At 38.7% G+C, this 72,089-nt stretch overlaps 5 protein-coding genes across 6 annotated transcripts in view; 1 reads left to right on the top strand and 4 right to left on the bottom strand.

Annotated features, from left to right (window-relative positions):
* Positions 1 to 7,923: 7,923 nt before the first annotated feature.
* On the bottom strand, positions 7,924 to 10,798 carry LOC104419651 (ferredoxin--NADP reductase, leaf isozyme, chloroplastic). Its single transcript, XM_010031371.2, has 9 exons — positions 10,476 to 10,798; positions 10,116 to 10,353; positions 9,776 to 9,909; positions 9,532 to 9,610; positions 9,355 to 9,446; positions 9,192 to 9,269; positions 8,659 to 8,721; positions 8,323 to 8,557; positions 7,924 to 8,211 (listed from the first exon to the last, which is right to left on the bottom strand). The coding sequence occupies exons 1-9, from the start codon at positions 10,584 to 10,586 to the stop codon at positions 8,144 to 8,146; spliced, it is 1,098 nt and encodes a 365-aa protein (XP_010029673.1). The 5' UTR covers positions 10,587 to 10,798; the 3' UTR covers positions 7,924 to 8,143.
* Positions 10,799 to 17,055: 6,257 nt separating this feature from the next.
* Positions 17,056 to 19,879, bottom strand: LOC104419652. The gene has a single exon (XM_010031372.3). The coding sequence runs from the start codon at positions 19,323 to 19,325 to the stop codon at positions 17,316 to 17,318; it is 2,010 nt and encodes a 669-aa protein (XP_010029674.2). The 5' UTR covers positions 19,326 to 19,879; the 3' UTR covers positions 17,056 to 17,315.
* A 34,180-nt stretch (positions 19,880 to 54,059) lies between these two features.
* On the bottom strand, positions 54,060 to 55,044 carry LOC104419653 (chaperone protein dnaJ 11, chloroplastic). The gene has a single exon (XM_010031374.3). The coding sequence runs from the start codon at positions 54,977 to 54,979 to the stop codon at positions 54,497 to 54,499; it is 483 nt and encodes a 160-aa protein (XP_010029676.2). The 5' UTR covers positions 54,980 to 55,044; the 3' UTR covers positions 54,060 to 54,496.
* A 9,247-nt stretch (positions 55,045 to 64,291) lies between these two features.
* On the bottom strand, positions 64,292 to 69,851 carry LOC104419655 (DNA-(apurinic or apyrimidinic site) endonuclease 2). Its single transcript, XM_039301285.1, has 10 exons — positions 69,581 to 69,851; positions 69,364 to 69,475; positions 68,848 to 69,063; positions 68,614 to 68,699; positions 67,834 to 67,949; positions 67,623 to 67,703; positions 67,235 to 67,435; positions 66,861 to 67,012; positions 65,014 to 65,693; positions 64,292 to 64,602 (listed from the first exon to the last, which is right to left on the bottom strand). Exons 1-10 carry the CDS (start codon positions 69,734 to 69,736, stop codon positions 64,528 to 64,530), a joined length of 1,875 nt encoding a protein of 624 aa, XP_039157219.1. The 5' UTR covers positions 69,737 to 69,851; the 3' UTR covers positions 64,292 to 64,527.
* A 1,063-nt stretch (positions 69,852 to 70,914) lies between these two features.
* The window catches only part of LOC104419656 (transcription factor bHLH121), a 3,273-nt gene continuing 2,098 nt past the window's right edge, over positions 70,915 to 72,089 (top strand). The window contains exons 1-2 of one of the 2 annotated variants that reach the window (XM_010031376.3): positions 70,915 to 71,213; positions 71,443 to 71,699. In XM_010031376.3, coding sequence (XP_010029678.2) covers positions 71,110 to 71,213; positions 71,443 to 71,699 — 361 coding nt within the window. In that variant the 5' untranslated portion in view covers positions 70,915 to 71,109. The remainder of the gene's footprint in view (positions 71,214 to 71,442; positions 71,700 to 72,089) is intronic. The other variant, XM_010031377.3, reaches the window with a different exon arrangement.

Consider the following 72,089-nt stretch of genomic DNA (forward strand, 5'->3'; position numbering starts at 1 on the left):
ACCCTCTACTTCTTAAAGATCCAATTGTACAACAAGAACGACATCATGAGCAAAAGGAAGTGTCAAGCACTTCGAAAACTACAGGCAAGGCACCTACAAGCTCTAAGAGTGGTTCATCAACCAAATGGCAGAAGTTGAAAGCGGCCATTGCATCACTCCGAAACTTGGGAAATAATGAAGAGGTAATTTCTACCCTCTTGGCAACTAACATGTTTGAAAGTAAGTAGGCACTATACTTAATGTTTGAAAATCCAATTCGTGCAATACCGCATGTGGTAGTCGGAACTTCTAGTGGAATAAGTGCTGCTGTTAAGAAGGGAAAAGAAAAAGTCGCAAAAATCCCTATCTTTAGGAAGAAGGGCAAATCGTCTAAGGTTAGGCAATCAATTTGGATGATGGTAGGAAAGGCGATAATGATGAGAAGTTGTTCATGAACTTCAAGAGGAAACTCGCTGGATATGTTGCTGTTGGGAGTAGGGTTGGAAAGTTGTTCAGATCTACTGGTTATCTGGAATATTTTCAGAGTTTGATGAACGGGGGAGTCATGAATCATGGGGTAGTTGACTTTGGATTTTTCGAGTCGTTTGGGATTAAGATTAAGCACATATTTGACAAACTTCTTATGATTGATTTGTGTGCTCAAAACTTTCCAAACTATCCTGCTTTAACAACCTATTTTTACTCAAATTTGTCATTTTACACACCTAACACTATTGAGTTTACTATTTTTGACAAATCTATTCCTATTCATGCCACCAATTTAGTAAGAATTATTGGTGTTAATCACTCAGAATTTGTGTCAATTGATATTGACCCTAATGTTGCTTATTAGTCGATCTTAGGTATCACTAACTTTTCTATAGATACTCTGTCCCATGCTTCACATCACAATTTTCCTCTGAAGCAAATCCTTTTGCACAAAATCATCATTAATTGTCTTCAACCGAAAGGTTTTTCCTAAACTGATGTATCTAGGTATGAAGGCGAGATCATTTGGGCTTTTTTAAACAATCATCCTTTTTTTTCTCTCACACATGGTAATCCTTCACGTGTATCGAACTGTTTTAAAGTCAAAGGGTAATTGTCCTATGGATCTTTGATTACCAAAATTTTTATGCACTATGAAATTGCAATCCCAGACATGCTTAGTACAAAGCAACTCCTTTTGATGTCACTAGATGAAAAGATGACGAAAAAGATGAGTTTAAGGTTTGTTAAGGGGAGATGGAAAGATAAAAATGGAAGACCAGTTCGGATAGATATCGAAAAACCAGTGGCAGACTCAGCTTCACCACTCTGTGAAGAAAAGGAAGACTTAGATTGATAGGAGGGGATCTAAATCACTCTCGCAAAAAATGACTAAGGAATTGTTTGAGGACTTTGATCTAATAGAAGATCAGGAAAAGGATCTCGATAATTTGATCGTCATACAAGGCGATGACATCTTGGAAGAGGATTTTGATTTAGATGAAGACTTGCAAGAAGATAAGCCAATGAGATTGAATTGGACAAGCCAGATGATGCAGAGAATTCCCAACAATAGCAAGTGACTGACCCTCTAGTATTTGTGCAAGAGAAAGAGAAGGAAGTAGCTTATGCCTTAACATCGATTAAGGATGTGTTACAAGAGGTTGTGGCCAACATCAGTAAAGAAGAGTCTAATGAATTGGACAATGCTACTGTATCAAATCATCCACAAATCGGAGAAGCTTAGGATCAGATATAGGGTGAACAAGTGTCACCAAGGGTACCCACAGAACTTGAAGTTCAATGTATTCCTGATAAGGCTACAGGAATAGCCAAAGAGTCAAGGGTTGCTACTTCAGTTGCAGACGAGAGTGTGGCTTTGACTGAGAAAGAATCGGATGTAAAGAAAGAAGCAGAAGTTGACAAGGATGCTCCAATTGAGGGGGAGAAAGTGCAAAATGCAAGGGCTAAGTAGATCATACAAGTGAAAAAAAAATGAAAATGATCCATCCATTGAGATCATTCCTTTACCAGAGGCTACAGATGATTCTAATGAGAGTATGCTTCGAGCACTGATGGAGATTAAGGATGAGGTCAAGGAACTAAAGTGTCATATCAAGAGGCTCACATAGAATGGAGACAAAAGATTGAAGAAGCTTAAGAACACAATCACTCATATGAATTATTACGTCATTGTCTTTGTGCCTTTAGAATATCTCCCTCCTTCAAGCCCTCCAACTAAAGGTGAGCATAGTTTTAGGATAGAACCTAGTACCTGAGAAATCAGACCAGTGGGAACCTGTAGATTCTAGATTCCAAGGCATGCAAGGTAGATCTCAGGTTCCAAAAAATAATGAACTTATTTCAATAGGTAGGTTCTAGGTTCTTAGGTAGAGATATCTGAAACCTGCAACCTAAAATCTGAGACAAGTTTTAATAATTTTCTTGATCCATGCCTCCGTGTGATCCTCCAATATTCCATACCGTTCGATGATAAATGTATAATATGGATGCATTAGTCCAAGTTTCCATTTTGTGGCTAAAATTTTTATGCTATTAAAGTTTATTTTTTTCGTGTGTCTAAATATAAGTTATGATTAGTGAATTGTAATCGTTCAAATAATAATATAGGTGGAATTTAAGTAAACCTAACTGATCCTGGAACCTGTGATAGGGTAGATTCTAAGTTCTAGAATATGCAAGATAGGTTCCAAGTTCTAGAAAATGAGGAACCTATTCCAACAGATAGGTTCCAAATTTTAGGTGGAACTTATGCGGAACTTGGAATTGTTCACCCTACTTTTATCTATTTGAATTCCTTGCCAAGAATTATTTTTTTGTTGTTGATAGTTTTGTTCATTTTATAGTCTCTTTGATGAATGACAAGCTTGTTTTTTTATTATTGCGTTCATTTTTGTTTTGTTTAACTAAAACTGAAACAAACTAAAAAAAGAACCTATTATTCGACCAAAAAAAAAACCTATTAGATTCTATAACTCGACTCTAGAACCTATGAAGAGGTAGGTTCTAGGTTCCAAGTTTCGATGAGTAGGTTCCAAATTTTTTTAAAAAAAAGAAAAGAATTTGTACTCGATGATAGGTTATAGGTTTCAAGCGAACCTGTAACGAACTTGGAACCACTCACCCCTACCTCCAACTCAAGACCCAAACCAACCCTCCACCTGTAAATAGTCTTATAAATTTTCAAATTTCTAAGATAATTTTGTTTGTGTTGGCTTGTTTTCATTTGAACTCTCAGCTTGCTTCAATTTGTCATTTGGTTATGCCGGTTTGCTACAAAGTATTGAACTTATGGTTCGCTATAGTTTGCTATAACCTTTTGTGCCATTAACAAAAAAGATGAGAAATGTGAAGATGCAGAACTTCACGGATTTTGATGCTATCTATACTTTGAGGACAATTTTTATGCAAAATTGGTGGAAACTTTCTTATCCCTTATCTTACAAATTTAAGAGTATTTAGAATATCTATAAGAATTGTAATCTTTTTACTTAATATTCTCATAGATTATGATTGCACTTTAATTTCAAATTTCACTATACTTAAAGCTTTATCAAAATCATATCTTTTCTAAAAGTCTGCTTAGAAAGTTTTGTCATCATAAAAAATGGGAAGATTATTGAGGAAAATTCCCTTATTAGTTTTGATGATTAATAAAACTTTCTTTAATCATTCTTTGATTATGATAGTAAGATTTTCTAGGTAGAAACTCTGATGAGTATTATCAGATGTTTACTTATCAAACTCAGAGAATCAAACTAAGAGTCACGGAGGAAATCATATCCTTGATATTTGATACTATTTGACCGAGGATATTGATCAAGAAAGTAATCTTCATGCAACGGCTAATAATTTGGTGGATTCGTTACTAAATATATTAGATTTATCCAAGAAGGAAAGTATATCAAATCAAATCCTTGAAGGAAAGTAAGATTTGGATAAATCAATCAACAAGAGGCGAAACATTCTTTCCAAGTGAAGCACTCTTCTTATGGAAACTCTATCTACTGTATAGGTGGCAAAATCAATGAGAGACTTCAATATCTGCAACCTAGAAGCATTTAGATCTTCTGACAATGTTCAAGTCTAATGGGTAGATTGGATGAGCGATCCTCTGAGGTTATGTCCAACTATGAGCTTGGACAATGAGGATTATACAAGGTCTTGATGCTGAAAGGATACAAGAAGCTGAAATTCCAAAGTTTATAATTCCTAAGCCTTGAATGATCTTCAATCTTACACATTCGCTTTTCTTATGAGCTCAACTATGTGATCATTTAGAGATTGTTAGAGTGTCAGATCCAAAGAGCGACCACACTCACTTGAGTCGAAAGTACTTATTCTTTGTAACCTCTAATAGATGTATTCTAATGGAATCCAGCTAATCGGCTATCAGCGAGGATAAATGGTTGGAAAGGGGTGTACTGGGAGGGCCATATAACCAACAAGATCCCAAAATGATTGCTGAACTGATAGACTCAACAGAATAACAATGGAAAGAGCAACTATTGGGGAACCTTTTTGATGAGCAATTTGTTAATGAAATTCTAGCAATTCCACTACTAATCATTTCGCAGAGTATAAGCTAGTTTGGTTAGCAAATTAGTCTGGGTGCTAATATGTTAAAAATGGTTATAATCGACTTCAAAAGATTGAAACCAAACAAGACAACGAGCAAGCTTCATCCTCCTACCAAACTCCCAATTCTCTGTGGAGGAAAATCTGGAAGCTAAAAACACTCCCCAAAGTTAGATTATTCATGTGGAGCATTTGCTGAAATGCTCTACCAACCAAGGTCAACTTGTATAAAAGGAAGCTTTTACTTGAGCCTTATTGCCCCATCTGTTGAAAGGAACTCGAAACGGTGGAACATCTTTTCCTCCTCTATGATAGTACAAAGTAGGTTTGGTCTAATCGAGAATTTAATTTTCAGTTCTCTCACCAACAAGCGACCAAAATCGAGGAGGGGTTGCTGAACTTTGTAGATCTGACCCTAAAGAACCTACCCTTCGAGCTTATCGCAAATGCGCATAATTCCTTTGTCTTCCAACACCAGAATCCTAGTCCCAGAAGAGTAGTAGACTCATCTCTTGCCATGCACTTCAACTATGTAAAATGGAACAGGAGTAAGGAGGGAGAGCGTGCATCGGAGGATTTATCTACAAGGTGGAGACCAATGCAACGGGGGACCTTAAAGATTAACATCGATGGATCGCATCTCCCACGGTCTACGGAAGGGGCTTTTGCTTTCGTGTGCTACGATTCTGAAGGGAGATTGATCGAAGGAACTGCGCAACCAATCCGATAGTCCTCCGCCCTCCATTCCGAAACCCTTGCTTGTCTCCATGCCCTTCGTCACTTTGCCAGTTGATCTGGATGGAAATATGTGCCGGAAACAGACAGCTCCTCCTTGATAAGCTTCCCGCAAGATTCCTCTCTTTGTTCTTGGGATGTTGAGCCACATTTACAAAATGTTTAAGCTTCATGGCCCTTTGTAAGAGTCTTGAGTTGGTTTACTATCCTTGAAATTCAAAAAGACTAGCAGATTGCGTTGTAAAGGCCTCACGTGTAAGGCTTTTCCACGTTATTGGGTTTCTTACCCACCACCCCTCCTATCGGAGATTCTGTGTTTTGATGCCCCTCACTCTAGAGGGCTTGTTTATATATAAAATGATAAGCCTGAGTTACGATGACGAAAAAAAAAACAAAGTGCAATTGCACCCACTAAAATTTTCCTAAAATACCAACATATCTTACGTTTTGCGCTCACTAATATGTAAATTGAGAAAAGTTTATCAATTTTGAAAAACACATCAATTGAAAGGCATATCTTACATAAGGAAACTACTGTTCAACGTTTCTCTCTAATTTTAACTCAAATTGAAGATTTCGAACGGGCAATTTGATGTTCACTTTTACCCGCATATTTCCCTTGGAGCTTAAATTTGAAATTTCGGTACCTAATTTGTTGTTGGCTTTTCCTTTAGAGATGTTGCTAGACTTTAGGCACGCGCCTTATCGTTGTACTTATTTTTTTTCTATGAACTTTGTAGCTTGACATCACTTTCACTTGCGATTGGACAATTGCGATCATCTATTCAATTCTATTGTTCAAAAACAATAAGTGGGTGAGAGAAAAAGTGGAGTTAACGTGAGGGTTTGATGAAGAGGATTGTAAGTAACCGTCGAAGGCGGGGGGCAAGTTGATGAGAGAATAAATGCTCTACAATAGTGGGAAGTTACTATTTTTGCCATCCATTGTGTGAACTAAGATAAAAGTTTTATTTAAGGGTAAATTTGGAAGGGAGATAAAACTCAATTTCGACACAAGTGGAAATGAGAAATTTAGAAAATATTTTCCTAAAAATAATGATTCGTATCATTTAAATAAATATTCACTTAAAGTTATTTTCATTATCAACAACGTAATTTATATCTAAATATTTTCAAAAGCGATGAAAATATTATTTGATCATTCATTTTTATAAGCGATATAAGTAATCATTTGAGGAAAATGTTTTCCAAATAATTCATTTTTCGCGAAACAAATGAAATTTTAAATGTATATAGGTTATGAGCAAAAGTTACTCAAATGGAAAATAATGTTACATGCAATTTAAAGAAGAAAGAGGATGTTGAAGAGCCAAAGCACGCGATTCATCTTGTTATCAAAGGCCTTTTAATTTCGGGTACACTCGTGGAAAGTTGTTGCGGTTGAAGTCAAACATGTACACTCACAGAGAAAATGGAGAGATTGTAGGAAATGAAGCGAAGCACATCATGGCCACAAGCCGGGACAAGTTACACAATCCAGAAGAACTTGCACCGTTGAGCGAATTTTCGTCTCGATGTACTTCGATTCCGTGTAATTCCAATCACAGGTCGATTTATATTTCCTTACACTTAGTTTATTGTCGCATTCCCACTCCTTCATGGCCCCGGTTGATCACTTTGTGCTCGAGCGGGGAAATCGACCCTGAAGTTGTCTGGCTGGCTCTTCAATCATCTGACATTTGGATCACCCTGGCGCATTCTCGATTCTCCATCGATACCTTTCTTGGCACGTCGGCAGACCGGATTCCATCCGACGATGGCGCATGATTTGATGCATGTTGGAAGAGTTTGATGATGGGCTTAGACACAGTAGTGAGATTGTATTCCATTGATGAGAAACTCCATCTTGGAAGGAAAACTTGCTTTGGACAATCAAATCTCTCTCAGGACCCTCCTTCCTTTCTTCTCTTGCTCGCTTTGCATTTGCTGCTTTATGCAACATCACTTGGAAGGAGCGTAACAATATACTGTTCCGGGGTAGACCTCCCTTCCTTTTGGCCATGAAAAGGCGCCTTGAACAGGTTATAAAGGATAAAGTTTTGTCCTTCCATCAAGTCCCTCCCACTGTGGCTAATAGGAGATTATTGCAAAGTTGGTCGCTCAACCCCTCCATTTTGGTGAGCTGATGGATTTCGACTTCCTCTTGGCTTCCGAGACAGCCCCTTACCAACCTTAGAGCTGTGTTTAGGTTTGCTGGTTCTGTGCTGTTGTTTGGCCTTTTTCCTTCCCTTGCCTTTGGCTTGGTTTCTTTTACCTTGGCCCATTTTCACTCGCTCAGACTTGTTGTCTACATGAGTGCAAGTTTCTCAGACTTGTTGTCTACATGAGTGCAAGTTTCTGGGACCGAGTTTTTGTTGTATAGCTATATATAACTCTTTGGTTTAAAATCAATATATTTCTTATCTTCACCAAAAAAAAAAAAAAAAAAAAAAAAACTCCATCTTCATAGCTGTTTTTCATCTAAGCAAGACATCCCATACAATGCAAATTCCCAAGAAAAGGGCATGATCCAGGGCTTCCACTGCGACCAACCAATGTTATGGCAGGTTCAGCACCTTATACACAGCGTGCACGCTCGAGAGAGAGAGTGGCCATGCAAGGTTGTCGAAGTTGGCATCCATATAAATGAAGTTATGGTACATAGGATCTCAAAAGTACAATCCTTTGTAGAGGCCAAGGCAAACATATTCTGCTTGTATTGAAGTAGAAATATGCAAAAAAAGATAGAATATTACAGTAAACTTTGCCTATCTACACAAGGATTTCTGAAGTGAGAAAAAAAAGGAGAGATACGATATGATACGATATGAACCAGAAGGATCTAATAGACTTCCACGTTCCATTGCTCAGACTTCTTCAACTGCCTCTTGTACTCCAGCCAGTCGATGCCTGGAAAACACAAGGAAAAGAAAGTAAATATGATGGATAGGGAAAAAATTCAGGGGGTTTCTGTCAAATTGTTAACATCCAGGAATTCTCAAACTGAGTTGGTATGTTCACCGTCTTTAGCAGCCAACGAGACCATGATGTCGTCGATCCCCTTCTCCATTCCCTTAAGACCGCACATGTAGACGTAAGTGTTGTCCTTCTTGAGCAACTCCCACAGTTCTTCAGCATATTGCGCCATCCGGGTCTGGATGTACATCTTCTCACCCTTCTCATTCGTTTGCTCTCGGCTCACAGCAAAATCGAGCCTGAAGTTATCCGGCTTCTTCTCCTTCATCTTCTCAAACTCCTGAACCGTAAAACACAGTTACAGAACTGGCAATTTAGCAAGCCTACGAGTTCTTAGAGAAATTAGCAACGGCCATTGCCCTCGGAATGAACATATCTCACCTCCTTGTAGAGCAGAGAGCTGCTTGTGGGCACACCCAAGAATAGCCAAGCCAAGCCGTTGAACTGCGTGTCAAGATCAAACCATTTGTCAAACAGTTATCGAGGAAAAGGATTGCACGCAGACTGAATATCTTCTTGAGGTTCTCTTCACGGTCATTAAACAAATAGAAACCAGACGTTCATAGGCCATTTGAGCAGCCACAAATTCTAAACCAAGATACAGAAGAACGAGGCAGTTCGTGGCACAATCTAAATACGAAATTAAAAGACGCATCAGGTATTAGGCATTGCACTGATTGGAGGATTACGACATGCAAAGACTATTCTCTACCAGAAGTATTCTGTTTAGCTCTCATGCACGGCACCAAGAGGTGCAATCAGTAATATTCACGAGAAAAGATTCATTCTGCTAACCAAAGAGGCCCCATATTAATTTTTAACATTAAGAGCCTTGGCAAATTTTGTGCTAAATCTAAAATAATGTCCAAATTAGTTTGGATGGGAATCACAGAGCATCATAGTTTGTATGTAACCTTGTAGTCTTCGTGCTTCTCAAAGAACATTTTCCACAAGAAAGACCTAAATGGAGCGATTCCAGTACCGGTGGCAAGCTGCAGCAAAGAATTCAAGCAATCAAGTTAATGAGGTTTCTATGTCACATGAACAAACTAGATCAGTATAAGGAGGGGAATAAACCATAATGACGGTGGCATTAGGATCCTTAGGCAGAAGCATTTCTTTTCCAACTGGTCCTGTGATCGTCACTTCTGCCCCAGGTTTCAAGTCACCTGAATCAGGAAGTATTCGAGTGCTTTGAGTCCAGTCAATGCAAGGAGATTCTTAAGTTTTGACTATGATATTTGCAATCCTTACACAAGAAATTTGAGCAGACTCCTTTCACGAGTTCTCCGTTTTCGTTGGTGTAAACGAGCCGCTTCACACACAGAGAAACCTACTCGCAAAGAACACTCATTCTTAATTCTCGAACCTTACATTGGTTCCCCATGGAGTAGTTAGATAGATGATCGATGACTATGAAAATGACGCAATAAAAATGATCCAACTCATGAAATAATCTCAACTATTACTAGATGATTTTTCACTGGTAGAAACTTACAGTCTTGGAGTCTCCAAAATCACCAAGGGCACTGCTGGCGATTGAGTATAGTCTCAGCTTGTGTGGCTTCCCATTCTTGTCAATACCTTCAGGAATGACCCCAATCGATTGCCCTTCTCTGTATGGCACCTCACCTAAGCAACACCGATTTCACCAATCTCAGGAAAAACGACACTTACGCACCGAAAAAAAATCCCACCCAAATTGCACTCTCAACCCATAAAACACCACCTGGGTCTTTGCAAAATCCCGCAAAATGGTGTGTGTCCATGTGCCCAAGTGAAGAAACAAAATTCACTTATTTGTGATCTGACAATCTTATGTCAATGCACATACATACCCTCTGTGCTGAAGACCATGTGCCAGGTCTCTCCAGGAGCATCATCGCCAGTGATCTTCGTGTTGAGGAGGCACCTTCCAATGTAAGGGTTCTTGGGCTTGAACTTGTTCACAACCACACCCTCGTCCATTTTCTTGGACTCCTTGACAACCTTAGCTGGAGCCTCCGTGGTGACCTGTGCTCTAATGGCAGACACCATCCTCCCACCACCACACACATCTCTGTAATGCACAGGGACCTACAGAAAGAAGCAAAAGAAAGAATAAAACAAACGTAACCCAGATGAAAATTTCTATTCCTTGTTAGAAGGAAAGAGGCGGCTGATTTCTGTCCAGATGAGAGAATTCATGTGGAGCTCACCTTCTTGAAGTTGATCCTTTCAGTGGAGATGATGGAGGTTCTGCTGGCAGGGAGAGAAGTAGACTTGGAGGAGGAAGGGAGAGACACTGAAGCAGTCACTGCAGCAGCCATTGTTGCAGAGCTGATCAAGAACCAACGCCAAGAAGCAGATACAGATGGTGGGGGAGAAAGATCCTCTCAGGAATGAGAGATTAATTTATGGGGGGGTGCGGTCAAGGAGCGAGAGGTGAAGAATGTGAGAGAATAGGATCAAAAAGAGGGGCAGAGTGGATTATGGATTGGGTGGAGGAGATTTTGAGGCCAATGCAGTGGCAGGGGTGTGGATAAGTCTACGGTGGCGTTGAAATGAATGTATGGCTCTCACCCTCCACAGTACTTGAAACCTCTTGGTGGCCACTGCTACTTGTTTTTCCTCCATCCTCACTCGTGCTTTTTGATATTTTGATTCGGGAAGAGAGTGAACGGCCCCCCACTGCTTTTTTGGATTACCCCAAAGGCAGAATAATTAGAAAGAGGACAAGAAATTTGTGGCAATTTTCGCTTGATTAAGAGGTTAAATGGTGCGTTATTTAACATTCTCAAAAGATTTCAAGTTTCTAAAGGCTTTCGTGCCAAAATTGATATATTTCGTTTAGCATTTCATAAGACCTTGAGCCAAAGATAGGACAAATTTCCTTAACTCAAGATAATTCCCACTCGATATTTATATTACAATATTTTCAAAAAGTTATTTGGAGGCTAGTAACTTCTTTTCCTTCTAACTTTATCCTCACTAAACTGTCTGAATTCCAATTTTACCTTCACCCTCTATCCCGTGCGAATTTGCCAACATTGCACTATGGTGGCACAAGCTTAGATCTAATTGGCATCGCATCTGACACTAGCAACCAATGCTGGAGATGGTGCAACTTCAGTGTCGCCTTGCCTAGGTAGCTCAATTGAGCCTTCTCCAAAATCTTTTGACCTCAATGTCGCCTCACGGGGGGCCGTGAGACCTCCGCTTTGGTTGCATAAAGTTGCCTGAGGTCGCCTATTCTCCAAATTCGTCATTGAGCTCATTCCTTCTCTGTTTTATGTTTTATTCTTCGATGGCTTTAGAAAACGGAACCACAAACAGGTGTTTATGAACTTCTATTAACATTTCATGTGCATATGTGCAAATGCTTTAGCCTTTTATTTGTTTATTTATTTATTCATTTGTCTCTTTGTAGGTTTGCTGTAAAATAGGAAGCTTTACCCTTAGTCCAGTCCTGTGGTCCCCTCTTCCTCCAGGTTAATGAGGATTCAAGTGAAGTTTTTCTTTGCAAGTTTGCAATTACTTGTGGAATCACCCCCAATTAGTTACTAGTAACAGGAATGAATTATATATATAGTGTACATAAGGAAAAAAAAGGAAAAGAAAAGGAGAAAGTGGTCAAAAGAGCAAACTCACATGTATTATAAATAATATCATGAGCAACCGCTTCATCGAGTTATATCCACTTATTTTGGCAAAATTATATTGCAGATGTGTAAATTTAGCCTTTTATATTTGGATCTTGTTAATACACAGATAAAGAAGATTTGTTATATTCTATGTATTGTCTCTCTCGTGTTATATCATCGGTGTTCTAAATGTAATAAATGGGCCCATTTTTTAAGAAAATATACTTAGGCCCAAGATACTCAAGCCCATGAAAATGCAGCCTTAGCCCATTTATCAAAGTTTTTGCAGCTGTTGCTGAATAAAGAGAAGAGGACAAGAAATAAGAGAGAGGGAAGAGTCGCAAAATCAATTGAGTAAGAAACATTGGGATGTCATGGAGTCGGGGTATTTTATAAAAAATTTGCAGTTTGATCGATGATGAATTCTGAAGCTTGTTGGGCACTATTGGATCGTATTCAACCCTCTGATTCTAGCACTAATTTTAGTCTATTTCCAGCCATCTTTTATATCAGAAGCAATGATATTTTAAGTATATTGAAATAGCTTCCCAAAAACTGTGGATCCACTTGAAATGTCATCAATAGAGTTTAAATGAACCGTTTTAAATTTACATGCAAGCTATTACTATTCCGTGGACAAAAAAGTATTTCTTTATTTTAGGGAGTTTTTGGAGGCTCATCAGCATTGTTATGCTATCGAATAAGCCTAGTTTAATTGGCAACTATAAAAGTATTTACTTACTTGATTTTAATACTTGCTCTCACTTAAGTAGTACGATCCTAAATTCATTGTTCGAGGTAATTTTCAGTAATTTATTTTGATATAACAAATGAGTAGTGCTTATCTTTTCTATGATTTGGAAAGTTGTGTCTTGAAAATGATAGGATTCGGGATATGTTCCAAGTTACGAAAGAAATTCACACGACATGATGTTTATTGAAAAGGAAAAGTGATATTTTATAGTATATTATTTGTTACAAGGCACCTACTACCATTTTAGTTACTTAAAATGACATTCTGAGGTTTCTTGCCAAATGATTTGTGTTATTGTTTTTTAAAAGAATTCTGAACGGCTTTAGCTATTTGTGAAACGTTTTATAGGTTATTCTTTACTGGAGGAAGGATATATAAAGGAGATTACATGTTTTAGACGTGAATATGGTTTCTGAAAAGGAAAAGTGTTTTGATCAAGTCTCCAGCTAATATATGGAGACCTACACTTAAAGAGGAAACTTGGTGGGCCTTATCACTGTGTATTAAGTATAGCCATGATTTGGCATTGATTACTAGATTGATCAAATCATTTATGTTTGCTTTGATATTGTTGCTCAGATGGGTGTTTTCGATATATATGAAGTTATGTTGAAAGAATGTAACTCATCTTTGATCTTATATGTATAATGTATACTATATATAGATAGATGAATATATTTCCGCTACTATTTATGAGTGTGCATGTAATCGATCGGTTTGTTTATAATAGATTTGTCCAACTAAATGAGTGGTGATTTGTTCATTTCATTCATTTTAATTTTTCGTCAAGTTGTACAGCTACTGTTGATAAGGGCGAGAGCAAAACTTTTTGAGAGTTGACTTTTCGTATGCTGCTAAGATGTTGTGCATATGGTAGCTATTTTTGTTGGATTTAGCTTGGTTAGCCGTGGGAAACGTACACTTTAATTTTCGAGCTTTCCAATTCAGTTGACAAGATGTATCTGTTCTCTTTGGCGGACTTTAGAACTCTAATTCCCTGCGATTAGCTTACCATCTTATTAAAATTTATATACGTTTTAAGAGCATTTTTTTTTTTTACTATGGTTAGGTACGAAAGCACATCATTCAAGTAGGAAGAGACGGCTGTATCGTTTCCTTTGCTTTGTTTTACAGGAAAAGGATGGGCTTATGGGTTGGGTTATCCTCCTCTTGAGCACTTCCATAGCCCAACCCAACCCCTCAAATCTAGCAAGCCTGAGTAGCCTCTACTCGATCGGCTTCTCCAGAGATGACTTTCTTTCTTCCTAATTCGAGGGCATGACCGCAAATAACTTTTTTCGCAAGCCCGCATTCGCAAATAATCACATCTCTAGGCCTTGGATTTGAAAAAGAGTTAAATGACGGCGTGATTGAAAAGAAAATTTTGATTGCGCATGTGCTTACTTATTGCAAGTGTCCTTTTGATGTCAACTATTTACAAAGAAATATTATTTCGCAGTGTGCAATGGAGTTATCAACCAAGCCATTTATCTTTATATATTATTATTTTTAATATTGGTTGGATTTAAAAAAGAGTTAAAGGTGAAGGCAAGCCTCATCCCTTGTCGAAGGTCGGTGAGGGCTGAACTCGCCAGATTCCAACAAACGCGACCTTAGGGCAAGGGTAATCCTCGCCAATCATTGCCTTTTGAACGATTGCTAGCCATCTCCAAGGCTCAGCAACCAGTAGGGAAAAATGAAAGAAAAAAGGAAACAAAAAAGACAATGAAAATATTTAAAAAATAATAAAAATTCAAAAAAATCTTTAAAAAAATTTGAAAAAAAAAATTATCCACGTTAATGCTAATCATGCCACATAGGACGGTCATCATCCAAATTAATAATTTTTAGCTAAAATTGACCAGTATTACATTGACAAAATGTGAAAATGTTTAAGACTTAATTGGTAAATTGAAAGGTTTAGTGTGAATTGACTATAGTGTAATAGATTTAAGACTTTTTAGATAATTTTCCCTATAAAGTTATGTTGAAGTGATATTACTCATGTTTGTCTTGTACGTATAATATATACGGGATTTAGATTAATATGTTTCTAGTGCTATTTATGAGTGTGCATACAATTTATCGATAAGTTATCCAAATACCATTCATTTTAGTTCTTTTTCAGGTTTTACAGTTACTGGCGAGTAGGACGAGATCGAAACTTTTTTGGTGTAGTGTTGGGATAGTTGTCCTCATCGTAGCACATCTATTTTTGTCATGTCTATCTTGGTTAGTCGTAGGAGATGAATCTTCACACTTTTTGTTTTAGCCTACAAGATGTGTTTATTCTTTCTAGCAGACTTTAGAACTCTACTCCCTTGCGATTAGCTCACCATCTTATTCAGATTTGCATACGTTTTAAGAATCTTTCTTACTTTGATTATGTACGAAGCTGCGCCGTTCTCTTTTGCTCTGTTTCATAGGGAAAGGATGGGCTTATGGGCTGGGTTGTCCTCCTCTTGAGCCCTTCCATAGCCCAACTCATCACCTCAAATCTAGCCTCTACTCAATCGGCTTCTCCAAAGATGACTTTCTTTCTTCCTGATTCGAGGGCATGACTGCAAATAACTTTTATTGCAAGTCCACATCCGCAAATAATCACATCTCTAGGCCTTGGATTTAAAAAGAGTTAAAGCACAGCATGACTGGGAAGAAAATTTCGATTGCGCATGCGCTTACTACTGCAAGGGTCCTTTTGATATCAACTATTTGCAAGAGAGATTATTTCACGGTATGAAATGGAATAATCAACCAAACCATTCATCATTGTATACATATTCTTCCATTTGGTTGGTATATTATTTTAATTGACTTTCAAGTAAGTCGTACTTTAAAGCTCATATAATGTGGAATTGGTCCACCCACGTGTGGAAGACGACGATGGAATTGCACATCGAATTGCAATCTCGCCGTCAAGTCGACTTGCATCGAACTTTAAAATGAGCCACTAGGACCTGGACCGGTCAACGGTACATAGCGATGGATTGAATGCCTATTTTGACCTGGTTTTTTTTTTTTTTTTTTTTGGAGCAAACAAGCAGGAATACATTAATAAAAAAAGTTACTAGTACATACATTGAATGCAGACTGGGGATTATTAACCCAATCCCTAGGGATTATTGACCTGGTTAAAAAAGGCATGAATTGGTGAAGTCATATCCAAAGATTTATCTATTTCGATTGATTTAGACGTTGATTATGTAGTGTGTGAAATTTAGAGAAGCTGAAACCAAAACTAAAAGTAAGTCAGCTCAATTGGGTCCTCCAATTTCTTAATGATTCATTAGATCGATTATTGATCTTCGATTTTTTCGTACAAGGCATCCCCGCATAATCGATAGTACCTACTTCTCACAAGAGATCAAGCTTCTTTTGGAGTTCGGCTTTTCTCCAAACTGGACCAACCCGGATTCCAATTTTTTCTTCGTTCCACAGTTTTGAGCACTGTATTTTGACGAGATGCTTGATCTTTTGCCTATTGGACAGATGACATCACGCGTCGGAGAAGTCGAAAATTCCAAGTCAAGGAGCGCGAAACAGCAAAAGGGCATTCGCGGTTGCTATTGGAATTGGATGGGACGGTTGAAAGATCCTTCGAAATCGTCGTACTCCCTGTCCGACGACAGTCCCCGAGATTCAATTCGATCCATCAAGAGACTCCCTCGCCTCATTTTCCAAGATCGAAACAGAGCTAAAAGCCGAAGAGGATTTTCAGTGAACTTCTTTATTCCGAATGTACTAACTTTCTCCGACAGCACATGGGCGGCATTATTGCACGACCAGCTGTCTAACGAAAGACGGCCGAGCAACCGTCTATCTGGAGATAGCTGGACCGGCCCGAACGCGCTCATCGCGTTTTTTTAACTCGTCTGGAGTTTGATTTTCACATAGCTACATTCTTACTACCTTGAATCGCGCCCCAGATAGTGGTCGGAACGCGGAGTCGATCTCGCGGTCGAGCTCAGATCCCGCATCTCCGAGATTTCTCCAGCGAGAAGTCTGAAACAGGTAGAAGAGTTTTAATCCGTGGACTTCCCCATGTCAACGCGTAACACTTGTTCCACCAAACAATGCCCGATCAGGTTCCCAGGCCAGGCGTACTTGCATGCTTTCGAAATTACCATAAACGATGCTGTGAAAGCGAATCTCAAGCTCGCCCTGTTTGCCTCTTCTCTCTCTTGGTTTTTTTGGTCCACCCTTCTGAATGTGATCAAACTCGAGAGAGAAAGACTGGACTTTCTTCAGCTTTTTCAGACAATAGAATCAGAGACCATGAAAATAGCCTGGTCAGAAGAGAAGAAAATCTTCATGGGGCTTTGATTACGAGCATGCGCCCATGAAAGAGAACCGACCAAAACCTTTGGTTTCTCCGCAGAAAAGAATGTCAACCAAAGAAAAGAGCAGAACAGAGAAGGAGGACTCTGCCTAATTAGCAGTTGCAGGCAAGTGCTGCGAATGGCTCAAGAGAGATTCTTCTAATCAATTACAGAAAAATCAACTCTTTATGTACACACTAAAATCGTGGACAACCGAAAAGAACAGATACAAGGGAAAAAGAAAATAAGGTTAACCCAATTTTTTTTTTTTTTCTGTTTTCTTCTTTATTTTCTGGGTTCTTCTGGACAAAGATCAAACATCTACACATTCATCGGGCCAATTCAATGGTACAATAACCTTGACCCTCTAGACTGGTAGAGCTCCAACCTGCTCTTGGCATCCTGCAACAATGCCTCAATCTTCTCGTCCTGGTTCATGTGGGACTGCTTGGACGCCCACTCGAGCACGGTGAGCACCTCGGCCTGCGCGAGCTCCTCGCTGTCGGGGACGTGCTTCGCGGTGTAGCCGAGGAGGACGAGCGCGTCGAGCTGCACCGCCTGCTCGCCGAAGTACACCAGCTGGATCAGGTGCTTCACCCCGCCCGCGCCTATGATGGCCTTGGAGTGGTCGAGGTGGAGGTAGTTCTCTGTGCCCGCGAACTTGGCGAGGGCGATGCAGGCCTCCCGGGACACCTCAGCCTCCCGCTCGTCGAGCAGGCGCACCAGCGGGTCTATCATCCGGGTCTCCGTGGCCCGGAAGGTCCGGGCCAGGTTCCCGATGGCCTTGATGCAGGGGATGAGGAGATCTGAGTCGGCTTTCTCGATGACCTTGAGGAGCTGGTCGACCACGGCCTTGCAAGCAGGCGAGTTCGGCTTGAACGCGGATCGCCGCAACTCCGTGTCCCGCTCGGCCATGGCAGTGATCTCCATCAGGGCCATAGCAGAGTTGAACCGGACGTCCTCGGGCCCTTTCTCGAGGAGCACCGCGAAGCAGAGGAGCGCCCTCGACTCGGTGATGCTGCGGCAGATCGCGGAGTTCCCCTTGGCGAGATGCCAGAGGGCCTGTGAGGCCATGGCCTTCATCTGGGCCTTGGTGGCCGGGTCCTCGGTTTCTCTGCCCTTCATGTTGGCCCCGGACACCGAGTGGCTGTGCTGGTGGTGCCGGTGCTGCAGCGGCGGGAGAGACTGGTAATTCTGCTTCCCATTGGCGATGTGATTGATCTCGGCTGGCTTCTCTGCCTGCTTTGAGGCGGCATTCATTGCCATCGTGTGAGCGACCACATTGAGCATCTTGTTCGCTCGGGCGTTGCCAAGTGGATGGGCGATGAGACTGGCGTCCTCCCTGTCCTCATCCAAGCCCATCCCAGCTGTGGCCGCCCTGTTTGGCCCACCCATGGCCGCCGCCGCCTGGTTGGTGTTGCTGCTGGCAAGGACAATGGCATGGAGGGAATTGGCCTTGAGCGTGGCGATGGCGTACTTGCTGTGCTCCTGGACGGTCTCGAAGGCGAGGTGGCTGACGAGGAGGCGAATGATGTTGTGCTGGGCGAAGAGGTCCTGGCACTTGGGGTAGTGGGCGGCGAGCTCGGAGACGGCCCAGGCGGCGACGGCCTGGGCCTTCATGGGACCCTCCTTGAGGATTTTGGCGAACACCTGACAGACGCCGGCGTGGATCATGTACTCGACGCTCTCGGGGTCGCGGCCGAGGAGGCCGATGGCGCGGGCGGCGTTCTCCTGGCCCTCGGGCTTGCCCTCCTTGAGGAGCCGGAGGAGGGGGCCGATGCCGCCCTCCTCGAGGATGAGCTTGCCGTAGCGGTCGTTGTCCCTGGCGAGGGAGACGAGGGAGGCGGCGGCGTCGGAGCGCTCGTCGAGGGAACCGCCGTTGTGGAGTGTGGCGATCTGCTCCCAGATGAGGCAGAGGATGGGCTCGTTGGCGGCGATGGGGGGCAGGCCGAGGTACCCGTCGTCGGCGCGGTCGTCGGCGGGGGCGGAGACGCGGAGGAGCCAGGAGACGTCGCCGATGGAGTTCTCGAGGAGGGAGGAGGTCTTGCGGAAGGCGGCGGCGGGGATGAGGGTGAAGACCCGCTTCATGAGCCCGTTGGCGCGGCACTTGAGGACGATGGCGAGGGCCTTGCCAAGCGCCTGCTCGGTGTCCTCGACGATGCGGCGGGTGGGCCGCTCGTAGAGGTCGGACCCGGACCGCGCCGCCTGGCGGAGGAGCGCCGCGAGGCGCTCCGTCTTGGACTTGAGCTCCGCGCACTCCTGCTTGAAGGCGCTGGCCTCGTCGGCCGCCTTGGCCACCTGGTCGGCCATCTGGATCGGCTTCGCCAGGATCTGCTTCACCAAGTCCGCCATCCCCCAATCGGCTGGCGGACCCCTCGCCGAGCTATAATCCCGATCCCCCTCCTCTACCGAAAGGCGGTCGGTTTCGACCAGATCGAATAGCGGGAAAGAAAGAAACGGATCAAGAACTGAGATTGCAGAGCAGACAGACAGAGGGAGACAGTCAGGGCTTGAAAGCTGGAGGAGAGAGAAAGAGGGTATTAGCTGGACGAGAGTTAAACGAGAGAGTGATGCATGTGGGGATGCGTGCGCCTTGTTTCATTTCATTTCATTTCAGTGAGAGACAGAGGGACGGTGATTCTTGGGTTTTCTTGGAGATGAAACGGAGGTGCTTTCTTTAATCTTTCTCCCCTCCTCCCTTTTTAACATAGAGGACAGTAACGGTGGCGGATGAAGAAGGAGGAGGAGGAGGAGGAGGAGGAGAAGAGTCGTTCGGGGTCGGACGGGGTTTACAAGGTCAAAAGACGCGCTTCTGTCTCTCTCTCTCCGGATCGACCCTTCCGCGTGTTCTTTGGCTTTCTTTATAGGGAGAGACGAGTCTCCTCTCCTCTCCCTCTCCTCTCCTCTCCTCTCCTCTCCTCCGTTTCTGGGGTTCTTGAAACGACAGTTTTCCATGGTGATTCGGATGAGAACGTCAGGACAAACTATGTTTCGACCCCCACCCGGGCCCCATTCTCGTGTCATCCAATCGCGCTGCTCCTCCCGTCCCTCGAACCGAAACCCGTCTTGACTCGTGTTTTTCACTTCGGATGCGGGGTTGAAAAACCTTGAATCCGCGACGAGGGCATTGAAAGACGGGAGCGCTCCATGACTAATGTTAAATTTCCTATTACGCTTTGCTTCGATGTTGTCATTTGTCTAAGCGCCGTAACTCTTGAAGAACTCCGCTTCGAGTAGGTCTTTTTTTCTTGCCTGAAATTTTGACGCGGCATTAATTTAAATAGGTAAATCCTCCATGTGCCTTGGCAGGGAAATGATGCCATTGACGGTGCACAGAACCTTTCCTTGCCCCAAATTGACGGCTTGGGACTAAAATTAGGTTAATCCCGGACCCCATTTTCACTTGCAAATAACAAAAATTATTTGCGGTTTTAATGAGAAGTTGCTTTCGACATTTGTAATGGAGATGAGAAGCATATGAGAATCTCGCTTAAAGTTGCAAGATTCCTCGCTCGTCCCCCCGGGCCCTAATTTTTTCCCCTCCAAGTTGCGGTCCTTTTTTTTTTTTTTTTTTTTCGTCTTCTATTATTATGTGGGGATAAAGGGAGGGAGGGAGGGAGAATAATTTACCTACCAAATCTTTAATTAATTCGTTTTGGACGTGTGGCCTTTTAGGGCTGGTTTGTCGAATCGTTTAGTCGTCCTTCCACTTTGGACTCGATTCTTCCTAAAGAAAGCCAAGTTTGATATAATACCGTACAATATAATTTCTCGTAGGATTCGTCAAAAGGGGTGTATTGCTGGAATTCCTCAAGTGAACATTATTTTTAATAATTATGGCACTTGATGATCAATTGAAAAGTTATGATATTATTAAATTCCTATTTTTTTGCTCCAATGATGGTGTTAAGAACATGTTCTGTGAAGAGAAGGAATGGTGTGGCATTAACTCGACGGGAAAGAAAGCACGCTCAATATACACAAAAGGTCGACCCAAAATCGCCATTTGATAGTTGAGACCAGCAAAATTATTGTCTTGGCATGTGCTTATCGACAACCCCTAATAAGACACTTTACCAGATTCAAAAAAAGCTTTAGAAACGGCACATGTTATTTATCATTGGTTAAGACTAACGGGGAATGCTTTGAGTTTTGAAGATCTGATTATGCCTAAGACGATTAAAGCGTTGCACTATAAAATTGCAAACATTCTATATACAATTATTTAATAAGCACTCATCAACAAAAGGATTAATATTACGAAAAATATCAAATTGATATATTTATAATAAATTTATTCTAAATTAAATTTTTTATCACAAAAAACTCCAAAATGAAAAATAATATAATTGTGATAAATTTACCCTAAAACTAATATTTTGACTGCTAAAAACCACAAATTGGTACATTTGTATCAAATTTACTCTCCATTAGTTTAGTCAAATTGAATTAGTATTACAAAAAACCATAAATTTGTATACTTGTAATAACGGAGGGTAAAATCACAAATTAGTATACCTTTCAATTGTCATGTGTCACCTAATTTGATAATTTGATGATAAAATATAATAAAAATAACGAAGGGCAAATATGTCATAAGCGTATCAATTTGGATAAACCCTTCCTTTTCATGTAATATATGACCTTTAGTATGTCCATGGACTTGAACCAACGAGTATGACAAATAATTTGCATTAATGTGTCATTTTCGTGATTTTATTTTGTGAATATAATGCCAAATAATCATTGTCATCTTTTTTTTTTTTTTTTTTTTTTGGGTCAAAATCATTGTCATCTACATAGACTAGGGTTTAATTCTATAATGTATCTACCCACTCAAATTATATGGTTCTCAGCACAGCACCGCAAGTAACTGAACTTTCGTCTATTTTCAAGTTTTCATTAAGAAGCTAAAGTTTTCGGCTGCATTTGATAATCTAAATTTGAGTCCGCATCAGATAATATATTACGTGTTAATCGTAAACATCGTGTAATTATGTGTCTTCTTAAGCTAATGACAAGTCCCCAAACACACAATGAATGGTCGAGATATGCATCCGTATCACCACCCATCTTCTTCAATATCTTCATCACGCAAACCCTAATTTGCATTTTTCAGCGAGAATAAGATCGCCTGTAGCCCCACAAGAGTAATAAGAAATGTGGTTGGTGCAAACGCAAACTCGACTTAAAAATTTGGGATTGATTTGGTGGTCGTGCTCCCTATCCGGCCATCTCCAACATGCACCGAGAAAAAAAAAAAGGTTTTAGATCCTTCACATCAGAAATTCTTCACTTGGGTCTATTAGAATTCATATATTGGTCGTTGAGCACTAATATTTCTGCTTAATCTCCGTGCCACGTCTCTGCACGAAGAAAAAGAAAGCTTATCATATTTCATATGACGCGTGTGAACACAATGTAATTAATCAATTATTTTGTCTCGTAGAAGGAATGAGTTCCAATTGTCAACGCTAAAGCATGATCAACTTTTGATTATCATCGATTGGTATCATACTTAGTCGAAAAGAATAGAGTTTAGTTAACATTGAGTGAAGAAATCGACATATTTGCCAAAGAAGTCATCGACAACATCCTGAAAGTTAAAAACAATAACCTTTATCGAGACTTGAGGTTAATTGACAAAGTCACCATAAGCGAGCAATTGAAATAAAAATATAATTGTTAGGTGGTTATGTCTATCGCATTAATTTATGATTTTTTCTTTTATGATCTTTTTGTGGATTAGTGTTGCTAGATAATAGAAGATTATGTAACCATTCGACAGGATTAGGAAGTTAATTTATTTTTTCAAATTTGGTAAACACTGTATGTAACACTCCTGGTAAAGGGTTATAAATACCCAAGCGTCCTACTTGTAAACTATCATAACTCAATGTTCTTTTACACATTTATCTTTTATCTTTACTTTCATACAATTTACATGATTAGCTGTGATTGCCTCAAATCTTTATACTTTTAAATTTATTTACTTTCATGTGCAAAGTTAATAAAAGACCCTTTGCAACCTTTGTTGATTCATATTAATCCATCCATGTCGTAAAAGGTATTTCATCCATACTTATCGATGAAATATCTTTTCAGGAGCCTTCATCAAAATTTGAGGTTGATCGGCAAAAGCATTGATAGCGAGCAATCGACATAAAAATAGAACCGCCAGGTGGTTATGTCTATTGCCACTAACTTATAGCTTTTATTTATTTATTTATGATTTCTCGTGGATAAATGTTGCTAGGTAATAAGAGATTATGTAACTTCTTGTAATGATTGAGGGTTATGATACTTTTCGTATTCAAGTTCAGTGTCCATCGTATGTAATCATCATATGTGACCGTCTATAGAGTTATTAATACTCCAAATGTAATTTTTGCGAACAATCAAATCAATCACGGAACTCAATATTCTTTTTACAAATTTCTTTGTTATCTTTTCCTATCCCGCAACTTATATGGCCAGGCACGATCGCCATTCCCAACTTCTATCAATTCATATTGATCTATCCATTGTTTTGAAAAGTATTTTCATCAATACTTTTCGATGAAACGCCAATCGAATGTCCAGATCAAACCACGGGACACAATCATGACGAAATTCTTATGTACAAAAGTAGTGATGATCTTCATGTAAAAAATAAATAGTGATAATCTTCATATAAAAGTAAATAGTGATGATAAAAAAAGTTTCCATGTAACTGTCACCGTTCCTGTCTTTTTCCCCTCTTTTCACATCCAATTCCCGCACAAGTATTTTGCGCTTTCAACAGAAGTTTGTCATCTGGTTTCGCGGCCATTCATCTCGATCGAGTTCGACCCTTTGTCTCGTTTCCAATTTTGCTTTCATGGGTTATGTACGAAATTGAGCAAAATCCAAGAGAAATGAACATAGAAAGCCCACGTGTTTGTGAGCGATTCGCAGAAATAGAAACAGTTCGACCTTACTTTAGCTCAAATGTTTTTGAGACGTGCCAATCGATCTAAAAAAAGGATTATGTGACGAGCCAAATCTTTCCATGATGTGTATTTGATAGCACCGCACGCATTGGGACACGAATTTTCTATTTCACGGGGCTGAGCTCTATCGGTCCACGCTCGAAAGAGGCAAATTTGATTACCTACCTGTAAATTTTAATTGATGTTGATAAAAAAAAAAATCTCATTGCTAAATTGTTTGTATTGATTGCAAAAATGAAAGAAAGATAGCTACTTTTCATAGTCAACGAAAATGTTATCAATAATAAAAACACTTTTTATTGACTAATAATTTTAAACAATACAAGGTACTGATTTAAAATATATATATATATATATATATATATATAGCTCCGTTATGATTGAAATCATTCGTGTTCTGTGAAATTAAATTAATTCAATTCTTACGTTATGATCTTAGCTCTGTTTTCCTTTTGAAAAAATGCCAGTCCTTTGCCACGTGGCAAGGAAGGCTCCAAACAATGTGTGCTGGACAGCTTAACAAAAAAAAAAAAAAACTAATTTCTTAATTAGTGGACAAATAAGTGTAAATGCCCTGTTGTTTTTGGATTTATTGGGATTACAAACGGAAGCTGGGAATTTTAGCCAAAAAAAGGAAAACAAAATGTAAAATATATATACCTATTTATTTTTCGTATAAAAAAGGGCTTTGTCGCATACAAGACATACGGTCTCCTTCTAAAGTTGCAACATGGAGGCTACTCCTTATTACATCATTCCCAAATATTTATAAATTTTTTTATTAAATTGAAAAAATTAAAATAATTAATATGTGAAGGAGTTTGCCAAATCCTCGTCGCCGCCCACGACGCACTTCCGAGTTTCTCTCTCTCTTTCTTTCTTAATTTTTTTAAATAACTAACCAATGAGCTTATCTGTCATCACGAATATTTTATGCAGAGCACAATGTTTAATTTCACAGAAATTAATTAAATCACATCTTAATCATATTACAGGTGTTGACTCTCATTTTAATTCCGGATTCTTCAAGGGAAAATGAATGACTTAGGAAATATTTTCCAAAAATGATTGATTATATCGGATGAAATGATTAGTCAGTGGAAGATGTTTTCATTAACATTAACAATTTATATCTAAATATTTTCGTGGGAGAGAATGAATGATTTGGAAAAAAAATTTCTTAAAATGATCGCTCGTATCTTTTATAATAATAAATGGACAAAAAGTACTTTTATCGTCTACAGAAATATTTAAAATAATGAAAACATGTCTCATTGACTAATTGTTTCAAATGATATAAACGATTATTTTTAGGAAAATATTTTATAAATCACTTATTTTCTGCAAAACAAATGCACCATTAATAGTACTACTAGTATAATCTTTGAAATCATGAAGGGTTTTCTATGAGATGTGATTTGAATACTATTAACCCCACGCGAGGTTTGTGAATAAGTGATTGTCTGATAATGAATAAAGAATATCCATCTTCACGTGACGTGAAACATGACCATCACTAATGAATTTCTTACTTGCTTGCACGCGAGACATTGTAACATTTCATTTGAATACACAAAATTACAACACATCACTATATCATCACCTTTAAGAAAATATTTTATAAATCACGTATTTTCTGCAAAACAAATGCACCATTAGTAGTACTAGTTTAATCTTTGAAATCATGAAGGGTTTTCCATGAGATGTTATATGAAAATTATTAAAGCGAGGTTTGTGAATAAGTGATTGTTTGATAATGAATAAGGAATATCCATCTTCACATGATGTGAACATGACCATCACTAACGAATTTCTTAATTGCTTGCACGCGAGACATTGTAACATTTCATTTGAATACACAAAATAACAACACATCACTATATCACCACCTTTGAACATCTTGACGTTACGTTTAGTGATTGATGCACAATATATCTACAGATAAGTTGACCTTCCTTAGGATATATTTCTTTCTTTATCATTTTGATTAGTATCGCGCCACGGATTATCGTACGGCTTTCGAACTTAATAGGTATTTATTTAATTTATATTGCTGAGCAGGTAGAGTGAAAGTCGTATACGGATTGTGTCACTTTAATTTTTTTTTAAAATAATTGCGTAGTTAAATATTTTAAATGATTTAATTTGCTTCTCGAGAATAAGTTGCCAATTATTTAAGGAAAGAACATTCTAGAGAAGATGGAATTGAGTGAAAAGGACTGGATTCGGATCTATATTTCCCTGGTAGTAACCTGGTTCGTCTTCTTTGCTGATCTCTTCTAGATTAAAAATATCTAGTTTATATTTTCAGATCTTGATTTTTTATTCGGGCCCATCAGTGCAAATTGATATTTTTCCACACGACTCCTATTCAACCTCTTTTCAATACATTTTCACCTTTTGTTTCACAAAAATCACATATCATTGTTTGTCAATGAAATTCAAAATAAATAAGACAATACAATATCACCTTTATCATATCACTATTTCATTATATACATATATTATATATACACACGTGTCTTATGTATATGCTCCGCGAGAATTGAATATATTTTTCTAAACTTTATTTTCTCTTATCGGTGAGGAAGTGCCAAAAAGGTTGCAGCATGGGAGCTTATGTAAGCAAAGGCCGGATGGGGACTCCTCATATAAAACCCATTTTTGTTGGTTCCCTAGAAATTTATCAAGAAAATCAATCTTTAGTATGTATTAGGTGTGTTTGTCTAGCAGAAGATGAATAATCTGAAAGGCTTTTTTTTTTTTTTTCTAAAAATGTATCGTTTATGAAAATGAATAAATAAAAATTATTTTCATTGATGAAAGCATCTGAGTAGTAAGCCTACCCAAGATGATTGCTCTCCTATTCCGATCTCCCTGGAGCCTCTAGTAGCACGGTTGAGACAGCGATGGGTTCTCTACCCATGCGGAGATGGAGCGATAGAAGTTTTGAAAATTCAAGAGAAAGTCACTAATGATAGAAGCGATCATTTTCACCTTTTGTTTCGTAAAAATCACATATCATAGTTTCTCAATGAATTTCAAAATAAATAAGACGACACAATATCACTTTTTCATATCACTAATTCATTATATACACACACATTTGTATTATATAAATACTCCGAAAGAGTTGATTATATTTTTCTGAACCTTGTTTTCTCTTATTGGGGAGGATGTGCCAAATGGGGGCTTATGGAAGATGGGGACTCCTCATATAAAATCCATTTTTGTTGGTATTCTAGAAATTCATCAAGCAAAATCAATCTTTAGTACACATTAGGTGTGTTTGTCCGGCAGAACATGAATGATTTGAAAGATCTTTTTTTTTTTCCCTAAAATTGTATATTTATTAAAATGAATCAATGAAAAATATATTTATTGGTGAAAGCATCTAAGTAATAAGCCCGCCCCAAGATAAGTGCTCTCCTATTTTGACTTCCCCAGAGCCTCTAGTAGCACGGTCGAGACATCGACGGGTTTTCTGCCCCCACGTTAATAGAGAGACAGAAATTTTGAGAATTCAATAGAAGGTCACTGACTAATTGTTTCAAATGATAGAAGTGATTATTTTCAAGAAAATATTTTATAAATTATTCATTTTTCACGAAACAAACCTAATCAATAAAGCTGGCATGTACAATTACATTTATTTCATCGTCTGTCTATTGGAGTAGGGTTGGCCAAATGGAGACTTCTCACATAACCTGTCTTATGTTTTTTCATTTTTTTTCCAAAGTCCGGTCGCCCCAGGCCGTGTCCTCTCTCTCTCTCTCTCTCTGTTTGTGCACCATCATATAATTGAAATTTCGCCGGTTTTTCAATTAGCTAAACTTTTTTTTTCCCAATCAAGTATCTAAACTCTTCAAGTTCGACTCAATTTTAACATATCTATTGAAAAGACTAATGGGGATAGATGACGTGGACGCCCCCACCGTTAGCTTTGTGTTAATTGTACAGGTCGTATACATGCATGTCTTATAAGCTAAGGATAAGTCCCCAAACAAGCGACGAACGGTGGAGACGCATCTACATCACCCATCTTCTTCATCACACAAACCCTAATAATGAGAAGAAGGGTCCACCAGGAAAATGGGGTTAGTTCAAACGCAACCCCCACTTTAATTAGTGATTGATCAGGTGGTCACGTTGGCCACTTGTCATGCCTAGCATGCGCCTGGAAGGAAGAATTACTAAATATTTCATAAGAATTTCTTCACTTGGGCCTTTGAAAAATTATATTCTTTGGCTGCTGAGCAGTGGTATTGTTCGAGTCTTTTCAAGTATTTATTGGCCTCCCTAATGATATATTTCTGTGCTTAGTCTAAACCAAAAGACCCGATTAAAATGTGGAGTGATGCAATATTAAAATAATATTTTTATCTAAATGTTTAAACTTTTACAATAGCTGGTAGTGATTTCGTAATATCTTATCTAGTCAAAATATATTACACAGTATTAGAGCAGGGGATTCTATATTTGAATCTCTACAAACCTTTATTTACCTCCGTAATGAGATATTGTTTATGAAGAAGTAATGGAATATTTAAATATCAAAACAACACATTTACTAACAGTGACCCTCAAAATTCTTATAGGCTATGTTTTATGCTAAAAAAGAGTATTACGTCACGTCACAATTAGCCAATCAGATGGTGCCCTCGAAATTGCACCGCGCGACGCGATTATTACAAAAATCCGACGAATAAAAGTAGCCACCGCACAAAAAACACGCCCGCGTACCCGTCGCGATTCTTGTCTCTTGCTTGCCCCTCCCCACTTCTTCCTTTCCACACGCAACACGTCCCCATCGCCGCACGTCCATTCCGCGGTGTGAACGGGGGAACTCGCGCGATCTGCCGGGCGATCGGTTGGCGAGAAGTCAACCGACGGTTCCTCGGCCACCACGCGAAAACGGGGCAGAAGTCCAAAAGACAACGAACGAAGGGGAGGCGCACGTGGGTTGCATTACGTTGCAATAACAAAACAGTTCGACCCTCGGTTTGGTGGAGCGATTGGAGATACACCAGATTGATGTAAAAAGAAAGATTGCGTTACGAGCGAAATCCTTCATCAAACGTGTATTTGATCAAACCACGCCCAGTGGGACATCCGCCTAGGTTTTCAAGTAGTGTAAGTAAGTACCCAAAATCTGTAGGTTAAAAAAAATGACCAGTGATTCTTTTTCGAAAGATTTATCAGCAAATTACCAGCATTTCTATGAAGTCGTAACTGTTTTCTTTACGTGGTTTGTGGATTATCGATTTTTATCCTAACTTACCCATGTTTATTTGCATAGCTAGCTGACCTTTGAAAAACTGATTCTTATGTGAGATTACTAAGTTAAATTAGAGTGACTTACCGGGTTTTTCAGATTAAATTATCAACTAGAATTTGATTAGCAAGTCTCAACTTGACTTACTTTGTAACATTCATCTACTTTTCCAAATTGACCTATTTTTCTTTACCCTTTATGTTTATGAACTTTATTAAGAGGTTACCATACTAAATTAGCTTGACTTACTAAATTGGCTCCCGTTAAATTAGCACATAGTATAGAACTGCCGATCCTCATTTGAGTAATTCTACTAATTATTTAAACAAATAATTACTCGAAACTTGTCAACTTTTCGGATTTTTCCAACCAAATGGAAAAATTGTCCAACCAAATGGGATAGAAATTCCCCCAATTAAACTCCACCATTTACAATCTTCCTAATCAAAGTGAACTCCTGCTATTTGGCTGTCCCAGAATATTATGCTGACTTGGTGCTAATCTAAACATGTTAAATGAGTGCATGATTTAATATCTGAATATGCTAGCACTACCCCTCATGTGTAGATTAGACTTTAACCTAAATCTAAAATGTCAAAATATATAATTAGGGAAGCGAATAAGGGCCTAAAATATTGAACTCGTTACCTTCTATTTAGTCCTATGTGGAATTTTGTAAGATTACTATTAACTGTTATAAAAACTTTAACTGTAAGATGAATGTGTACTTTAATATCTAAATATTCAAACACTAAGATATGTATATGACATATGTGGTCAATAGTTCCAACTATTAAGTTTTTGTAGACATGGTATAGCTAACTAATGAATCTTTGTTATTATTATTTTTATCTAAACTATGGATTACTTAATAATTCAAAGCAGTTAATTTATTACTATTATTAGCTTGCTTCTAATTCAATGGCAGTGCTCAATAAATCTCTCCACAAACTAGGTTTTAAAGGATTATGAAATAGGGCCTAAAATATCAAATTAAGGGTCTAATTGTTTGATGGAATACTATTTTTGGAAAAATTGTTGTTTGGCTTTCTAATGTTTGGATGACAGAAAATTAATTGATGTATGGAAAACGTTTTTCATGAACTGAAAATGACACGTTTAGATTGAAGAAAAACAACTTTCACTTTTAGTAAGTAGAAAATCACTTTTCATAAAACCATAAAATAAATGAAAACTAACTATTTTTCTTGAAAATAACTTCCATGAAAAATATTTTTTATCGTAAAATATTTGGTGAAACGAATGCGCTCTAAATCACCACATTATTCCCCTACCGTGCATCTCAACTTGGTTTTTCTTTTGATACGCATCTCAGCTCGGTTTTTATTTTGAAATACCGGCATGGCGATGAATTCCTGATACAATGTGTAAGGGCCAGCCCTAACCGAAAAGATAATGCTAATTTATTTATGTGTGTATAAATAAGTGAAAACGCATGTTGCTTTTGGAGTCAATGGGGACTACAAACGCAAGCTGGCAACTTTACCGAAAAACATAAGTATAAAAAAGAGAGTGTACGGATAATTAAAATATATACATATGCGTATTTGTTTTATGCATATAAAATTGGGCTTGGTCGCATCCAAACCATACGGTCTCCATCTAAACTTGCAACATGGGGGCCACTCCGCATTACACTATTCACAATATTAATTTTTAATAAATTTCACAAAGTTTAAATTAAATAATAAGCTAAGGAGCGGGCGAATCGTCGTCGCCACCCACGATGAGGTCAATCGACTGCAAAATTAATTTTATTATTTTTTAAGCTTTTTAAAATTGAACCAATGAGCTTACTTGTCCTCACATATATTTTTATGGGGATCAATGTTGATTTCCGCAAAAAAGATTGTATTATATTTCAGGATAATCCCAGGAGTTACTTTCCGTCTTCACCCTCGAGGCCGATTACGAAAACATGTGGCGTGATGTCTACAGCCGACGGGCCAAGGACACCGGTGGACTTTTAGGCAATAAATCAATAGGGTCAACCTCCATCTCCGAAATCATCGTACATCACCTCCAATAAGACCGTCACGAGCAAATCTCTACCTTACTAGAGACCGGACATGCCCACTAGAATAGCCAACTGGGTGGGTTGGAACTAAAATTGTTCGACTCAAATTATCCCATTTAAATCAATAGGATCGACGTCCATCTTCGAAATCATTGTACATCACCTCCAATAGGACCGTCATGAGTGAATCTCTACCTTACTAGAGCCCGCGCATGCACACTAGAATAGCCAATTGGGTGGGTCAGAACTAAAATTGTTGAACACAAATTATCTCATTTAACCCGTTTTGATTTATTCTCATGCAATACAAATCTAGTAACACATACTTGATTGGACTCATATTGCTAAGGAATAATGGCACAAATGATACTGGAACTCTAGTTTAATATGTAATCTCGAACTTTTAATTTATTCAATGTGGTCTTTAGACTTTTAATTTGTTTTATGTGATCCCCGAACTTTTGACATATGTTCAATGTGATCCTTGAACCGTATGAAAATGTTCAATGCAGTCATTCCATTAATTTAATATCATGAATAAAATTCAATATTTTCATATAGTCTATAGACTAAATTGAAAATGTATGAAAAGATCAAGCATTACATTGAATAAATTAAAAGTTCATGGATATTGCACATTGGGCTAAATTTTATATTTAATATGGTCTAATAAAACTCATACTCAAACTATGATGAGAGTACAGAGCGAGTGAGCATGAGATCGAGTGAGGGTGAGAGAAGTGAAAAGAGAGTCAAAGAGATAAATTGATTTTAGGTAAATCCTGAACTCATTTAATACTTATATTATTTCTGGGTTTACCATTCTAAACCAATTTATGACTCATTTACTAAATATAATTAACCCAACACATTAAATATGAGTTACGTAAAGGGTCTATGGCACATTTTGACAGGCATCGTGAGCAATTGGGCTATCGCGTGAAGGAAGAAAATGAGTAACTAGGTATAAGAATAGATGAAGTGAGAGATTGGGGGAGATATGTTAATCATATATATTTTTTTTCTATTTTTGTGACAAAAAATACCAAACTTGTACTCATGTAATATATTTACCCTCAATTAAAATTTTGTCAATGAGAAGAACTATTAAAAAATTATTTACATGGATGCCAGAAAGAAAAAATGTGTCAACTTTGTGCTCACGTGACTTCAATGACATAAAAATGACATTAACGGATGATTAATCTACCATATAAATATAAGTTTAGGGTTTTTCATGTTATAAAAAAAAAAGTTTGAGGTAAATGCATTAGCATAATTTGAGATTTTTGATGTCCTAAAAAGAGTTTAGAATAAATATGTCACAATTAACATAATTTAACTTTTGCCCCCCTTTTTTTAACTCATTGATATGACAGTAATTTTGGACACTAGTCAAGGTGATGATTATAGTGTGAATCAGGTTTAACGAACCTAATCAAATGATGACTATTGATTATAGTATACGACCGTACGTAATAGGTTGTCATTTTTTAGTTATTTCGGTGAGGAGATAGAGTGAATGTCAAATTGGAATTGTGTTACTTCAAATGAAGATATAATGACGGGTTGAAAAAATTAATAATATATATAGCTGAAATCATAGGCTTACGTTGCTAATTCTTTTAAAATGATTATTCTGTTCCTCAAGAATAAATCACCATTATTGAAAGAGAGAATATTCACGAGAAGAAGGAATCGGGTGAAAAGGACGGGTTCGGATTGCTTTTTTTTTTTTTTTGCCTTTCCAGGTATTGACCCGGTTCGTCTTCTCCTTCTTCTTCGCAGATTTCTCCAAGATTTGGAGTCACTCGGGTTCCCCGAATCGCGGGGAATTGTAGATTTCCGTTCGTACCCATCAGTGAAAGAAACTTGTCATTTAGACCCCCGAGTCGCGTGGAGAACAAATCAAATGTCGCCGTTCGTCCGTCGACTTCGAAATCGATAGGACGATGCAACATAGAGATTTTCCAAGAACGAGCAGCAATTACAAATGCAATACCAAGTTGAGTTCATTCTACGTCGCGCCACCAATGATTCGTAAAACTAAAAAAATTTGAGCGACCTTTTTGAATAACTTGTTTTAGTAGTATACTATTCTTTTCTCTTCTCTTAATTGAAGAAATAATTGGAAAATAAAACAGTAAGTACAAAAATGAGTAATAACCCCAAGTAGAGACTGGTACGATTCAATTCAACATTTTGTTCGTTCGGATTTGATTGTGTCGTAGCTATATAATTTTTATTAGGTTTATCGTTGGATGAACATTAATCAAAGAGAGATTCAACGACTAAAAGAAAGATCGATTCTTTGGGATCCTTCCTTTCTTCAAACAAAACGAACAGAGTTAGAATCAGACCGATTCTCTAAACAATCCGATCATAAGGAAGAAGGCATTTCGTTTGAGTAACTAACAACTGCACTTATTGCGAGCTTTACGTTCTGTATATCTATGTTGATACTCTAAGTTATAGAGAATCGAATTCGCGTTTTTGCCATCGCATTCGCCATGGCCTCAGCTAGAATTCGGGAAAGCCGTGTCGCCCCCTCTTGTGCCTGTGTCCAACCATCGTTCGAGTCGAGAGACCAAACGAAAATCGAACGTCATTTTTGGACCTCGTTTTCTTCATTTGCTTTTGGAGACACAAGGAAGAGGCCAAACGGGTCGTGCATCGGGAACGACTTCCCGTGTCCTTATAGAAGCAGGAGGTGGAGGAGCTTATGGAAGCTGAGGCTAAACGGGGACTGCCTCATGCAGCACCATTTCGCCTGTGGCCTAGAGATTTTCTCATCAAGATCGATCTTTTAGTTCGCATTTTAGTTCAAGCAACCGGCGTGCACAGCTTCGTCTTCCCCGTCGTCTGTTTGCCGGAGTGTTTCGTAGGGTGGTTGGGGTTGGACATTTGGGGATTGGATGGACTGCACTTGGGTTGTTAACGTTTCTATTTCTCTATTTTTATGAAAAAAAAACAGACATTTATTTGGTAACATCAGCTAATTTTTTATTCCTTGAAATAAATTAGTGGCGAGAGAATAAATTTAGAACAGAAATAAGAAATAGAAAAAACTTGCTTATTTGCTTTCGGGAATAAAATGAGAAATAAATTCATTTTAAAAATCAAGCGCAACATAACCTAATACCCTCCTTTACAAAATCAACACAAGGTCTGGTTTCCTTACCTAATGCGAGTCCGCATTTTTCAAAAAAAAAAAAATTATAGGAAAAAATTTAGAAATTAGATTTTGAGTAGTTAGTGTTAATTTTAGTTTAGAATTAGTGTAGCATAAAAAAGTGAAAATCTATTGATGAAAATTATATTCGAAATTGAATAAGTTTTTAGGGTTTTATTATATGGATTTTTTTAATGTTGTTTTCTTTCAGAGACAATGTTAGGTCACAAAAGCTTAGTGACTACGGTCTTCTCCCCTTAAGATTCTATTGGAGACATATTTAAGATCATATGCATTTTAATAAAAAAAAATTAGATGACTCTAAACAAGGTCTTATGTTTATAGTAGTCGAATAAGCTTATGCTCCATGGATTTCCGATGTCATTTGTTTGAAGTTTCGATGAGTTTGTGCAAGTAAGCGTACAAATAAGCATACCAACTTTAGGATCGCCTCCATCCTCAGTTGTTCTATCATTACCCATTTCACCAAGCAATGTTTGATCCTCTTCTTGCAGCTATAAAAACTCAATAGGATGCACATGTTTATTGTAATACCCAAAAATTTACTATTAACCCTCTCATTATTGTGAGTTATAAATCAGAGGGACTCTCTATTGATATTTTCAGCCATCCATCTTTAAATAATTATTATGTTGAATCTTGAGAAACCATCTTAGAATATCTTGATCAATGAAATCTTTACAAAGGTCCCATTTTATCCAAACATGAATTGTTAAGTCTCAACTGATATTTTTATAATTAAATAAAAAAATTGGGAATAGAAATTTTTAGGGTCATACCAATTCTATTCTTTTTCTATTTCGGAAATAGAAATTTTGTACAGTTACCAAACACGTTCTTTTGCTCAAAAACTCATTTAGAAAATTGAAATAAGAAAAATTATCTTTGAATAGAAATTGTTCTTAAGAACAAAGATGTTATTAAATACACTCTAGATGTTCTGATGTCTCTCTCTCACTTAGGATTCTTTGTTTTATTTTTTAATTTTCCTCTTCTTCAATCCACGTTAGCATTATGGCAAAAGAAAGTCAGCATTATTATGGCAAAACAAAAATCGACATGAAAACCCTAGTCAGTTTAATCAGCGTCCATGTAGTTCTGATGTGATATTCCACCTCACTTCTTCCTTTTATTTCCATGATAAAGAGACGAGCATGAACAAAAAAAGTACATAATCTACGGAATGGTTGCGTAAAAACAAGAATCAAATGATTCGATTGAACATCTTACAAAAATTCAAGTACCTCCATGCCTTTATCTCTTGTCAAATTAGACCAGACAAGTCGGTTTGCACCGAATTAGCTCGAATATGTCCCAAGTAAGGCAGTTCAGCCCTCGATTTCCTTTCCTTACACAAAGTATATTCCTCCTTCAGGATTCAAATCATTATCCACTGAAAAAATCAAACACGATCCACTGCAGCGGCGGAAAGAAAAAGTTCTTGTGCGGGGCTTCTGTTCTTCTCGGCCCTACCGGAAAAAGACGGATCATCACTGAATTCTCAGAATCCTCGTCGTGAAACATGAGTCCATCTTTTCTACATGTGAAGGCCAACGGTGTCGCCAAATTATTTCATCCCTGTAAAGATTCATCCAGGACCATTCTATCCTCGCATGTTGTCGCGCCCAGACGTTCAAATGGTGGGGGCATGACTTGTTTTTCACACAAAGAGCTTAGAAATGAGTATGGCGGGGGCCAACCTTCGAGTCTTATCGGGATAAGTGCGCGACTTGCTTGTTAAAATTGATTTAATTTTGAAGTACGAGCATATGCACAGTTCAATGTGATTATTGCACGGGAAACGGTTCTTTCTAATCAACGTAGACATTTGTCTCTTCTGTGTGCAAAAAATTGATTTCGAGTGAGTTGGAAGTGAGAAGTTTGATGGATCTTTTGCACTTTTGAAAGAAAACTCCCATTTTTTTTTTTTTTGCATTTTTGTGAGTTTAAGTAACGAAGAGAGGTGTTAAAAAATCCTAAACTTTTTGTATTTGTGCCAATTTAGTCCTAAACCTTTTTATTTTGTACTAATTCAGTCATTTTTGGCCAATTTTGGCTTTTTAGGTTTGTACTAATTCAGACCACGCCAATTTTGGCTAGGTTTTGCTGATTGACATGACCCGATCGATCATGGCCGATCGGCCGGAGGAAGGAAGATAGAAGAAAAAAGAAAAAAAGAAGAAAAAAAGAAAATAAATATAAAAATCAAAAATCAAAATTATTAAAATATTATTAAAAATTGTCCACGCGCCCGATCGAGCCATGTCACGACCGGCACCCCGTCAACAAAATCTGACCAAAATTGGCCAAAAGACTAAATCGGCACTAAGTAAAAAAAGGTTTAGGATCAAATCGGCACTAAAAAAATGTTTATGACTAAATTGGCACAAAAAAAGATTTAGAACTAAATTGACACAAATGCAAATGGTTTAGGATTTTTTTAACACTTCTCCCAAGTAATGAACAATTTACTTGCTTCCAAAAGTTCATGTAGATCTATTCTAATCCTCATCGACATGCATAATTAGTGAATCTATCTATCACCGGAATAAATAGACATTTCTACTTACTACTAAAGAGTTGAACGGGAGTTCCAACTATCTAATCCTGAAGTTTCTCTAAAGAAGCAGTTGATAAGGAAAAAATTCAATCAATCATTTACCTAATTTGTTCGAGTGGAAATGATATAGGTGAAACAGATGCGCGTTCACGTGGTCCAAAGCAAACCATTTTCAATCGAATTAGTTTGCTTGCGATGATGATATAGCATTGAAAAAAAAAATTGATGTTGAATTTCACAAGAGAAAACAGGTGTGGTTCTTGATTAATTATCCAATATACACTTCGCTCACGTTTTCGAGACGTTACAAATTATCATATCTTGCCACGTCCCGCTTGACTCTAGTAATCGTAAGAATGCGTGAGTGCATGCCCTAAGCACCCCAGATTTCTTGAACTTAACGAGACATTCTAAGTCCACTGAAATTCAAGAGAAAAGGGACGTGCTTCTTGATTGTTTATCCAAGATACACTTTGCGCACACGTTTTTGAGACGGTACAAATTATTTTATTTTGCCATGTTCCGCTTGACTCTAGTAATAATAAGAACGCATGAGTGCATGTCCTGAGCATCAGATTTGTTGAACTTCACGGGATATTCTCTCTAAGTCCACTGAAACTAAAATAACTAAACCCAGGGAGACAATCGGAAGATGCCGATTAAATCAGTGACATACTCTATGGAGGGACGTAGGGGCTGTCTGTGGTTGCCTTTTGACTCCAACATTCGGGTGGGTGCACGAAAAAGGAGAGGCAAAAGTTCAGCTGATATTCTCACGCAAACCCACGATGGACGTTGTAATCAAATCTGTAGAGAAGGAAGGAATCTGTACCGGGAAGGTGGAATTCGGCGGGTAGAGAAAAAGCGATTCTTGGCGGAAAAGCTGATTGAGATTTGATGATGAGCTCCGCTCCGATTGATGTACGGTGGCGATTTTCATTGGCGATTTTGGTCAAATTTGGTTTATAGTGCCTTGTCCATCTCCTTTTCTTTACCAAAACGCAAGATCACGCTTACCCTAATCAAGAAATGATTACCATGAGTGATCTTTCGTTTGTGTGTGAAGAAATTCTTTTGGTGAGCTATAGTTATTAGCATGAATCTAGGAGAAGCTATGTATGGAATAATCCTAGTGGTCGTCATATTCGATTTCATTATGCGTATTTATAGGCGCACCCATTCTCTTAGTAACCCTTAGCTCTAGACTTTCTAATTTTAAGCTTCCATGCCCTACTGACCGAGAAAGAAATGTGATGGTACAGGAATTCGAGATGTAACTCGATTTGCGCATGTCGGTCAGGAAATTGCATTCAACCTATAATGCTTGTTAATATAATGTTGTACATTGAAATGCACACTCATGATACATGTATGATTGATAGTGCCGGTCCAAAATTCTTCTCGTACTATGTTGTGAACCTAGTAAATAAAAGAAAAAAGCCCAATGAATACAAAGGAGCTTAAACATTACTCCAATGCCAATTTGATTAGAAACTTTAATTCCTAATCAATGCCATTTAAGGAGAAGAGGACAGAAGAAGACCCGTGATATCCACACTCTATCTAGTTTACATAGCCCTTTTTCAAGGTCTTTGCTCCTGAGTCCGTCCCCATGTGTTGTGGCACAACACTAGAATACATTGAGGAAATTTGATTGCTGATGAAGATAGAGCACTGGTTATAAACCTTTGAAACTCTAATGCATGATGATAATTACCGTCTTTAAAGTATTGTTCACCCTCACTATTGTTATTGCCTGGTATAACAAATATTCCTCCAGATTTATACTAAAACCATAGAGAAATGAGTTCAATAATTGATCAATGTTTCTCTCTTGGAATTTCACTTTGAATATGTTATTAAAGTTGTGTGTATGAAAAGAAAAGAAGAGAGTGTTATGAAGAAAGAGTTGCTTGGAACGGTTGTATTGAACATGTATGATTTGGTGTATTTATAGATAATTAATCAATACATCTCTAGGGAATAAGTATTTTATCCATAACAACACCCTTTTTCATGATGAAATATTACCGCTTTTCATGTCAATAATCCTTTTTTTTTCATATCCAAGAGTTACTTCTTTTCATAACCAAGAGCCACTTCTTTTCATGATGATCAATCTATTTCAACAGAAGAGACGTGAACAAACCAGCCCATGTGAAGATACGGTCGGAATGTTTGTGATGTTTAGTGACTTTGTCTCTATGGAAGCCCCATGGCCAAGCCACTGTTTCAAGATTCTTTTCACGAGGAGAAATCATTTAAAAGCAACGCTATCATTGATACATGAATATGTACTACATACGTTGAGCTTGCCGAAAAGTGATGTAGAATTATCAGCTCACTTTTGCTCTGCTAGGCCATGGATTTTAGAGAGAGATTCTGTATGTTCTTCTGAAGTTTCATGGATGCTTCCAAGCCTTGTGTACACAAGCAAACCAAAGCCTGACGTAACCACAACAGTAAGGAATGGACCAAATTCTCTCTGGGATATACTTGGTCCCACTAAGATTTCCTAAAAGGCTGATATGAAATCACTTAGGTCCCAGAAGAAAATGGAACAAAAGAAGAGAGGAGGATTAGTATGTTTCAGTCACACACTCTTGCTCCTGAGTCCATGACACCAATAATGAATTCACCTTCAAGCTACATGGCCTTATATGAAGTAAATGGTGCTCGTTATTCTTCAATAATCTCTCTCTCTCTCTCTCTCTGCACATCTTGTTTTCTTCTTTCTTGAGTTCTCTTCCTGGACGCCACAAGTTAAACCTAGAGTATGTCGTGATTCGTGGCTGTCTCGTACCTTTTCCTTTCCCCCTTTTCACTCAACATGAGAAAGCCAAGAGCAGAGAGAGAGAGACAGAGAGACAGAGAGAGAGAGGAGTACGATGCAAATGTCGTGCTGATTCGCACTAGTAACTTTAAAAGAAAAGATGCTTTAGTTAACATCACTTCGATCGCAGTGGTTAGCCCCCATTGTCTTGTATGAACTAGCCTATAATATTATTCATGAACTCACGGGGGCAAAAGGCTGGTATTGCTGAAGAACAAGCACCATTCATCTAGGCTTTTCCGTGAATAATGCTGCGTAGCCACTTTTCTTCTTTCTAGCTTCTGTGTTTCTCAGAACAGAAGGAGCGACGTCTGGGGGAGAGAGATGTGCAATATTCCTCCATTCATCAATTAAACCTGCCTTCTAAACGAAGGGCACATCAGTCGATAATTACTTTCCGTTTAAACAGGCTGTGCGTGTTCTGAAACTTATTTTAATCCCATCAAGCTAAATCATATATTCATCCACCAGCAAAGCCCCAGAGGCAAGTGCTGGAAAAGCGCATCCAGCTTGATAAATTCTCGACATGGGTTGGCTAGACAGCAGACAACGGGTACGGACGCATCTCAGTAAGAGCAACTTGAAGGATCATGTCGCCGAGCACCCTATGCATTATGGACGACGAGGCAGTGGCGCATTATGGACATGGCAGCTTGCGTGCATGGGCGAGGATATGTTTGTCGAATCAAAAGTTCTGATAACCTGTATCATCTGAACGAATAAAGAACTCCTCGACTCAACAGCTCAAAAGGTCATTGGATAGAGGAGGAAACGCAGTTTAATGCAATCAGCTATTTTTAAACCATGGCGACAACGACCATGTGAAATACTCAGACACCTCCTCCTCCTCCTCCAAATGAAATTAGGGATGCTTCAGGTAAGACCATTCTCATCCTCCCCAACCGAAGCAAATATCGGGATGTGATAGCTGCGTGAGAATGGGACGTTCGTCTTTTAACACATTAATACGTTGTCGTCCGCACGTTACAATTAACTTTTTTCACCATCCTAGCTGGACAAACACACATGGTTTTGTCAATATTCGGCAGACAGCAAATAAGTTCTGCGCACGTCACGAACGCCGGACCCTAGGAAAGTTATGGCGATGGCAATGCATAGGCTCTCTCGTCGTCGGATGAATACCCAATACTTCATCGTTGAAATGATTCTTAGCCATCAAATTCAAAGAAATAGCGATATCTCGTAGGAACATTGGAAAAAGATACGTATGCCGTGTTTTCATCCATTCTTGGTTGAAAGAGGTTTTGTCCAATCTTAATTGACGGGTTATAGGTATGGAATAACCCACATTAGGAAATTATTTGATAATATTTGTCAATGATGTCTATACATATGTTCCATGTCAACCAGACGGCCAGTCTAATGGAGTTTTCCTTAACGGGTGATGGAGATGAATATATTCATGTCAATTGTCTAAAAAGTCCTAAACTTATTATATGGTAGCTAATTTAATTTTAAACTTTTCAATGTTGCCAATTTTGGTCATAAGTCTTTCAATTACGTTAATTTTGTTTTAAATCTTTTGAAAATTTGCCAATTTAATGCTAAATCTTTCGATGATTTGTCAATTTAGTCATTCTAGTTTAAGTTTGGTAAAAAATTGTTGACATGACGGCATCGATCACACTTGGTAGGATAGGCGTTGATGTGGACAATTTTTCCATTTTTAAAAAACATTTTCTAAATTTTTTTTTTTTTTTTCTTTTCCTTTCACTTATGGCCAATACTTGGCCACAGGTGAGGGCTCAACCCTCGCTAGATCTAGCAAGGGTGAACCTCCTCCACCTCCCCTAGGTAGTAAGGAAATTGAGCCTTCGCCAGGGCGACCCTCGCCTGTGGCCGATCGTTGAACATCATCAAGTATTGGCAATCCGATGATCGGCGACCCTAGCGAAATGAAAAGAAAAGGAAAAAAATAAATAAGGAAAAATTTTAATTTTTTTTTAAATGCAAAAAATTGTCCACATTAGTACTTACCATCCACAATAGCAATATCTAGCCAAAATTGGTCTGAAAACTATATTGACAAATTATTAAAATGCTTAAAATTGAATTAGCAAATTATTAATATGTTTAGAACTAAATTAACATAATTGAAAGATTTAAAACTAAATTGTTATATGGTCAAAAGGTTTAAGATTGAATTGGTCATCTTACAATATGTTGAAAAAAATTTGACAATTTTTCTCAAATGTGGAATCACCGTGTTTTTGTCCATACTTGGTCGCAAGAAATTTCTTATAACCAATCTTAATTGGTAAGTTACAAATACGGAATCACCCACATAAAAAATTGACTAACGACAAATGTCAAATGATGCGTTATACATATGTTCTACGTTGGTTCGCCGGCTCGTCTGATGGAGTTTTTCTTCAGCATCTTGGAGGGGGAATGACTAATTTTTCTTTACTATATCCAGCAAGGGTGAACCTCTTCCACTTCCCCTAGGTTGCAAGGATCAAGTCTTCGCCAGGGTGACTCTCACCTATGGTTGGTCCTCGGCTGTGGCCAAGTATCGGCAATCCGTTGACCGGCAGTCCCTGGCGAAAGGAAAGAAAAGGAAAAATAATTGATAAGGAATTTTTTTTTTAAAAAAAAACAATGCAAAAATTGTTCATATTAGTGCTGACCACGCAATGTCACCGATTTTTAGCCAAAATTATATTTGCAAATTATCAAAATGTGCATAATTGAAAAGGTTGGAACTAAATTGTTATAAAAGGTTTAGAACTAAATTGGTCATCATAGAATATGTTTATATATTTTTGGACAATTTTCTTGAATATAGAGACACCATGTTTTTCTCCATCCTTGGTTGAAAGAAGTTCCGTCCAACCAATCTTGATAGGCATGTTGTAAAAACGGAATCAACCACATAAAAAAATTGACTAACGACAAACATGGAATGATGCGTATACATATGTTCCACATCGATTTGCCGGCTAGTCCGACGGAGTTTGCCTCAACAAGCGATGAAAAATAACATATATTATCTAGACTAGGGCCATACGGTCATGATGAATCGTTGATTTAATGAGCCTTGCATGCAAACAATTAGGAATTAAATTCGCCAAGCTGAGATACAGTGAGTAAATGTGTGTATAGTCCGCGCGTTGGCGTATTGCGAAAGGTACCCGGGAAATTTCCCAGCAATCATGAGAAGGCGAAAAAATGAATTGAATATTCGCAGATGCGTCCCTTGAGGTCACAGATCTCAGAAGGGGTTCACACCCTTTTACGTGATCGAGAACGGGGCTCGACCACGTGCAAAATGAGCTTGCCGTTTGAACTTTGAACTAGCTGTCGACATCTTTCTGCGTCACCGATGCAATAGAAACGGGGAAACAGGAAAAGTGTCGTGGACGAAAAAGGCTGTACGCGCAGGCTTTGTCGTGACGGAGAAGACGAAGGTTGCGAGGGAGAAGCGCAGCGAGGATTTTACTTCTAGTTTTTCTTATCTCGCTTTGAGCACCAACAACGGAATCCGATCCGTTCTCGCTAGTCAACCTGCATTTGTCCGTTTTCAGTACCCGAAGCGACGAGGCGGATCCACGGTTGAGCTGCCTCCATTCATTTTACGAAGGTTCATCCTGGATCTGTCGCGTTAGTGGCGGTGACGTTATCTCTTGTGGCTCGATTCTAGGGCGTGACTCACTGATCCGGAGGAGCACCCGTGTTTTCAGAAGGTGGAAATTCTTAGGACCGTCAGTGGTCTGAAACGATGCAAAACCTCTCTCTCTCTCTCTCTCTCTCTCTCTCTCTCTCTCTCTCTCTCTCTCTCTAGCTGTGCAGATTCAGCAATTACTATTGTCGTCACTTTCTTGTACTCTGAGCAAACTGCCGATTCTTCCCCTAGAAACGTCAAACGAGGCATCTTCAGGGGAAACCCTAATACAGGACAAGCCTGTCTTGGACGCATTATACCTCAGCCTAACCCCACGACCAAAGAATCAGAAAAATCCATTCTAGGGTTTTTCTATTGTCTGGAGGATACACACCACGACATATCACTCAGACAGCACTGCAGACCCTCTGCAACTGGGCTTGAAAGATAGCTTATCATAAGGTTTTTCTCATCATTATTTTCAGTTCTTAGCTCATACCCAACCCCACCGTAGGTCTCTGTCCCTGTTCGCCGGCTGCTTCATGGGTCTTTGTGATCAGACAAATTGATGAATCATTGTTAGTGATGTCTGTATATGTATAATTTCCATTTTTAGGCCTAATTTCCTAAAAAAACTCCTGCCTTTTAGCTGTTTTATGGGTCGTTGTGATGAGACAAATTGATGAATCATTGCTAGTGATGTCTGTATATGTGTAATTTCCATTTTTAGGCCTAATTTCCTAAAAAAAACTCCTGACTTTTAGCTGCTTTATGGGTCGTTGTGATCAGACAAATTGATGAATCATTGTTAGTGATGTCTGTATATGTGCAATTTCCATTTTTAGGCCTAATTTCCTAAAAAAACTCCTGACTTTTAGCTGCTTTATGGGTCTTTGTGATCAGACAAATTGATGAATCATTGTTAGTGATGTCTGTATATGTGTAATTTCCATTTTTAGGCCTAATTTCATAAAAAAATAAAAACTCCTAACTTCTACTCAAGTATAAGTTCTACCCTAAACTTTTCTTTGTTTCATAAAAAAATCTATAACTCTAGGACTCTAGGTCTAGTTTCAATTTTACCCCTTTTTTTTTATGCCGAGGATCTGGCCTAGCTCCCCTTCGGCAGCACAACACCAACTATACCTTGGGGAAACCGGCCTAGCAATCTACTGCCGAGCCCCCCCCACTTAAATCACGAAACTACTCCGATAGTCGTGAACGACTCAAGAAGTCGAACCCCTAACCTGGTGGCCAAATCAGGGGGTACGCCTCAACCAGCATAGCCATGCGTGGGTGGTTATCCTAATATTTTTTTTTTTTGGTTTCATAAAATATCTAAATTTTAGATCCAGTCCTGGTTCTACCTTAAACCTTTTATTGTCCCATAACAAACAACCAACTTTTACTTGAATCTCAAATTTGCCCTCATGAACCTTCATTCCAAAATTTCTCTAGACATCCAAGAGATGGAAAAATCCCAAGCAAGTTGTTCGAGTGTCTTAAGTCTAGTTCTTGAGTGAGAGCTCTCCGATTGCGAGAGATGAAAGACACCCAGGCAAGAGAGATTGAAGACTAAGTGCAAAATTTAAGGCCTCTGAGCAAAGATGGAAGGAACACTCTCTTAAAAGTAAGAGCAATTGAAGAAAGCCAACCGTAATTACTCTAGTTTTCACCAAAATTTCAGATATACTAAGAGATCATTTATGCTAACATGAAAATTCATCTCCAAAAGGTGTTTCTTGGGTATGAAATTTGGAAAAAAACGAGAGTGATGTGAAAATGTCATATTACTTAAGGTTAACAAAGGCAAATATGAGACCAAGTAAAAATCGGTGCTTTTTTATTAAACAAAAAAAAAAAAAAAAAAAAGAGGGTGGAATTGGAATTGAACCTAAGTTTGAGATTTTTTTATTAGACAAAAAAATTCAATGTAGAATTGAGACTACATAAAAATTTAGTGATTTTTTATGAGAAGCAAAAAAAAAAAAAAAATGATAGAATTGGAATTGAATTGAAAGTTTGGAGGTTTTTAAAGGGGTTAGGCTTTCGTTTTAAGTAGGTCCATTCATCTACGCGGACGCAACTAGTATGAAAGATCCAATATTTTCTAGAGACGTGTTTATATTGGCCTATCTAATTCAGTACGATCCGAGTACGCACGAGTCTAAACCCAAGTCGCTCTCGGCAAGGCGAAGTTTCTTCCTCGTGCTCGAGCATGACGGCCGACCTACCTGCCCTATTCCTGTCCTCCACAAACGGAAATCTCCTGAACGAGACGTTCCCGTATTGTCTAAAAACGTGGCATGGCGACCGAAATTAGGCTGTCAATCAAAGTCGGTCGCATCGAGCACGAGAATCACAATTTTCTCACAAGCCAACTCAAGCAAGTTACCCCATAGTACCAGAAGCCTGACCTTTGGGGTATGAAAACAAAAATGCTGATCGCCATCCAAAGGTACGTCCAACGCGATACCTAGGAACATCCTAATCGAGACGAGGTCGGCATCTTCGGCGTTCCGCGCATGAATTTTCCGAATCTAAAACCGACACCCGATATCACCTCATTGGAAATTGGGTCGGAGTTCGACATCAGGGTGTACAGTTCGATCCAATTGACAACCATCGCTAGATGACCTCGTGATTTAAAATTATTGGCCCACCATGAGCAAATCAAAAATTGAATGAGAAAGGCCAGTACGAACACGACGGCAATTCATTAATGACCTTAATTTGGGGACCAAGGAAAAAGGCCGATCCTGAACTGTACGTGATCGAGCTAAAAACACGTGCTTGCGTTGCTTCGTATAATGGGCTTTCCGAACTTCTGGCCCACAAGTTCTAGGTTTGGGCCGTCTAGTGACCTAGCCTTCCTCTGGCCCGTTTACGAGGGGTGTTTTCTTAGTTCTTTAGCAGGCGGGGATAATTATTAACAAAAAAAAAAAAAAGGTCTTGCGAATTGAGTTCTTAATATTGTTATTCAAGTGAATGAAGTCCTATGTATCTTGGGTTTTCGTCGATCGAGTCGTATTGTCCATGTGGCCCTTGAAATTTGACGGGCGGAGGTTGATTTTGGACTCGATTGACCAGAATTGGAAACATTGAGGACTCATAGATGAATGGCCAAAATGTTTGGGGCCGTTATCATGATGATCCTTTCTTTCGAACCTTGGATCGAGGCTCCGAAGGTAGTAGAGATGGAAACCGTATAAGCACAAGATATGTCGATCAGTTTGAACATGAAGTAAATATGTCTCCGAAACTTGTTCCCTCGAATTTCAAATCTACCAAAGAATGGATGCTATAATCTCCAAATCTAGTAAGCCGTCTCTGTTTTCTAATAAGTCTGCCAGCCAAGTTTCTATCCTATGAACTCCACGAAAATGTATTGTGATGTTAACTAGCGTATGAGACCAAATAGCGTGTGCCCAAGGACATAACAAGAATAGATGTTCTATTGTTTCTGGGACCTAATCATTGCATATACAACATACTCTGGCATAATTTAGGGTAGTATTCATATTCCATTCCATTCCACGGCCTTGTTCATATTAGCCTATCATCGGCAAAACTCGGCGAAGAAGGGAAGTATTCCAAGCATTTTGATCCGGGACAATAAAATCAGCCACTTTTTTCTGGTTCGCTTCTAGGCAGCCCTTGTCCAGGCCTTTCCAACTCTTGCCTCACCGGTCGGATACTTGGCAGTCTTTTTCTAACACGGGGACTTTGAATTCTCTAGCCAAATTCTCTTAGAATATGCCAGATTTGTTTCGCTAGACTTGTCAGCTATAGTGAAAGTAAAAACCATAGTTATACATTGCAACACCCATTATACCCATGTAAATAAAAAGAAAAACCTTCAATATAATTTTATAAATAAAATTACAAATGATGATTGGTCTATATTAATCAAGATATATACAAGTAAGTTTTTTTTTGCTTCCCTAAAAAGTGATTTCTGCGACAAGGTTTGTAAAAATTGCCGATCATCCTACAGTCATGGAAAAACTTCGTATTCTTATCCACCCATCTCGAGACGCTTGACATTGTTCCTCCTGTTGCCATAACTTCTGGATTTTCTCTCGCAAGCTGGGACATATCACATAAGATAATTAACATGCATATTAGTAATTTCTAGCAAAAATTGGCTAGAAGGATTATATTAGCAAATTGTTAAAAATGTTTACAACTAAATTGATCAAATTAAATATTTAAAACTAAATTAGCATCCATCCATATGGTAGGTTTAAAAATTGTTAAAAATGTTTACTTTTTTAAAATATTTAAAACTAAATTAGCATCCATCCATACAGTAGATTTAAATTTATTTTGACAATTTTCTCCCAAAATTCAACCACTCTAATCCTCCATCCCCACTAACTTGTTTTCAAGATATATACTTGGAGTGCATTTGTTTGAGAGAAAACTTCATGATAAAGAAAATACTTTGAAAAAAATCATTTTTCAAAGAAATTATTAGTTTTCCTTTATTTGGTGATATATGACTGAAATATTTTTTGGTTTTTGGATCTCATTTAGAAAATAATTCCAATCTTATGACTTTATCTCGACAAAAAAAAAAAATTGAATTTGTAATAATTTTTATTTTTATTTCTTTCCTTTTCTTTCTCCCTTTGCCAATCATCTAGCCTTTGGAATGGCCAACAATAGCCACAAGTGAGCACAAGCTCAAGCTCACCTAGATCGACTGAGTCTCAAGCTCGCTGGCCCACCTCGTGGCCAGTCACTGAGCTACTAAGTCACACAGTCAATGAAGGAAGGAGGAAGAAGAAGGAGAAAGAAAAAAATATAAAAAGCTAAAAGAAGAAAAGAAAAGGAACGAAAAAAAAGAAAAAAGAATGAAGAAAAATTAAAATTTATTTTTTTTTTATACAAACAAATGTTTCATTAATCAATGACCCGAGCACGAGCATCGGGACCGCGCACGTTCCCTAAGGACCTAGGCATAAGTCTTGAGACTAGAGCTCAAGCATCAAGGACTCGAGCATGACTTTTATGGATGCAAACTTTGGTGCCAAAGCATTAGTTACAGGCATTAGGGGTTTAGGGGCCAGCCTTGACGGACCTATGCGTGGGCACCAAGGGCCCAAGCTTGAGCACTAGGGTCTCAAGCCCAATTGTCGAGAGACCTCATCTTGAACGTTGGGATTTCTATACCAAAGCGTAGAGTTTTGGGTCTAAATATCAATACCAAATCATATTTTGAAAAACGTTTATTGGTACTCTTAAAAAGAAAATTATTTTGTCGAATTTAAGTTTTGATCAAAAAATCTTTTTCATTGCATAAGAACTTATTTTTTCCATTAACTCATCTTTCTAAGCAAATTATAAGTCAAAAAATGAAGAAAATATTTTCCGTGAAATAAAGGCGCACCCTTGAATTCTTCTTCGGTGTATTAACGGAACTAAGTTGTTGAACATACTTATTCTTTTAGGGGTTTTGTCAACAAATGCCCATAAGACACCAGTTAACTAAGAGGTGGAAAATACCATACGCAAGACACCTTGAAAACGAAAGAATTACATTTTTTTAATGAAAGCCGCTTGCTTCATTTAGTAAATTTTAAACTTGTAAAGCACATCTAATAAGACTTCAACGAATGCCGAAGCATTCTTTAAACATTTCATTTCCTGTGATTGTGCTCGGGTGGCCCTGAATCCTTGTCCAATCTCATTATGCCAACTGGCGGCAGCGTTCCCGATAGCTGGCTTTCGACCGCCGAACGTGACGCAGCGACAGCTCACCGGCGGTTGAGATTCGGAGGAATATTACCGGAAATACTGGTGGTTGGTGTCGATTCTTGGACATGTAAAGGTTCTAGAAGGCGATCCTACTATAATTCTTTCTAGGCGTTGGCTTCGTCGGTAGGTCAGACGTTGGAATCGGTCATGAACTCGGTTGCATGTTCTAGAAGTTTTTCGCCATTATTTCCCGGAATCATACGGAAAATTTGCTTATCCCATTCAATTATTTAAACGATTGCTTATCCACTATCTCAATCATCTATATTTATATATCAAGTTATGGTCATCACGAGCCTAGCAGGAGATGCCCCTACATTATTGGCTAATCTAATCAGCGCTGCTAATTTTTTTAATTTTTTTTGTGTTATATGAAAGAGCGAAATTTTGATACTAACACGACAAATTTAATGATACCCAGATATCACATAATACGTCTGCAATTTATTCAGAAATTGACATGGCTTGATATTGGGCTAGACCATGTTGGATTCTGGAAGTTACATTTATCACAAGAATGCAATCGAAGTATCTCTCTTCTCAAGAACTTTCATGACCCTTCGATCTTGAATCGGAGGGAAATCACATTCGAAGGTTTAGATTCAAAACTAGTCAATAATTTCTTTTTTTTTCCCTTGACAATTAAATATTTTGATCTTTTCTATAGGATGACCGCAACATAGTTAATATGGTCATGCTACTCACGCAAATTCTTTGCGCAATGCATAACTTGAGAGTTTGTAAATGATCTCTATCTTTTAACTTACAACAAAAGATTTAGTCAACTCACTTAATTAAGATTAAAAAAAAATAATTTTTTTCTTGCTCGCAGTGCACGCTATATTGGTCGGTGATTATTTAAAGTGATTTAGTAATTCTTCTTACTAAGATAAACATTGAGCAAAACCAATTTATCGAGTCATTTGAAAGTTTCGAACCCTTTGACAAGTTCAACGGGGCAAGATGGTAAGTTGAATTAGCCATGGAAATTAGGGTGAGTGTGTAGAGAGTCTCGTCTTGAAACGTGAGAAAGGCCAGGCGTGCGGGCGGCTGGGTTTTGACTCTCTTTTTTTCTTAAATAATCGCACGCAAGCGTAAGAATTCTTGCAATCACGTCCCGGAATTCGCTCATTTCTATGCATTTTGCGCCCCCGTCTCTTCGTTGCATTGAACGTCTTTTTTTTTTTTTTTTATCCATTGTACGAGCATCGTTATCCATATATCATATTTTTAAAATTTTTATTTTAGGGTTAGGTTAGGTAGATGCACATGCAAGACCCAAAATTCATCATATCTTGTAGCTGTTATCTGGTGCAGTTCTAAGCATATACATAAATACATACAAACATACATACATACATACATACATACATACAATTGTGATTTTAAATATTGTCGCATCCCTTGTTGATTAGGATTACCATTACCAGACATACACAATCAATACTCTAACTTAGATTCTTTTATGGGTTTCGTTGGCAGAGTATCATGCTTGCACTAACCGAACGATTAATTAAAAAAATTATGACCATGCGCAATCACCGTTTAGAGAAATTTGCAGTTTTGATTACTTATTCCCGAGTTATGTGCGCTTGAAAATACGCAATCTTCCGAATTAAGTGTGTTCCTCATAAGCATATAATTGGGGTCTTCAGAGCATTAATCAAAATATTATAGGGGACAACAATTGTGCAAATGGTGCATATGAACCTGCGCTTTCTTAGGGAGTACGTTGATATGTTAAAAAACTTTACCATATTACGTTATACAATAGTAACCCCGCACCTTATTATTCTCCCCACTTACGCTTCTTAAGGCCTGATGTTCCAACCATTGTCTTTAATCATTGAAAAAATTATCAAAAAAGTCATAAATTTATAGCAAATTTAGTCCTAAACCTTTCAATTGTTCCAATTTAATCCTAAACATTTTGATAAATTGTTAATTTTTTTTTTCTTAAGGTCATAAAAAAGAAGAAGATAAATTGTTAATTTAGTCTTAACTCTTTTGAAGATTTGTCACTTTCATCCTAAATCTTTTAGCAATTTGTCAATGTAGTCCAAGTACCCATATATTAAGTTTAGGACTAAAATGACAAATTTTCATAAAGTTTGGACTAAAATAGCAAATTTTCAAAAAAAAAAAGGATTAAATTGGCAACTTTAAAAGATTTCTGACTAAATTGGCAAATCCTTAAAAGATTTAGGATTAATTAGTAAAATTAAAAGGTTTAGGGTTGGATTAGTTCCAATACAATAAGCTTTGTACTTCTGTTGACAATTATTCCACACCTGAGCAATCTTTTAAGTGTTTTACGATCAAAATTTAGCTTCTCTCCATGGATTGCATCGCACGTCCTTCGGAGGGACAACACCGGAAAAAATGTCACATCCAAATAAAAAATTAGCATCAAGTAGATCAGAGGATACATTATGCATTCATTCGGGATCGACGAAGATGAACCAATGAGTTGATCACATCACAGATAAAGAAAAGGCATAAAAAATTCTGAGTGGGTGGTACCTGATGTCATTTCTGTAGTGCGAGGGTGCAACTGAGAAGATATTAAAGTCCGGATTGATGTGGACACAGTTACTTTCTATAGTGATCTCCTTTTCCACCTAGAGCTTCTAGAACTTGATTGAACCAGGACGGAAATCTGGCATTTTAATTGAATTCAACTGGACGATGTAATAGAAAGATGAACAATCACAGTCATCTTTTAAGGAGTCGATCGAGTAGTTAAGCACTTGATTTGAATCTTGTGGATCTTATGTTCCAGTTCACGATGTTGTCCACTTATACTAACTTTGGAGGGTCACAATCATTACTATCTGGATTCAATTCTACACAATGCACATGGATGGGATGATTCATGTGTATACATGACGATTAGTCGAGTCATAAGATTCGATACTCATTATATGTATAAAAACATAAAATGACTAGTCCAAAAGAAAATAAAAGATTTTTTTTTTTTGTGGGGGGGGGGTGTTAAGTGCGAACTACCCGTTAGACCTTAACGAAGAGACTAGGATCGTCTTCCACAAGCGCATGCCCAATCAATCGTCCCTCCAACCACTCCCGAAACGATTAAGACACGTCCATGTCTGAACAGCAGAGAGGCGGGGGAATATATGTCCCTATGTTCCATAAGGTCGATCAATCAGAACATGACAAGGGCCAAATGATTCCAAGATTCTATTTCTACGTACCATGTGATCGGTTGCCGCTAAATAATAACTTAGATTCTCGGCGTCGCCATTATCATTTCTACCAACAAAAGAAAATAAGAACTCCAGAAGTCTTTGGTAGACATCATAAATTTTTATGGTTTAGGGTTTATTGTTAAGAAAGAGAATATTTTTGAAGTTCTTTTAGCCTAATTCTACCTTGTATTTTTTATCTCACTCTTTGGGATTGAATTGCGACCACGACTACGCCCTAGACGAACTCCTACACAGCACAATCGAGCAAGCGGCTGGCAAAAGTTTTGGTAGCACAAAGAAAATGATCATACTTAAGTGGAGGAAATGCAGTTTTTATAGTAGAGTCGAGAACTTTTTAGAAGATATGGAATTGAATGAAACAAAATAGGATGTCATGACAGGAATGAACAAGAAATAGGAATTGAATCGTTATCCATTTTCCTTCTCATTCCTCCACACCCATCATGATCTCATAGCGCTTAAGATATTACAATCTCGTGACATTTTTTTTTTTTGTTTAATTTCTGAGCTTTCGAGAATTAGCTAGAAGATCATCACTTTGTCGGTCAGCTTACTGCATGGATCTTTGATAGAAGTGAATAAGTTAGATTGAGTAATGCAAGATATCTAAGACAGTCGTTTAAGCGGATTTTGACAGATTACAAGATGCATCCGATCAAGTGGGATCATATTCAACATCCGGTAAGAGTCTATCGGATTACTTCTCATTCTAACTCTATAAACTTGCTTGAGAGGAGTTGGAGAACTAATGTCTGCAATATCGATCCATTTCTTACAAAAGGGCGATGTGGTAATAGCATGCAATGTAATAAATCGGTCAAAAGTGAGATGCATATACTTATTGTGCTAAGTAGGATGACATTTATAATATGCGACCAATTATGATTAGTCGGTTACACCATGTCATCACTGTCACGTAGTGTATTCATCACATAAAATATTTTATACTTTTCCACACCCACCCAACACACCTTTTGTACTTACCTTTAGTACATACGCCATGCATATGCCATGCATACGCCATGTTTGAGGCCATCAATGGAGGTTACCAATATCGTTTGACCTCCACTAGTTTTCCATTTTCATGATCAGAGAGGGAGAGAGAGAGAGAGAGAGAGAGAGAGTAGTAGTAGTAGCAGTAGTTATCGTGTTAGTGTTTATCATCGCTGCAGCTTCACCACCGGCCGTGACATGGCGTAGCAGCAGTTGGTAGTCAAGCCAGGCAGATAGAGAGAAGCAGGAGGAGGAGGAGGAGGAGGAGGAGGAGGGTGGTGCTAGGGAGCCGTCCGGAGCTTTATCTTCTTTGTTGTGTTGAGTCGACAAAACGGTGCACACCCGACAATTTAAACAAGCAACGGTGAGGCGGTCGGCGTGGAAGCCAGGGGGATCGGGAACCCCTTTTCCCATCTTAGTATGCCTAGCATAATTGTAGCCCAATCGAAAATTGAGTGTGAAGTTCTTTCCCACGGTAAATGAGCTTTAGAGTTGATTGCGATTTTGTGAGGCAGAGCATCGAGCATGAGAGTTAATCATGGACTAAATCAAATATCAGGATAGCGAAATCATATAAAGAAAAGATCAAGATTTGCACATGCTCAGAAATTAACACAAGATCTCCCGAGATTTTCGTGACTTTATCCAAAAGTACAAAAGACAAGGCCAGAAATTCTCACTTAACCTAGAAAAAGTACACAACTATCAGACATGAGAAACCCATCCAAGAGAGACAGGTTTTCCAGAATACCAGTGACTGCAATTTACGTTAATTTTTGCAAAACGAAAGTCCTCGAGCTCCCCAAATTTGTAGAAACTGCGTCGTTTAGTCAATCAGTCGACGACGATCGGGTCGCAGCAGCGCTTTCATCTTTAAGCTCAAAGTTGTGGTGGTCATGGCGCCGGCGCTGGTTCACGAGGAAACCTCTCTCTCGTTCTCTCTAAGTTAACCTACCATCTCTACACTATCGATCCTCCTCGGTCTCTTTCTAACCCGGGAAGCTGAATCGGTCGATCCGGCGAGTACGCGAAACCCCGCTAGCTACCAACACTGATCCGTCTCCCAGTTCCGCCCGCCGTACGCCGAGACGCCAGCGACGGCCGCGGCCGGCCTCTTCCTCTTCCTCGCCAGCAGGACCCGCCGGTCGTAGACCGCCCGCTTCTCGGGGTCCAGCAGGGTCGAGTACGCGTCGTGGAGCCTGATGAACCGGTCGTCGGCGGCCGAGGAGTCCTTCGCTGCGTCGGGGTGCAGGACCCTGGCGAGCCGCCGGTACGCGGCCTTGATCTCCTTGCTTGTGGCGCCAGCGGGGATCCCGAGGATCTCGTAAGCGCACGGCGGCGACCGGTGGAGCCACGGAGGTTGCTGCTGGTGCTGGTGGTGCTGGTGGTGCTGGTGGTGTGCTTTCGAGGCTGCGGAGGATGTGAAGGCCGCGGCGGTGGATATGGCGGACGGTCGCCGGGCTCTGAGGCGAGCGGTGGCGACAGACGACGGAGGGACGGGAAGCGGAGAGGAGAGAGAGATCATGGTGACGGAGGGATGCGGGTTTGGGTATGAGGACTGCAACAGTGCGGGAACGACGGACGGAGACACGGGGCTCTAAATAAAGAGTGGGTGGCAGACTTTTGGGGCCGCCGAATAATGATATTGATAACAAGGAAAAAATAAGATTTTCTTAGGGTTTACCCCGACCTAATTAAAAAGGGCCAAACAAACATGGTTCTGATTGAGAGATTATAAGATGAACATTGCAAATTAATATAGTTTTTTGGGGTTGGAGTTCATTATCAATAACTCGAGGAAAATATTCCCGTACAAATAAATAAGCGTTTGATAATGTAAAGAGACCGTGCTAACAATCAGAACGAGACATGAAAGAGTTTGTGGAAGTAATTTGATAAAGTAGGAGCTGTCAAGGTAGAGTATAAATATAGAGAATGAAGAGGAAGATGAAGAGATGCTCAATCTATGTCAAGACTTCGCCAAAAGTTCCATTAGCTTTTAGTTTTTATTTTTATTTTTTTATTTTGGCAAATGTGCCCTTTTTATGTTTATTGTGTCATTTTAGGCTTTCCAATACCTATGTCGGTCTCAGTCTTGCGTTTCCTTCGAAGCTTTTCCTTTGCAACATCAAATTTGAATATTAGTTTCAAAGATTGTTTAGTGTTACCCTTCGTCCATCGATGACAAGCTTCAACTCTCCCAATAAACGCCTTTCGATTCCATTTTAGTCTCCCGTGTTCAATTATAACGAGGTGTATTTCCTTATGATTCATGTTTCTTGCACCTTAATTTCTGATCATCTGGAATTCACTTCGATCCATTCGAATTCCCACCCGCATTTCCTAGCACCTTTTAGGCTTTTGACATTTCGTCCTCAAGGACTTTCTAACTCGTCTGGCTTGGCGCGAGTCTCTAGACACCGGATAGGACAAACGTATGAGGAACAATGACTTCATGCGAATCATTCTCGTTTCTACCAAGGATCAAGAGCCGACCCGAGCTCTCTGCTGCAAATTGCATTGCATGGATTTGGGTGGCCCTAAGCTAAAGGGCTCAGGCTTCTAGCAGATCCGACTCCGTCACACAAGACAAGAAAGAATAAACCTCATAAACAAAACCCTAACTCCGGGTATCCCGGTGGTCACAGGCCACATGGCCGTCGTCTAATCCATAATAGAATATGCAGCGACGGGACATGGAGTTCATCCAATCTTTAGGTATATCCTTCTGCTGTTGCGAACCAGAAAAGACAACAGGCACGGCAGGTGACATGCCAAAAGTCAGCTGCGAACTTATGCATGAGTTCGCCACGTTGACTCCTATACGATCATCCTTCGTTTTTGTTTTTTTTTCCCCTTCTAAGTACTCCTATGCCGGCCCGGAATCGTGTTTGTATATTGGGTATATATAGAGAAGTCAATGAGATGAGAGATCGCCATTTCACAACAAATATCATTGTGAGCAACATTTTAGAATCAATCGGTTCGAGGACATGTGGCACCAATTTGCAGTCTAGTTTCATTTGTTAAAAGGGTTAAATTTCTTTAACGCTGAATTGAGTATTCAAGAAAGACACATTGTTTTAGCTAGATACCGTCAAGAATAAGAGAAAAACAAAGAAATTTATTCGTAATTATATAAGTTTGGCCTAGTTTTTCTTTTCGATAGGCAGGTTAGTGGAAGATCAAAGTCTGGACATTACATGTTGAGAACAAGGTTTTCTAGGTATTTGAGTCATAAAATCGTTAAAAAAAATCCTAAATTTATTGTGTGGTGACTAATTAAGTCATAAATCTTTCAATTATATCAATTTAATCATAAATCTTTGGATTAATACTTGGTGAGCTTATGACAAATTTACCATAAACTAATTTCTTGACCATTAGAATACCAAACCAGTACATTTGTAATAAATTTATGTTTTGTTAGTTTCCATTGAATTAATATCACAAAAAACTACAAACTTGTACACCGTGACAAATGAATGATAAAACCCTAATTCGGTACACCCGTTAACTATCACGTGTTATTCAATTCAATAATTGATGGCAAAATTTAACATAAACTAAATAATGATAAATTTGTTACATGTGTACTAATTTGTGATTTTTGGTGGTTAAAAAATTAATTTGAAGTAAATTTGTCACAAGTATACTAATTTAGGATTTTTTGTTGTATTAACTTTAAACATTTTGACAACTTGTCAATTTAGTCTTAAACATTTTACTTATATCAATTTAATCATAAATTTTTTTAATCATTTGTCATTTAGTCATCTCAAGCAATTTTGGTCGAAAATAGCTCTATATAGTCAACACTGGCTATCCCATGTGACATGACAAATGCTGACGTGAATAATTTCTTTTTACATTTTTCCCTTTTTTTATAATTTTTTCTTTCCTAATTCCTTTGGCTAATTACTAGATGTAAGAGACAAGTTCTATACAAGTTCCACCTAGATTGTAGAACCTGGAACCTACATATTAGAACAAGTTCCTCATTTTTTTAAACCATTCATCTTCTTCCCCATTCATCACAACCGTTCATCTTCTCAGACCTACCACCCAAGTCGAACTTCTCCAGTGATTGTCACCACTTCTTGGGGGTTGTGCGTCCTTGGCAACCATCGCAAGGGATGGCACAACTCATGACTCGGGTGACGCCACTTGAGTGCACGACGTCAGGCTGCGTCACCTGGGTTGTGCGACCCAAGGGGTGCGATCACTTGAGGTTGCGACCTCAAGTAGCGTCACTAGGGTTTGTGTGACCCAGGCGCCCCAAGCGTCGCCTAGATTGCACGATCGAGGCGGCTACCTTAGCTGATGTCACTTGGGTTGTGATCCAAGTGACACCTCAGGCTGCTAGATTTGGCCATCAGACAATGAGATCTAGCCTCCAAACTACCAAACCTAGCTGTCTAGCGGTGGTCCGGCGATTATTTAGTGATTAGCCGGTGGCTAACCCTAACCAAATTTAATTTTCAGACTTAAAATATATATATAGCAAAAACCCATTATAAATGTGAGTTTCATCAAATGATATTTATGCTAAGGCTATTTTCTAATGTTATTTGAAGTTACAATTTACCAAACAATATAGCATTTTTTAAAATTCCTTTACTCTAAAGGTATTTGCATTATTCGAAAGCCATTTCTTCATAGCCAAACCAAACGAGCTCAATATACCAAATATGCCTCACCCTAAATTCTCTCTCCAATCGTTCATCAAAGACACTGATATAATCTCGGGACGTTTTCCAATTTGGACCAAGAATGAACCTTATTTTCAAAGGCAATCGATGCCGGCAAAATTTACTACGATTCGCTATAAACTTTAATTATACCGCAGGCATTGATGAACAAGAAATGAGCATTAAGACCAGCGCTTCATTCAAATCTCGTCCCGAAATCAAAAGGATTCAATTATGATATGGGTCGTACATGGATCAAATTAGATTGGCCTTCTTCTAAGTCGCTGTTGAATACGACATTTTTTTTTTTTCCTCACGGCACAAGAGAGCTCAGGAGTCGCAACTGACTCCCGTGTCGGGTCGGCCGATGTCGCATGAAATGGACAAACTAACTCGTTCGGAATATTCTTAGTGGCCACGACTTGTGCAAGCACATTATAAAACCCTCTGGCATTTACATTCCTCCACGACGAGAGTGATCTTTGTACTAAAATAAGCAGAGCCCACGTCGACCTATCATTTAATTATAACTAATCCGGCCGACAAATTTCACCGGCCAAGTCATGCCTTCGTTAAACAAATACGATTTAATTAATGGGTCGGCGTTTTTACGCTGGCGCTATTTGTCTTTTTTGCATAAGATGAGGCGCCCGGCCTTTCACCAGGACGAAAGCACGAATTTCATTTGCCATTTGGAACGCTCCTGGGTGTCGCCATGGGAGTCCACTTTCCCCTTGTTTGAACAGATTATAATCGACGTGAAGCTTCTCGAATTCTACACCTGTTTGAAGAGACAATGGTTTCGCGGACCTATTATCAGGTGCACCAGATTCGTGGGAGTTCGATGTATGTCGATTATCAAATCATATGAATTTCATGCGGAGCTCATCACACAATGCAATTGGCTCAAAAAAAAGAATACTAAAAGTGCTAGAACTTTCGTACGACACCTACTTTACTAATAAAACTTTTCGCCAAATCACTTAAGTATCTTCGACAAAAAAATTCCAACGAAAAAAATCATATCTGGCATTTTTAGTAAAATTTAAACCCAATCGTGGCCATTTTAGCCAAAAACAAAATAAAATTTCCAACGTGGATGATGAGGTAGCCATTCCATACCTAAATGATACCACACCTAAATTTTTCTTTCAAATGGTGACATTTTGTGGGATCACCATCACGACTCTAAATGTGGAAATTTAATTGAGGAGTTAAATAGGGTTTGAAAAGATTTAACTTGAGACCTCTAACTCTGATATCACGTGATATTTTGTAAGACAACTGTCAATTATTTTAAAAACTTAAGTTTTAAGAAGAATGCGTGATTTTATATTCAATTACTGTGACAAATGGAAAATTCTCTTTTTGTTTGCTCGGACTCTCTCTCTCTCTGCATTCAATCACATGCATTCATTCACTGAATCAGTGTCATCCTCTTTCATTACTCACTCAACCGGAGCAGGAAAAAATTAGGGCTTGATTTGGTGGTTGGAAGGAAAAATTAGGGCTTGGTGGTTTGTGGGCAAAAATCAAGGCTCAGTGCCAAATCGGCAGGCTTTTTGCTTATTCACACCTTCATCTTGGTTTTATTGACATGAACTTGAGCCGCTTTTGTTTATTATCCTCTCCATTGTAAGATTCAGATATAAATTTTGCCCCAAAGTTGTCGGTTTGAAGTAGGGTTTCAAGAAAGGTGAATTTTGGGACAAATCAGCAACCATTTCGCTTATTCTAACCTTTGTCTTGGCTTTGTTGACACGAATTTGAGCCGCTTTTGCTTATTCTCCTCCCATTGCAAAATTCAGGTATTATTTTTGCTTCAAAATTGTCAGTTTGAATTGAGGTTTCAAGTTTTTTTTTTTCTTCAAACAAAAAAAGTTAGGGTTTCAAGGAAAGATGAATTGTGGAAGAAATTAATAAACATTATGTTTTTTTTTTTTTGGTAAGGAAATTAATAAACATTATGTTAGGGTTTGAAGAAGAGGGAAAATGAGGGAAAATTTGGGATTCTTCACGTGTGACAACATCATTTAAGGGCTTTTTCATTGAATTTTACCATGTCAAATTTCCGGCAATCCACGTAACATGGTTTAGAAGAATTATTAAAATTTTATCACATCAAATTTTTAGCATCCCAAATCAGAGTTAATACTAAGTGATCATTCAAAAAATTGATAGTTAAGTGATCCCTCTAAAAGTTTTAACACCAAAATGAGCGCCATACGAAAATTTTAATACTTTTAGTGCTCTTTTTCCTACTTGGTTCTCATATTTCGTAAGGACAAGATTTTTCAAGCTATATTTTATAAATACAAAACAACAAGCTCTCTTCAAATGGCTTTCTCTGATTTCCCGACACCTAAGGATGCATTTGATAACTATTTTATTTTCGAAAATATTTTTTCCTCAAAAATAATTTTTTATTGTTCTGTTCCCTAGATAACATTCTGAACATTTAAAGGCGTTTGGTAATTATCCAAAAAATTTATTTTTGGAATAGAAATACATTTGGTACAACTTAAAATTTATTAATTTTTTTAATAATTTTATTCCAAGAAGAAGAAGAAGAAGAAGAAGAAGAAGAAAGACTTGATTCTGAAGTTATTTCCAAAAACAAAAGAATAGACTTGATTATGAAGTTATTTCCAAAAACAAAAAGTGAAGTTATTTCCAGAAACAAAAAGAATAGAATGAAACACTATTTGACTCGTTACTAAATAGGCCCTAACTCTCTTTATAGCTAGAAATGCCTTCTTTTGGTGGTAGTCCATTCTCTATAATGAATGTAGCCAATTAGGCGCCACCTAAGCAATTCTTTTTTAACAATCAAAATATACACTTATTAGTTTCATAGTTCTCTTTTATTCCACAAGAAGTTAGCAACTTCTGCACCTGTCTTTGAATGCGCAATGTACATTAGACAAATATTCCAATTCATTAAGAAATGTTGCATAAGTAAGACTCAACAAAAAAAAATTGCTTTTAAAGCGGCATTTTTCCACCCATAATGTTCGAGTTAGATATAAATTGGCTTTCAAGATAAAGTTTCGCATGTTTTAGTTCTTTAGATTATATAATATTAATATCTTATCGAGTGATGTCCTTCTCCATTGGGCATAACTTAAAGCTTAAGTAGTGTTGTACCTCAAATACTCAGGGGTGATTGATTCCCATCTAGTCCGGAGGGACTAGCTGGTTGAACCAGTTGGATTCAAAGGAGAGAAATGTCTCGAACTCCATGCGATGTGAAGGAGACCTAGAGAAATGAAAAGACCGGAAGAGGAGAGTAGGCATGAGCAATCATTGGGCGAAAATAAAAGACCAAAAGATGATAAGAGACTTGTGTTTCAAAAAATAAAAATAAATAAATAAACAATCAATTCAAGTGCCTTGATTCAGTTCGATTCCCCCACTTTGGAATTGAGAGCCGGACTATCCGGACACCAATTCCACTTTTAGAAATTGAGAATCGGACCAATCAACCGAGTCCCTCTTTAGTTGATCCACCTTTCTCATCCCTATCAGTACTTGTAATTTGTCTAAAGTCTCTGCTATCTCGACTAAACCCATAGCTAGTCCTCTTTCTTTATGGATAGTAATTTAGCTGTAAAGGTCGTAATATGAGAAGGATATCACTTAGTAACTAACCAATACCATGCTAACTCACCTCAAATTATCATAAGACATACACCTTATGATAATAATAATTAACATTAATATTCATAGATTGCCAATTAACTTAAGCAAATGACATTTAGTAATCTCCCTTTGCAAATAACAAATTACCTGGAGTTCCTGTAAGTTAGGTCCTAATGACCATAACTTCCCTTATTAAATATTAAGCAACCTAAATTTCTCAAAAATTTCTTTTTACCTATTCTTAGTTAATCTTCCTAAATTAACGTAATGTCCCTTTCAAGTATTTATCTTGGTCGTCGTAAGAAATCAACTATAAATTTCACTGTCCTGCAGTCAGTGACGGTCCTTAAACACCAGTAAGTCAATAGTTTAACAAGTCAGAATTTCTCACAGCATGAGAGAGGGCTCGCGAGTCGCGACCAACCCTGTATCGGTCCGCCGATGGCACATGACACAGACGAATTAACAAGCTCGGAATTTTTCAAAGTGACCATAATTTGTGCAAGCACATTATAAAACCCTTCGGCGTTTACATTCCTCTATGCTGAGAATGATCTTTGTACTAAAATAAGCAGATCCGACGTCTAATTATTTATTAAACTACAACTAATTCGCCTGACAACTTTTACCAGCCGAGTCATGCCTTGGTAAAACAAATCACTACCCTTCCTTTGCTCAGTGATGATTTATTTTTGTATTTTTTCCAGTGTCTCCTTGATTTTGCAGCAAATAGCATCGGTTTAGTCCACAAACACCGGCGTTTTTACGCTACAGTTCTTTATTTATTTATTTATTTGTATAAGATAAGGTGCACGATGACCTTTCACCAGGACGAAGCATCATTTTTATTTGTTATTTGGAATGCCCTAAGAGTCACTCTGAGCTAATAAAGTGCAGTCCACTTTTCTTCGTTTGAACAACGTTCTTACTTTTAGGCTACGTTTAACCGATTATAACTTTGGATAGGATAACTTATATCCTATTTAGTGTTTGGGGTAACACAAAATCTGGATGTAACTAGAAATAATTCAGGTAAAAAAAAAAAATCGCACCTAATAGATGAAATATACCAGATGGGATAAGGATTCAGTACAGGGAATGACACGCGAGTTTCCACCATCAAAGATTGGTGCATAACCTTAGATCCAAGGTTGCTGGCCTCAGGTGACCCTAGATATGAGGTTGCCTGAGGCTGGGCCTTGGATCTGAGGTTGTGCACCGGCCTTCGATTGCAGCTTTCATGATTGCAGCCAATACTGGAGGCTGGGACAGTCACAATCACGAGCTCACCTCGCATTGGTCGAAACTGGATCCATGGCTACCATTTATCTGGAAAATGGCTTTTTGGGAAACATTTTCCATAAATGCCGCATTTTCCTCAAAACGAACAGAACTTAAATGAATTTTCTCGCCATTGATCTTGACACTCAAGACTCTTGAGGAACGAATATCTTCTTTGATGGTCGTTTATGGTCCTTTTCACGAGCGAGTGTCTAGGATTACGAGTTTCCTTCCCCTTACTCCACGTTTCCTCTTTTTAACAAGGCAAGAACAAGCAATCCATGCTATATCAAAAAGAGTACGCAAGTTCAGAACCAGGCTATCAAGTGAGATGTGGATCGCCCTTGCCATTGATGCAAGATTAATACTAGAAAGTTTTCGCTTTCTTTGTTATAAAAGACGGAAAATTGTAGTAATTATTTTTAAATTTTGATCAAATGTACAACATCATTTCTAAATTTTTAACTTGTTCAACATGGTCTCTAAATTTTAACTTAATGTGCAATGCCATTCATAAAATTTTAATTTATTTAACACAACTCTCAAAATTTTGATATCTATTCAATTTAGTCCTAAATTATATGAAAATATTTAATATTATCTTTTCATCAATCCAATTTCTGGGACAAAATTGAATGTTTTCATATAATTTAGGAACTAGATTGAACATAGACAAAAAGTTTAGAAGCCACGTTAAATGAATTAGAAAAAAAAAATTGAAGACAATATTGAATAAGTTAAAAATTTTGAGATAACATTGCATATTTGGCCAAAATTCAAAAGCTTAATCTCGTAAAACAGATATAAACATACTAATACACACAAGCCAGATTGGACTATGATGGGCCTCAAGCTCGGCCTTCCTTAAGCTGTCCGGCCTACAAATTGACAAAGCCACGCCTACCCAAACTCTGCCATTTGGTGCCTAAAGACTGGGCCTTGGAAAGATATTCTGTACTGAGAGAGTGAGAGAAGAGAGCGAGAGAGATAGACGCACGTTAAAGCAAGCTGCCCCCTACCAGCACATTGTATTCTCAACTAACAAATTGTCACCGTACCTTGTCGGCACTGTCACAAATCAAGAAACGTTAAACATAGTGATTCACTGTGTTTAACGTTAAACATAGTGATTCGTGAGGCCGACATTGTACAGGTGTTAAGAGGTACACGGTACGGGCATACAGACTGCAAGTTCTCTCCTACGCACATCAGGAAGACTACCGTTAAAAAGCACGTCACATGGCATTACCCTTTACATACAATTTCCAAATAGAACCGTCTTCGTCTGTATACACAACAGTTAAACTCAACATGATGCCGCCTACTTACCCCACACCCTCGGTTCAAATTTCTAAATACAGAACCGGGTGCATAATTGTAAAGAATTACAACAGAAGCCGGGCAAAATACAGCCAGATACATAGCAGTCAAAATTTTGTCAGTCACAGCATCATCCTCGCTATTTACTCTGCTTAGATTTTGACGAAGCCCATTTGAAGAAACCGCAATTTGCTTCAGGATTGGAGGCAGGCCCCTAAAAGAGGTAAATGAAAAATGAGATATATCTTTACATCACAATTATGCAGATTCGTTCCTGAATCACAATAACTAGGTGCATTCTCAACATCAATCAATCTGGAATATATGCATAGTGAAACAACCGATTTCTATTGAAAGGGAGAAACTGGTGAAGGATTTTTACTTGAAAATAGTTTTCAAGTCAGCAACAAATTGAGGTAACATTACATGCATCATCATATGCTCATTAGAAGTTACTTGAGACTAGTCAAGAGCTCAACATCATATTCATTTTATCTGCTGTTTCCCTTGTAAACTGATTGAACCTCCTACATTAAATAATTACATATTCCATATTCTGTGGGTTTTAGCCAGATAGTTAACAGCACAAAAACTCTATAGTTCCACCCAAAAAAAGATGAGGTACCTCAGCACGAGGGCACGTGTAAAATCTGCGACCAAAATTAGGACCTGCCTTCTTTACTACACGAGAGACACAAGGTTCACGATGACCCTTGCAAAGAGGTATGCTATTCTGCATCACCTGCTGTATTCTTTGCCACTCCAGTAAAGCCACATCATTTTTTCCTTTCCCCAGAGATGATTGATCAAGAGGAGAAGCACTGATGTCCAAATCATTCTGCTGGAGGCTTCTACTATCCTCATCCTTTGCAAAGTTACAATTAGTCTGATCATCAGACTTTTGTATATGCACCGCATTGAGTGAAGAATTTCCATTAGACTTCTCATCTTTGTTGCAACTGTCTAAGTTTCTCTGGAAGAAAGACAGCAATGATAGTTGAAACCCTTGACCTTTCTTAGCTTTTTTCTTGACTTCACTATATTGGTTACCATGTGCAGAGTCAGATGCACCAACAGCAGCAAAATTCCGAGACTGATCATGTACTTCCAAGTTTACAGAACCAGCACTTTGGTTTGAGGAAGCACAAGATTTGCTGGAGAGTGAACCAGATAGACCGCAGTCGCCAAAGGATCTGTCCGTTCCCCTGCTACAACTACTTATTGTGACATCTTCCTCTAAACATGAAGTTGACATTTCGCATCCTTCCACTTGCTCAGAAACTTGTCTCTTCATTAGCACTGACACTGCACAGATTAAGCGCTTATTAAACTTAGCAACAGGAATTTGGAACCAACAGAAGGGGAAAGACAAATCTGCACAACTACAATAAAGTTGTGTTTGGCTGTCAGAACAAGAATTGGGATAGGATAGATTAAAGTGGAATAAGAAACACTCCAGATTACAGATATGGACTGATATAATCCTATCAAGTGTTTGGTGGACTAACGATTGCATTGGGAAAATAAAATCCATCAAATTTATGAAAAAGGCAGGGTAAAAAAATCAATGCCCTAAATCTAAGCTGCAGTGACCACCGTGGCCACCGCCACTGCCACCGCCACTGCAGTGGCCACCATCACAACAGCAACTGCTAACATCTGCCACAGAGGCCCCTTGTGACCAGAAAGTCAGAGAAAGATGGACTCAATACATCGGAAGGATGTGGACGGTGGTGGTCTCTGAGGACAGCGACCCCATGGAGGTCGCAGGCAGTCTCAGATCTAGATTTGAGACTGCCAGCACGAGACAGTCATTGGTTGGGGGTGGGAGTGAGATCTGAGGTGCCCACTGGTAGGATATAGGAACGAGTGGTCTTGTTCCTTTTTTTCCTTTTCCATTTTTCTTTGGCCAATCCACATCTCTGTCCCACCCCAAGTCCCTGACTTCTCATCAGGCTTTTTATCCAGGCATATTTCGGGTTATGCCATCAGGAGGAGGCCACCAAACACTAATAGAATAATTTCTTATCCTATTTAGGCTCCTTTCTATGCTAGCAAAGAAGCCTAAGATGATTTTAGTTTACTTTCTGGAGAACAGGCAGAAATCAAGGCATAAAAATAAAAATAAAAATAAAAAAAAAAAAAACACACATACAATAACTATATATATAACTTAAACTATCTGATAATATCACAACACTCTGTCTAAATAGCCACATATTCTGGATACTCAATTACATGGCAAAGTCTTTGTGAGTATTTTCTAATAAGCAAGAAGATGTAGCATGCGATACAAATCGTGATGGTTACCTATACTGCATATAAGAAAGTTGAGGATAAGGAAAAGAACAAAGACACTGGATTCACTCTAATGGACATAGATTTCTAGACTGAAGAATGATGCAAGCTGAGAATTAAATTCTTGTATTTTCACGCCAAAGTATGACTTTTGGATAAGCAAAGTTCCATTACCAATTGTTTGCTGGATGCCACGAATTGTAGGAAAATATCTAGCAGATACTGATGGAGTGTCATGTTGGGGTACGTCAACTATTCCCTCTAAACACACATAGACAGGAGCGTGATCAGAACCTTCCAGTTTTGTACTCCATCCTCCTTTCCACCTACAGATTAAAAAGGAGAGAAAGTGAGGCAGTGGATGCTGGGAAGTTAAATGCATGCATGCCACCACTTCCTCAGACTTCCAGGAAGTAAAACTAAAAAAGTGCCAAGGAAAAGGAGAGCCACACATTCAAGACATACCGAATTTAGTGTTTGAGGTGTTGCTACTAAAGTGTCTTACTTTGTAGTTATGGAGCGCAAGCAAAGTCAAACGTGACTTTTACCTTGGGGTATTCCCAGGTTTCCACCGTTTGTATGTTGTTAATATGTCACAATCCTTGATGTGGCAAGCTATGAGGTTATGACCTTGTGGATCACAGTCTTCATGTAAGCAGGATCCAGCACAAAGGATATGGTCGATTCTTGATCCAAAATTAAATTGTTCAGCACCGGTATTTGAAGGCCAGCACGTATATGCATCTTTCCTGAGAATTGAAGATAATGTTGGAATAAGATGCAAGTTACGAAAAATAACCACCATATTCACGATTTGATGACTAGTGGTGAACAAGGAAGGAAAATACAGATTGAAATGTTATTTGAAGATTAGAACAAGAAAATTGTAACATGCTATATGACAACCAGTAGCCAGCTCTTACAAAAATTTCACACCTATCAGGATGTCTGGCTCGGAATATGTCAAAAAAAGGGCCTCCATTTTCTACCAACATAGACCTTAGCCATTTTCTAAACCTGCGAGGCGAATGAAATAAATGACTTCCACATTAGTGCCAACCACAAAAGCTATAGCAACAGTTATGAAAGCATATCCATCCAGCATTAGCCATATAAGAGAGAAAACCAATGAAAGGTTGGAACTTACTCATTCTTCTCAAAGTCTGGACCTGCCTCACACCGATCTATAGCAGCAGGCGCTATGTTCAAATCGCCTACAACAAATACTCTTTTCCCCTGCTGCAAAAGATATTCCCATCTTCTCTAGAACAATAGTTAAGCATGTTAGCAGAAAGAATAATATGTACAATATATATGAAAAAGTGCCTTCACCTCAAATTGAGGATTCAAAGTAGGAAAGCAGACATTAAACCATTCATTCTCCAGGTAACCACTTGAAACCATATTGCAGATGCAGTAGTTGTGGTAGAAGAACAATTGCTAAAGTAAAAATTAATGTCAAATTTACAACCAGTTGAGTTGCATTACAAATAATATAATAAGCAAGCTGTGATCCCTATGTATTCTTCATGTGATGAATCTGTAAATCCAGGATTAGCAAGAAGTCACCCACTGAGAGATGCTATAGAAGACAGATGACAAAATAGAGCCTCTGATCCTAAAAGCGTCGTTATAAAAGAAGCTCACCTAGACAATAAATTCTAAGGCTTTCAAACTCTTGAATCTCATCTGATTATATCCTTACAATTACTCTACTTTAAAACGAGAAGTTGATCTACCAAACTTTTTCCATGTGACATCATACCGTACCAAGAAAATCAGTGTGAAAAGAAAAGTAAAAAAAGCCTATTATAAGAAGAGAAAGCAGAACATTTTATTTTTTCCATATATATCTCTCTCATAATCTGTCCTCTGAGATTGTGTAGAAACCAAATTCTAAGGTTTCCCGAAAACATGATCAATTTACCTGTAATATCTTGAAAAACTTGAGCTTGAACTCAGTCCTATCAGCATCATCAGAGTCAGCCCGAGGCCCATATATATTGAAAAGAACTGCATGATTACTAACCTTAGTATCTCATAGAGTTGGCAAATAGATACAATGCAAACTGCCACTAGATGTCAGAGTTCCAAAATTCTACAGCATTCATTCAACCGTGTCTCCTCTTAATGATGCTAAGAAGTTAGAAAAGAAACCCACCAAAGTGGCCATGATCTGTGATGACACAGCGCCCCTCACTATCAACTTGAAGAAGATCATCCTTTGCAAACTCCTCAAGGCCTCCTGCTACACTAGCATGATTTTCATCAATTCTACCATTTCGAAGGAGACCTGTGAAGCCTTCCTCCGCCGCCACAGGCAAAGCCACTTCACTGCTTGAAAATGCAGACTTCACCCGGCAAAACGTCGCCACCCCTGAATTGTCATTAAACCACAAGGCCAAATTTAAGCAGCATAGTCATCACAAGCTCCGAATTAGTTCAAAAAACACCCAAATTCAGAAAAGGGAAAGTGAAAAAACAACAAAAACAACGCAGTAGAATCCTACGTCTAAATATCATAGATAACAGACCCATTTCCACTCGGAACTTTTTTTCACCGGTAAGCAATTATAGCCTCCAAAGTCAATTTTCCACTAACGCGGAAGCGACCCACCACTCAAAATGGGACAAGATACTAAATTTCCCGAAAGAATCATTCTGTCGAACAGCTAACCTGCATACCCAGTGCGGCCTTTATCCGACGTGCGCGTACACGAGAAGAAGGACTCGTACCCCTCCGCCATCACCACGTCCGCCGTGAGCTCCTGCCTCCTCAGCTTCGTCTCCTATCGCCAAGTCCCCAGAGCAAACACGAACGAGCGGACTCAGCCCCCCGGCAGGAAAGCCGAGAAAAGAAAGAAAGAAAACGACTCGATCAATCCGGCACGGACCTGAAAGCAAACGATGTCGGCGTCGAAGGAGTCGAGCAACCTGAGGAGCGAGCCGAACTGGGAGATCCGCTGCCTGAGGCCGTTGACGTTGTAAGTCACCATCCTCATCGCCGTCCCGCTCCGGCCGTCCTCCTCCGGCGCCGGATCGGAGGACATCTCTTCTCGGCGGCGTCTTGTTTTTTCCGAATTCCGATGTGACCGTTCGAACCGAAAATGACGAGGCGAGCGCGGCTGCCGAATGTCCAAGTCCCACGTACGGGTCCGATGAGTATCCACATCTCCTGCTCCTGAGAATACTATTCTCTGCAACCGATCATACCGGGTCTGCTGTACACTCCGACCAATTTTTTTTTACCAAATTCGACATAATTTGAAAAAAAAAAACCAATTTTAGTCTAAATTTTGCCTTAAAAATCTTTTTTTCCTAATGAAAACCCTAACTTTAAGTTAAGGTCAAATTTGCCCCAAACTTCTCCATATCTACGTCGAATTTAACTCTAATTCTAAATCTGCCCGATCTTCTTATTAAAGAAAAGTTTCTATTTGGAGCTTATTTTCTACGTTACTTTGCTATGTAGATTTATTACAAACTTGAAAATATCATACTAAACAATAAAAGGATCAATGAATGTAGATTTAAGGTTAGATTGAAAGCTAGCAAATTGAGCAGATTTAGGACTAGAATTATAGTTTGTGATTTTTTTTTTTAGACAAGAAAAAGTTTGGACAGAATTAAAATTGAACTTACAATTGGGGGTTTCTTTCAAGTAAATTCTAGGATCAAACATAAAGTTTGAGGGTTTCTTTTAAACAAAAAAGAAAAAGTTTGGAATAGAATTGGGAACTATACTTTTTTATTTTTGAATTAATACCCTAAAAAACCCCAAATTAATATACCTATAACAAATTTATCAAAAACTAATTTTTTGAATATAAAAACTCTAAACTTATATATTTTTGATAAATTTAGTATACTTATGACAAATTTATCATCTGTTAGTTTAGTTAAATTTCTGTCAAATTATTAAGTTAAATGACACATGACAGTCATACTAATTTGAAATTTTATTTTTCGCTTGTCACATTTTTATAATTTTGTGATTTTTGTTGTATTAATCCAGTTTATGATTTTTGGCAGTCAAATAAATTAATTTGAGATAAATTTGTCATAAATGTATTAATTTAGGATTTTTATGATAAAAAATATTTTTGAGCAAATTTGTCACGTCGTGATATCGTCGTCCACGCCCCCACCTCCACGCGCACCGCACCGCACCCGATGATTACCCCCATTTTCGATTTATCGAAGAGATTCCAAAAATCAATTTTTTTTTCTGCTCCCCAATCCTCGTGGCTCGTGGAGAGCACAAGTTGTCGTTGCAGGTTTGCTCCCTACCTCCTTCTCTCTCCTCTCTCTCTCTCTCTCTCTCTACAGTTTCGCGGCGAAATCAAGTCCCCCGGCGAGCTAGGTTTCAACCGGCGAAGCAGCCAGAAGAAGAAGAAGAAGCCGAAGAAGAAGAAGGGCGGAGATGGATCAGTGGAGGACGGATTTGGGAGCGTCGACTTCCGTCCACCCCCAGCAGCACCAGCACCACCCGTCCAGCAGGCTGCACGCCTCGCACGACGAGCCCAGGTTCTCCCCCTTTTCAATGTCTTCGGATTGGGCGCGAATTTCCGCCGCTGGAATCGCGCGAGACGCGTTCCTTCCGCGCCCGCGCGATGCGGTCGACCAAAAAAAAAAAAAAAAAGCTTTTTTTTTTTTTTATTTGATTTCGCGATCCGTCGTTCCGGTGCTCTGCTTGATGGAGGATATTGGGTGATGGTGGCTTGCGCATAAAGTTGGGATTTTGTTATGTGGGTAGGGGATGGGTGCTCTTTAGGACGCGGATGAAACGCTGCGTGATAGGCCGTGAATTTCTTCCACCGAAGGCTTTGAGGGTGATGCCTAAGAGTATGTTTTTCGTGGTCTTCTGGTTGTCGGTTTCCGTCGCTCGCAGGCAAAGGGAGGAAGCGGACGTCAGGGATCCCGTGGCCGCGAGGAAAGTCCAGAAGGCCGACCGCGAAAAGCTGAGGAGGGATCGTCTGAACGAGCACTTCCTTGAACTGGGGAGCACGCTAGGTACACACGTTGCAGCCTCATAACAACCTCACTGTTTTATCAACCATGATAAATTGCGGGTTTAGTTCTTTTCTTCTTCTTTTTCTCTTAGGTGATGAGGCAGCTTTCCAGGGAAAAAAAATGAATATAATGTGTGGTAATCTAAGTAGTAAGAACGGAAACAGTGAAGTAACTATTTTGACGCTTCAACTGCCGGTAGGCATGGCTCTGCTAACATTTGTGAAGGTCGCTAAACTTCACGAGTCCATGTTGAATTATGAATTTTCGATAGTCCAGAGAAGTGATTGTTTAACTCCAAGATACATGTGAATGTGTTATATTTGTGAATTCGCAACGGGTTGACAGTTAGGAGTGGATAGAATGAGCTAATATCGACATATAAGTTACTTC

Source organism: Eucalyptus grandis, chromosome 9 (assembly GCF_016545825.1).
Source record: "Eucalyptus grandis isolate ANBG69807.140 chromosome 9, ASM1654582v1, whole genome shotgun sequence".
In the NCBI taxonomy this organism is placed as follows: Eukaryota; Viridiplantae; Streptophyta; class Magnoliopsida; order Myrtales; family Myrtaceae; genus Eucalyptus; species Eucalyptus grandis.

Bases quoted from the DNA above. Each gene is read 5' to 3' on its own strand.
- LOC104419651 (XM_010031371.2), bottom strand. From the start codon at position 10,586: ATGGCTGCTGCAGTGACTGCTTCAGTGTCTCTCCCTTCCTCCTCCAAG. The intron at 9,910-10,115 runs GTATGTATGTGC...GGTGTTGCTTAG, and splicing joins CATGGTCTTCAGCACAGAGG to GTGAGGTGCCATACAGAGAA. The intron at 9,447-9,531 runs GTAAGGATTGCA...TTCCTGATTCAG, and splicing joins AGTCTGCTCAAATTTCTTGT to GTGACTTGAAACCTGGGGCA.
- LOC104419652 (XM_010031372.3), bottom strand. From the start codon at position 19,325: ATGGCGGACTTGGTGAAGCAGATCCTGGCGAAGCCGATCCAGATGGCC.
- LOC104419653 (XM_010031374.3), bottom strand. From the start codon at position 54,979: ATGATCTCTCTCTCCTCTCCGCTTCCCGTCCCTCCGTCGTCTGTCGCC.
- LOC104419655 (XM_039301285.1), bottom strand. From the start codon at position 69,736: ATGTCCTCCGATCCGGCGCCGGAGGAGGACGGCCGGAGCGGGACGGCG. The intron at 68,700-68,847 runs GTGGGTTTCTTT...GTAATCATGCAG, and splicing joins CACAGATCATGGCCACTTTG to TTCTTTTCAATATATATGGG. The intron at 67,013-67,234 runs GTAAAAGTCACG...TTTAATCTGTAG, and splicing joins AAACCTGGGAATACCCCAAG to GTGGAAAGGAGGATGGAGTA.